Source organism: Meles meles, chromosome 8 (genome assembly GCF_922984935.1).
Source record: "Meles meles chromosome 8, mMelMel3.1 paternal haplotype, whole genome shotgun sequence".
NCBI classification, from domain to species: domain Eukaryota; kingdom Metazoa; phylum Chordata; class Mammalia; order Carnivora; family Mustelidae; genus Meles; species Meles meles.
Genome location: NC_060073.1, coordinates 47,224,991 through 47,285,938, shown reverse-complemented (window position 1 = coordinate 47,285,938; position 60,948 = coordinate 47,224,991). Strand labels below are relative to the sequence as shown.

Sequence of the window (60,948 nt, the reverse complement as noted above, 5' to 3'; positions counted from 1 at the left end):
TGCAGCAAACATTGCTGTCTCCCTAGAAGTTCTCACATGCCTCTTCTCCATCTCAGTCCCCTCTTCTCCCTGCTGAAGGTGCTCACCTGAATTCTCCTTGTCTGAAATGGCTTTCACCTTTTGGAGTGAAGGTTCTCAAGGCTAAGGGTAATATTCTAGATTATTTTCTTGCAGGGTTTGAAGACACCATGCCTTTGTCTTCTGGATAGGCACTGTTCCTATTATGAAGTTAGCTGTCAGTTTTATTGTTGCTTTGAAGTGATTTTTCCCCCTCTATGTACCCTGTATGGCCTTCATAGGGCTTCTCAAATTTCTGGCTTAAAAGTCTTTTTTTTTTTTTTTTTTTTCAAAAAAAGAATTTTTGGAAAATTCTTAGCCATTACATCTTCAAGTATTACTTCTGTCGCATTCTTTCTCTTCTCCCCCTCTGAGTTTTCAAGTTCACAAATGTTAATGTTTTTATATCCCTTACATCTCTTACACTTTTCTCATTTTCCATCCTTTATCTCTCTGTGCTTAATTCTAGCCACTCCTTCATTACACTTCAGTCTACTACTAAATCTATCCACTAAGTTCTTATAATTTAGCTAGCTTATGGTTTAGTTTTAGAATTTCCATTTTATGATTTTTAATTCTCTGATGAATTTTTCAATCTTGAACATATTAAGTTTCCTAGAAGCAGAGCCTGAACTAGGGATTTTTTTTTTTTTTTAAGATTTTATTTATTTACTTGACAGAGATCACAAGTAGGCAGAGAGGCAGGCAGAGAGAGAGGGAAGCAGGCTCCCTGCTGAGCAGAGAGCCCGACGTGGGGCTCGATCCCAGGACCCTGAGATCATGACCTGAGCCGAAGGCAGCAGCTTAACCCACTGAGCCACCCAGGCTCCCCTGAACTAGGGATTCTTGTGCAACTGACTTATTGTGGGAAAACTTCTGAGGAATGCAGACTAAGGCATGGGAAGAAGCCCAAGATGTTGATGTGGCAGAAGTCCTCAGCCTGATCCCAGAGTATGGAGTTCTGAAGCACAAAGAGCATCACATGGTTGTCCTCTTTGAAGCAAGCTGTCTGTCTATATAATTTAAATCCTCCTGGATTAGTCAGTTACTGCCTGCTGGGACAGGGATGGGGGGGTCAAGCTAACTTCCTAAGAAATTCCAGGAGAGATGTCCTCATCAACTGAGGACAGTTCTGGGAAAGAGTATGAGCAGCTTACACTTGGGGGTACGAGTAGGGGCATAGGTGGAGTGAGTGAATCCACTTAGTAAATAAATCATGGTAGGGGACTAAGAGTGGGGCGCCTGGGTGGCTCCGTTGGTTGAGCATCTGCCATCCACTCAGGTCATGATCTCAGGGTCCTGGAATCAAGGCCCATATCGGGCTCCCTGCTCTGTGGGGTGGGGGGCCTGCTTCTCCCTCTCCCTCTGCCTGCCGCTCTCCCTTCTTGTGTGCTGTCAAATAAAATCTAAAAAAAAAAAAAAAAGACTATGAGTGTCTGCTACAAATGTATTAAGCATGTTTATTTTAAAGTTTGCCGTTGGTAACTCTATTATCTGGATCTGTTGAAGGTCTTTCTGTTGTCTGTTGTTCCTTTTGGTTTCAGTCATTATCTTGTCTCCTGACATGCTAGTTATCAGTGAGTGCCAAGAATGTGTATGAAAAATTGAACTTTTTAAATTCAAAAAATTGTTCAATTCAAAAATGTTTGAGGCCTAGGATTTTTATCTTCTTCTTGAGGGGATTTGTTTGCCTTTGGCAGGGTGCTGGGGCATTAGATTATCAATTTTGAATCACCTTTGTCCAACCACGGACTGAAGCAAATCAAACCTGGGCTTCAACTTCAGTGTAGCCCTTTTTTTCACTCAGAGTAAGAGTGAAAAGATTTTTTAGGATCGCTTGGTAGGCTATATTCTCCAAGTTTTTGGCCCCTAGCTCTGTGACTCTATAAAAAACTGTGCTTCTCAGCCTGTGAGTTGCCTCCCCCAGGTTGGTTCACAACTAAAGGAGAAAATGAGTGTGATACAGTCCAAGCTCACTTCTCCAGATTTCCTCTTTTGTTTAGATCTTGGCCCCAGAATTCTGCATTACCTTGTTGTTATGAAATCCATATGTAGTCTTAACCCCTTAACTTGAAGTCTTAACCCCCCAGTACCTCAGAATGTGACTGTAATTGGAGACAGGGCCTAAAAATAGGCAATTAAGTTAAAACATGGCTATTATGGAGGCCCTAATCAGATCTGATGGGTGTCCTCATAAGAACATTGGTTATGTGTGTGATTTACACATACCTATTTCTTTGCATCTCTGTTCATGAGTGAGATTGGCTTATAATTTCCTTTTCTTTAAATATACATGAATTTGGTATCAGAGTTATTCTAGCATGAAAAAAAATCTTTTGAGGGTGTGTGTGTGTTCTTTTCTTATTCTCTAGAAGTATTTGTATAAGATTGTCATTAGAGTTCACTGGTGAATTTAGACCTAGAATTTTCTTTGTAGACATTTAAAGAAAATTATGAATTCAATTTCTTATTAGTTACAGCACTGTATAAATTTCCCATTAGTGTTCCCGTTAGTTTTGGAAAGTTGATAAAGAGCTTCTCCTAGGACAGTGTTTCCATATATATAAGTTGCACATTAAAATCATTTGGGACCTTTGAAAATAACCATTCTTAATTTCTGTCCTTTGTGCTTCCAATTTAATCTGGGTATTAGTACTTTTTTTTAAAAAAAAGATGAATTTTAATTTTCAAAAATACCTTTATTTTTTGTGGCTTCAGTTCTATCCATAAGTATCCATCTAATATTTATATAGTCACTATATGTGTTTGTATTATATACATAATAAATAGTTACTGATAATCAAAAACTTAATAAAAGATGAACACACTAAGAGGTCTCATTTCCATCCCATCCTCATTCACCTCTTTCTCTCAGTGTCCTAGGATTGACCATTTTCATTAGTTTGAATTAATCCATCTATGTTTTTTATTCAAACCCAAGTGCATACATGCATGTGTACACACACACACACACACACACACACGTACCTTTTATTCTCCACTTCATACAAAAAGAGGACATATTTTATCCACTGTTCTTTGTATTCATTAGCTAATACTCTCTAAGAAATCACCCCATGATATACTGGTAATAATCACCTATTGTAGTTTTCTTCAGTCAGGAAATGGCTGCCTGAGCAGTTCTGGCTCAGAATCTCTCTCAAGTCAGATGCCAGCTGGGTCTGTAGTCATCTCAAAGTTTGAGGAGGATCTGTTTCCAAGGTGGCTCGCTCACGTGGTGAGCAGGCTGGTCCTGGCAGCTGATAGGAGGCTTTCAGTTTCTCTGTATGCGGGCCTCTCCAGAGGACTGCTTGCAGGTCATCAGCACATGGTGGCCAGCTTCCCAGAGAATGAGAGCTCAGAGACCAAGGTGAAAAATTGCAATGCCTTTAGACAAGACTTGGAAGACATACGGCATGTCTAGTTCTATTAAAAAAAACAAACAACAACAACAACAAAAAAACCCGGGGTGCCTGGGTGGCTCAGTGGTTTGAGTCTCTGCCTTTGGCTCAGATCATGATCTCAGGGTCCTGGGATCGAGCCCCGCATCGGGCTCTCTGCTCAGTGGGGAGCCTGTTTCTCCCTCTCTCTCTCTGCCTGCCTCTCTGCCTACTTGTGACCTCTCTCTCTGTCAAATAAATAAATAAAATATTAAAAAAAAACCCAAAACACCTGATCACATTAAATGTATACATTTTCCCCCATATCCTTGCCATTAAATAGGTCATCTTTTGTTAACTGCTTCCTTTGCTGTTCAGAAGCTTTTTATTTTGATGTAGTTCCAACAGTGTATATGTGTGTGTGTGTGTGTATGTATATATATATATATATATATATATATATACAATTTTAAAAAAAGATTTTATTTGACACAGATAGGAAACAAGCAGAGGGCGCGGCCAGCAGAGAGGGAGAAACAGGCTTCCCACTAAGCAAGAGCCTGACCTGGGGCCTGATACATGGCCTGATCCCAGGATCCCGGATCATGACCTGAGTCAAAGGCAGATGCTTAATCAACTGAGCCACTCAGGTGCCCTGCTTTTTTGAAATTCTATTTAAGATTTTATTTATTTATTTGAGAGAGAGAGAGAAAGAGAGAGAGGGGGTGAGATCATGAGCAAGGGAAGGGTAGAGGGAGAAGCAGACTCCCCACTGAGCAAGGAGCATGATGCGGGATGTGATTCCAGGACCCTGGGATCATCATGACCTGAGCCAAAGGCAGATGCTTAACCTACTGAGCCATCCAGGTACCCCAATAGCTTATTTTTGCTTTTGTTTCCCTTGCCTGAGGAGGCATACCTTAAAAAACTGTTCCTATGGCCAATGTCAGAGAAATTGTTGCCTATCGTCTCTTCTAGGATTTTTATGGTTGTGGGCTTCATTTAGGTCTTTAATCCATTTTGAGTTTATTTTTGCATATGTATAATAAAGTGGTCCAGTTTCCTCAACACTATTTGTTGAAGAGACTCTCTTTTCCCTATTGCATATTCTTGCCTATCTTGTAGATTGACTGTAAAAGGGTGGGTTTATTTCTGGGCTCTCTATTCTGTACCATCAATTTGTCTATTTTTGCACTGGTGCCATACTGTTTTGATTACTTGTGATAATCTTATAGTATATCTTGAAATCTGGGACTGTGATACCTCCAGCTTTGTTTTTCTTTTTCAAGATTGCTTCAGCTATTCAAGGTCTTTTGTGGTTCTGCACAAATTTTAGGATTATTTGTTCTAGTTCTGTGAAAAGTGCTGTTGGTATTTTGATAGGGGGGACATTGAATCTGTAAATTGCTTTGGGGAGTATGGACATTTTAAGAATATTTTTTCTTTTAATCCATGAGCATGGACTATCTTTACATGTGCTTGTGTCATCTTTAATTTCTTTCATCAATATCCAGGTCCTTCACCACCTAAGTTTGTCCCTAGGTATTTTATTATTTTTGGTGCAATTGTAAATGGGATTGTTTTCCTAATTTCTTTTTCTGCTACTTCATTATTAGTGTATCAGCTCAAATAGTTTTTTGAAGACTATGTTTTTGGCAACTTCTTTTACGAAAACTGATCTGTTGAACCCACTTCTTTAAGAGTCAATATTGGTATGTATATATGTATGTATTGTATTTACTTAGAGAGAAAGAAAGGCAGAGAGAGAGAATCTCAAGCAGACTCCACACTGAGCAGGGCCTGATGTGGGGCTCCATCTCATGACCCTAAGAGCACAATGAGATGAAACCAAGAGTTGGACACCTAACCAACTGTGCCACCCAGGTACCCTGATATTGGTAAATTCTATTTTCATAGTTTATAAATTCACTCAGATCTTCAAACTTCTTTGCATTGAGTTATGTAAGTTAATTTCAAATGATTATTAAAATTCTGTTTCTGTGATTATTTACCCTCATCATTTCATATTTTGAGTATTCTGTCCCCCTTTTCCTTGATTAATCAAGTTAGTGAGTGCTTAGTTTGCTTGTCTAATTCCAGAGTCAGCACACTTCTTTATATGGGGTGGATAGTAAATATTTTAGGCTTTGCAGGTCAAAATATTATGTTGGTACTTATAGAACAGGAGTAAAAATTTTCTATAAAATTTTTATTGATAACATTCAAAATATAATAATCATTAATTAATAATTAATAATTATTAATAATTATTAAGTACTAATAATATTGATTCACTAATGAGAAAAGACACTTTTCTTTTCTGGGAGATAAAATTTTGCTTAATTAGGGTTCAAAAGTTCACGTTTCTTATCATCAAAACATTACAAATGTTCATCTGTTAATGCTAATCTGTAATAAGATTTACAGATTTCATATTTGAACGTGCCTTTTCATATAGATGGGTACTGTCAAATACTGATATCAATCCATGAGCATCCGGTTTTAATTGAGTATATTAATTACTGGGAAGGCATTTTTTGAATCCTATTAAATTCTTCAATATTTGCCTTTTTTATCTTGTCATTACTTTACAGACTAATCACCTGCAATTGGAAGTTAGATGGAAGCTCTTTGATCACACAGTTAAATAAATTTTGAAATATGGAAATTTCCTTTGCATTTAGGTCTGAAAAAGTGCTGCTGGAACTTTAGTTTGAGCTCACAAACATATCTGCTGTAAAGATGTGTGGGAATGAAGGTCTCATTTCTCATTTTAATTTTTTTTAAAAGATTTTATTTATTTATTTGATAGACAGAGATCACAAGTAGGCAGAGAGGCAGGCAGAGAGAGAGGAAGGGAAGCAGGCTCCCTGCGGAGCAGAGAGCCCGATGCGGGGCTCGATCCCAGGACCCTGGGATCATGACCTGAGCCGAAGGCAGAGGCTTTAACCCACTGAGCCACCCAGGGCCCCCCCTTATGATTTTCTTAATAACATTTTTTTCTCTGATATATTTCAAGAATACAGTGTATAATATACGTAACATAGTATTAATCGACTATTTTATGTTATCAGTAAGGCTTCCAGTCAAGAGTAGGCTATTAGTTTTTTGGGAAATCAAAAGTTATGCCCAGATTTTCAACTGCACAGGGGTTGGTGCCCCTAAGTATTGCGTTGTTCAAGGGTCAACTACACTGTGCTTCAAAGTGTTATTAGGTTGTTGAAACAACTTCACCTCAGGATGTTTCCTATGCAAGTACTATTCTGCCACATAACTTTAGGTTAAACTCATTAAGAACAATCAAATCTGCTGTAGTGTCTAAAGCCATTCAGTATCTGGTAACAGTGGCTGACAGTGGTTGTTCTTATTCAGAAAAATTTCACTTTTGGTCCTGAGCTAAAAAACTTGCCATAAAATGTTATCACTGCTAAATCACTGAATTGTGGCTTGGTAGAGCAAGTCAGGATAGACAGCTTCTATTTCTGAGAAAAATGCACAAAACTAATGATGGTAAGGGCCATCAGAATAAATGAAGCTTCCCATTAACAACACCAGTTTTGTAATGCATGACAGATTCAAGTATTTTGTGCAAAGTACCTGCTGATAAGCCACCATTTGTCTGTGCCTTTTTATGAATTAGTGTTTTCTCATCTTCTTGGAAAATATCCTCTCCTAAAGTTGTTCCATGCAGACCAGTCACCCAGGCTAAATTTTTGATTTCTTGAATAAACAACTGAACAGTGTGAGTAACATGTGTTTACTCATCAAGAGCCTGGAAAATCACTCAAAATCATCTGTATTGTTTTTAATTGACATCAACCTTGCTCCAATGTCCTCAACTCTGAGCCACTGTTCTCACTGAACGACTAGGAGTCTTATAAATTTTGTTTTCTGGACACATTTCTTTGGCTGCCTCAATTAAATACAATTAGTTCACAAGTAATAAATGTCTTTCTCTGCTTGGATAACAAAGGAGCCACTCAGAAACTTACTTTGGTTGCAGCTTCATTTTCATTTTTCAGGAAGAAATTGTTAGACTGTTAGATATCATTAAAAGTACCTAATTTTTCTTACCATTGCTGTCCTATGTGAGGGATATTGTGGGGAGTGCTTAGTGTGGCAGTGTCAAAGCAGACTGTATCCTTCTGGCAGAGCTACAGTGTTATTCCATAATAAACATCATGTTTTGCCACCTAATTTGGTGAAAATAATCCATACTCCACTATCCTAAAAGCATGACATTTAAAATTCACTTTTCTCTCTCTTCTTGTTTTTGTTTGATGTGATGAGTATGCACTGGTAAAAAAAATACATTTAAGTTTAAGGTTTTTAAATAAAATATTATATTTATATTTAAGTAAAATTAATTAAATTAATAAATTAAATAGACAAAAATATTATATTTTTATTATATTATATATTTATTATATTATATTATATTAATTTATATTATATTAATATAAATATAATTATAATATAATTATTATATATATAATAATTATATTATATATATTATAATAATTTTATATATATTATATATAATTAATATTATATATATAATTAATATATATATTAATTAATATATATAATTAATATAATATAAATTATATTATATATTATTATATTATATATTTATTATATTATATTATATTATATTATTATATTTTATTTATTAATTATATTTTATTTATATTTAAATAAAATTTATTTATATTTAAATAAAATATCTACAACATGTAGATATGCAGAGTTGGGAATGCTGCCATTCTAACCACATCACTGATGTGCAGTGTGTCAAGCAGCATGCAAAGGGATGAGACATGAGAGTGCCACATATGCTTTCTGTCGCAACTACTCAATTCTGCCATCACTGCACAAAAAGTCGCTGTAGGGAATATATTTTTTAAAATGAGTGTTTCTGCATTCCAATGTACTAGGAACACTCAATTTGAAATTCAGAAAATTTCCACGTGTCACAAAATATTTTTTCAACCACTTAAAAATGTAAAAGCCATTCTTAGTTTGTAGGCCATACAAAACAGCCAAATTTTGACTGTAGGGTATAATTCGCTGCCTCTTGATCTAATGCACTGATTTAGAAAAAAAAAAAAAAGACCTGGAGTGCCTGGGTGGCTCTCAGTTAAGTGTCTGTCTTCAGCTCAGGTTATGATCTGAGGGTCCTTGATTCGGCCCTAAGTCGTGCTCCCTGCTCAGTGGGGAGTTTGCTTCTCCTTCTGTTCATGCTCTCTCCCTCTCTCAAATAAATAAATAGAATTTTTAAAAAATGATCCAGCTTACTAGTTCTATTTCTCTATTGTCTAACTCATTAATTCCTGACTGTCAGGAATTCATAATTTCTTTCTTATGCTTTCCTTTGGTTTGTTTTCTATTTTTATAGTGGGTTTTTTTTTTAAAATATTTTATTTATTTGACAGAGAGAGATCACAACTAGGCAGAGAGGCAGGCAGAGAGTGAGGAGGAAGCAGGCCCCATGTGGAGCAGTGAGCCCGATGCGGGGCTTGATCCCAGGACCCTGGGATCATGACCTGAGCCGAAGGCAGAGGCTTTAACCCACTGAGCCACCCAGGTGCCCCTGTTTTCTATTTTTAAAAATACAATATGCTTAATTCATTTTCAACATTCCATTTTTCACTGAAGTAAGTACTTAGGACTATGAGTTTTCTTCCAAGGACTATGTTAGCTGCAGTCCATCAATCCTGACATTCAGTTTTTAGCATTTTCTAGAAATTCTGCAATTTTGGTTTGTTTTCCCCCTTTACCCAAAGTTTGTGATTTTTCTTAAAATTTCAAGATATATGGGATACCTGGGCACTTTAGTCGGTTAAGCATTTGCCTTCGGCTCAGGTCATGATCCCAGTGTCCTGGGACTGAGTCCCGCATCAGGCTCCCAGCTCAGTGGCGGTGGGGGAGGCTGCTTCTTCCTCTGCCTGCTGCTCCCCCTGCTTGTGTTCTCTCTGGGAAATAAATAAAACCTTAAAAAAAAAGAGAGAGAAAATAAAATTTCAAGGTATGGGGCAACTTCATTTTCTGGCTTTGTTATTTTTTTAATTAATACCCATTCTTATTGTATTACTGTCAGAGAATGAAATCTGTATTATTTATACTTCTGGAATTTATCAAAGTTCACTTTTCATCCACTGATAAAGTCAATTTTCGTGACTGTTAGATGGCGCTTGTAAAAATGGCATATTCTACTATCACATATAGAATTTGGTGTGTATTTGTCAGATCTATCTCCGTACTGATTATGTAGGTATGATTACGTATGTACGTATGATTATGTACTTCTTCACTTCATTTGTTTTTTTTTTCTTTTTTTGGGTCCACTTGATTTGCCTTAGGCTGAGAGAAGTGAGTAAGTCTCCTAGTATTAAGGTACTTTACATATTTCTCCATGTAGCTCTTGTTGTCTTTTGCTTTATGAAAGATGCTATTATGTTATTAGGTACAATATTCATAACTGTCATAACTTCCTTGAGAATTAGTCTTTAGGATTAGAAAGTGCCTTTCTTTGTTTCATGTTTTCTGCTTTGAATTGTACCTTGTTTTATCAAGATCATGAGTCCTGCTTTCTTTTTATTTGCAGTTGCCTGATATACCCTTGCCCACCCTTTTTTCACTTTTAATCTGTTTTAGATGTTTCTTATGTACAGCATGATATAGAATTGGGTTTTGTCTGTGATCCAATCTGAACACCTTTCTATTTTAATATGGGAGATAAGCCCATTTACATTTCTTTACGTGACTATATGTAGAGACTTAGTTCTCTCATATTTGCTCTTTACTAAAAAAGTAATTTTAGTTTTTTTTAAGATATTGTTTATTTGAGAGAGAGAGAGTATGAGGGAGGGAGAGTCAGAGGAGAAGTAGACTCCCCAATGAGCAGGCAGCCCAAGATGGGACTTGATTCTAGGACTCCCAGATCATGACCTGAGCTGAAGGCAGCTGCTTAACCAACTGAGCCACCCAGGTGCCCTAAAAAAAGTAATTTTATTTTTAACATTTAGAAAAGTTTGTATTTTTGATTTAGTGGTTTTCTTTATAATTACACCTTTCTGTAATATCTCTGAATCCTGTGTCTTTAGACAGCATCTGCTTTTCTTTTATGAGTGACATTAGCTTGTACTTCCTCCATATCTTCCACTATCCAAGTTTAGTCAATGTTACTATCCTTTACTTTTGTACTCTTAAATATACTTAAAATTCTACTACTTGTCAGTTTTAAATTATTACCTCTGATTCGATTCTTATGATACATGGGGCAATCAGGGAGCTTTATTCAACATTCTATCTTTTTTTTTTGCTGTGGTTAGATGCATTATTTCTACACTGTCAGAGAGTAAAACATTTAGGTATTACTGTCACACTTATTCCCCTCGTGCTAGTCTTAGTTCTGTTGTTAAATGTATTACATTGTTAATGCTAGCTGTTTGCTGACATTTCCCCTGTAATTACTTGGTTGCTTGAAACTTGCCCTCACACCTGATTAACGGTTTGAGTGATGTAGAGCTTTAGGATCAAAATCAGACCGAACGAGGGGGTGGCCAATCTCGGGCACCAACCACTGTGTAGGAACACCATCATCTCTGGGCACAGGCCTCCATTTATTTAGATTTTTACTTCAGCACTGGGGGCAAGTTCTATAGGTACGCAAGCAGGAACAGAAAGTAGAGTGAGGACAGGGCATCGGCTTGGTTTCTTTCCACTTTTTTTGTCCTCATGATCTCCTCTCCTTATCAAATGATTTTCAGCTATGGAGAAAAAGCTCCGATCTCTACCTCAGCCTCAGACAAGACCATGTCTGTAGTTCTTCCAATATTACTCCATTTGCTTTCCATCTTTTAGAACTTGGAAGTATATAATTCCCTAATATGGTCCTCCAACCCCATTCTCAATGACCTTATCCCTTTTTCTATCCTTACAGTTATTTCAATGGCATTTGAGAAGTACGCTCAGGTGCCATTTTGAATAAGAAGTTAGATTTCCAACATTCTTGGCTCAGTGAATGACTGATGAGAAAGAAGGCATTTCCACTACAGCAGATCCACAGCCTGTTACTACATAGTTCCCCAAAATAAATATTTTCCATTATGGATTACTTACTAATTCATGTTAGTTTATATTTTTCTGGGGCACCTGGGTGGCTCGGTTGAGTGCCTGCCTTCAGCTTAGGCTGTGATCTCACAGTATTGGGATCAAGTCCCATGTTGGGCTCCCTCCTCAGCAGGGAGTCTGCTTCTCCCTCTCCCCCCTGCTCCTGCTCTCTCTTTCTCTCAAATAAATAAAATCTTCAAAAAATTTTTTTGTGTTTTTCCAAAAATTCAGTGTTTTATTTTTACCACAGTTACTTGGCTCCAAACAGTCAACAGTTGACACTATATAAAAACCAACCTTACAATAAACTCTAAAGCGTAGTAAAAATCATTAGGAGTAAAAAGAATATGGGATGAAGGACATGCCTTTGTAATGAATTAGAGAAATCACTTCCCCTATCTGAACCCCTATTTCTTGGCTATAACATGAGCACATTAAGTGAGATTAAAGCTCTTTTACCTTTACAGTTAAAAATCTACATTTTGTAAAAGATTTTTGTCAGGTTGGCATTAACTTCAGTAAGAAAAAGTAGAACATTCCTTTAGGTAATTTCTAATGGTAAAGAAAATAAATAGCATGTTCTTTATTCTCTGTAGATTTATTAAGGTCTTAATCATCCTAGAAAAAAAACAGTGATAGTATTCAAGAGCAAAATAAGACCTCCTTAATTTGGATTATAATCTATTCCAGTTCACTAAATTCTTTGCTAAGACCACCAAGCTTCCAGAATACCCAGTCTATAGAGTTCAACCTAAGCATTTATAGGAGAAATGACAGTAAGTAGGAGGCCCAGGGATGACAGATTTGCTGTGTCAAAGGAAAAGCAAAGATCAAACAGTAATTTGAATGACCACAATTGTCAAGAGTCAGGGAAGCAGGTGGGAAAGTTGCTTGGCTTAGCAAGTGGTTAGAGGGCAGTGAGTTAGATATCATAATTAGTCTGCTAGTCAGGAGTTCCTCTTCTCCTCATAACTCTCCTTATTTTTGTTTAGATAACTATACTGCCCCAATGTAGCACATGTACTTTGCAGGAAGCCAACTCCATCAATGGCTCTAGTAGTCAGGCCTAAGTGAACCATAATCCCACTCAAAAGACATAGCTTTAAAAGATGGGCACGTAACTTAGTTAGGACCTACGGGACACAAAGAACAGTTTTGGGAGAAAATCTGAAAAGCTCCCTCACTCCCCCAGAAACAATCCAAGCTCGGTCTCAACAAGGAGGCAAAGCACATGTACTTCCATAAGTAAGTCTTAAGATAAAGCTGAGACCATCTGGGAGGCAAAATTGAGGGATGTAAACAAGAGATCCTTCATGACACTGTGGAGCATGTAGGTCATACCTACTCTCAAACTGCCACACTACCGCCTAATTTCTCCTTTATCATTCAAGTAAATTTGCCCAGGACTTTTTCCTCTTGCAACCCAAAACATCTTAATAGATCAGAGATGCAAAGACTCCCGATTCATCACACAGAAACTTGAAAATATTAAAGTTAAATTCATATTCATAATAGAAGTCGTTGTTAAGTGCATTTACTCTAAGGCTGTAACTATTCATGAGCCACGTTACAAGAGCAGAAATCCTTGATGTATAACCTTAGAAGAAATCATGTTACAATAACTATAAATGGGTGAATATACATACCAGTTTGAGCAGGACAGTCACAGTTCATGCTTATTTTCCTGGCATCATTATTACTAGAAGCCCATCATCCTCAAGTGTCCCAATGTACACATTTACCCGGGCTTTAAAACATGTTTTTTGGATTTGTACAGTATTTTCTTCAGAAAAATAACAGTAACCCAAGGAAATGGCTGGAGACCTTTAAAAGGTAAAACAATTCCATCTTTAAGAGCTGTGATGGTTTAGAAAAAAAAATGGTACTAGGAAAAATGTCTGTGCCTATAAAGAATAGTTACTTTTGGAGTATCATTTTTTATTATAATTACATTACTGTAATTTCCTTCTACTGAACTGGTGGTAGGATGAATACCTGGGGCACAGGGACCCTCATTTATAATAAGAACAAGGTAATTCTTATGCAGACATAATAGGGAGCAAGATTTGAAAGCACTGGCAGTTCCTTAAATACATAGATATTTCCTTTATTATCTGCCACTATGTCTAAAATATCTCTGTACTCCAAACTCATTTATTTAGGTTCTAATTTCTTTAGTCCTCTATTAAACTGGTCTCCTACCACACTACCCATTAATGATAATATCTTATCAGAAGGGAACTGGCATTGGCATCTGGAAGCAAAGCCCCCTGGACAAGAGCAAGATGGAGTCAAGAAAGGAAAAGGGGTGCCTGGTGCTCAACAAGAGGCTGAAAAGTCAGGCTCTGCTCAGGGCATCCATGGCCCGGCTTACTTAAGCAACATCTGTCATTTGCACCTCTGTTTTCCTCCACAGATAATTCCACCTTAGAAGTCACAAAAGCTTGGAAAAAAAACCACAGGTAATGCTTATTTTTGCTTCAGTACTATTTTCAAAGACATGTCTGTGTTCGTTTGGCTTTGTGATGCTGTGACTTTTTGTCCAAACACACACACCGATTAGATAAACAAGGTTCAGGGGTAAAAGGCAACCAGATAACATTCTCCCACAAGATGTCCATGCACTTTCAGCGTCTTTCTGCACAGATGAGGTAGGGCTGGGGTTGCAATGTCATGCCTAATCTAGGCTTCAGATCGGGAACCAGCCCGTGTGGGAAATGCATGTGAAACCGCTGGAGCAATGCTGTGAAAAACAGGAACATCTCCAACCGAGCCAGCTGCTCTCCAAGGCAATGCCTTTTCCCTAAACAGAAAAGAACAGACATAGTTTTTAAAAATCCATAGTATTTACCAAAATTTACATCTACTATATGGGTACCATTCAGGAAATCTGGTATTTAAAAGAAAGTTAGAGGCAGTTATGCTTATTAAAAGGAATAACAACTGGCACTTCAGCTCCCAGAGCCCATTTCTTTACCTTCTCTTGTATCATGGACTTCTGTAAACTTATTAATCCCCCTCCACACTTGCCTTGCACACTGCAACACAGCCCACGATATGCCATGAAAGATCATATCTCAGGAGTGCCATTTTGTTCTGTAGACCAGAAGTGCATTTCATTTCAAATGACTAAAAGTGAACCCTTTCCCAATGAAAGGAAGAGTTTCCAGTCCGTCTTCCATGGGTCTTGTGGTCTGTGTACTTTTTCACCGCAGAAGCAATATTTTTGGAGATGAAGTACAGTAAGCGAGGAGCCAAGAAAGCTATGTTTCAGTTGCACTTCAAATTCGGATGTCATTTCTTCCCCTGCGTCTCAGTTTCTCAAGCTACCTGTTAGTGACTTCTAGCTCTACAGGTTTTGATTACAAGCCAAAATCCACAAGCAAAAAAGTTTCAGAAGAAGCCAGACCTTCTCAACACTTTCTTTCTAGTTACTGAATTAACTGTTGAGTAGAAACTGGTGTCAATGACCTCTAATTATACCAATCTCTCCTGCAAGAATCACCGCTGTATTTTCAGAGTTGGAATCTTTAATTCTACAACAGAATGCTTCTGATTAAGATATCATACATCATCAATCATCATTACCCTCTGCTCTAAAGTTGTATCCCTGTGAAAGTTCTCTTACCTAGGGAAAAAGGAACCAAAGCCTCCTTCTTGGCAAAATATCCACTGCTGTCCAGAAATCGCTCAGGAGAGAATATTTCTGGGTTTTTCCAGTACTTTTCATCAAAATGGACAGAATAAAGGTTGGTAATTACTGTTGTGCCTTTAGGAATGGAATAACCACGTACAACTGCATCTTCAGAGGTTGCATGGAAAATCCCTAATGGCACGATATTACAGAATCTTAAAACTTCATGCAAAACTGCCTCCGTATAAGGCATTTTGCTTTTGTCATCCCAAGAAGGCGTCCCAGTGGGCCCCATAATTAAATCGATCTCTTTCTGAACTTGTCCTGTCAGAGAAAAAGTGTTCAAGTTATTATGCAATTCTTAGAATTCTATCCAAAGTCATTTCCCTTTGGATAACCTATAATAAGTCAACAAGGTATGGTGACAGCCAGATTCAGACTTTTCACTATCTCGGAGTTCTATTTGAAAATATGCTATATATTGTGTGCCACCAGAAACCAATATTCTGAGTATCTTTGTTGTGAAAAACACACTAAAATAAAAATAAAAATTAAATAAATCAACAATTGGAATAACATCACTCTCGGCAAGGGAAATAATGAAACATAAAACTTGAATTTAAAAAAAAAAAAGCAGGGTTCAGGTCCCAGCTCTCCCATTCCAGGGGCTGAGCTTGGGTAAATCAGCTACTTAGCCTCTCCCCTCTTTTATCAACAGGCATAATAAGACCTGTCTCTGAGGTTCTTACATGACTTGAGAGAACAGATATAAAACTCTTTGTAACTATGAAATACTTTTCTTCTTGGCTAGCACAGCAGAAATTCCTAAATAAAATGTTTTGTACATAGCCAAAGGCTCTAAAACATGTGTGAGCCCTAGATGTAGGATAGCCCTGAGGTCAAGAGGACCCTCACCTTGAATGTTAGGATAAAGGGCCATGAAAAGAATTGCCCACCGTAGCACATTGGTTGTAGTTTCAGTTCCAGCAATGATGAGTTCACCCACGGAAAAAATGAGGTTTTCTTTGGAGAAAGTACATGATGGGTCATTTTTACCTTGATCCATCTCATCTAAATAAGCATCGACAAAATGCTGAGGTGACTGAGGCTTTCTGTTGATAGAAGCTTTTTCAATAAGTCTGGAGAGAAAATCATAAACCACAGCTGCATTTCTAAAAAGCTGGTGATGTTTTCCAAAAGGGAAGATGCCGATCCATGGAAAGGCATTATACAGGAAGACTGAGGCACTGGCAGCCAGTTCCACATTTTCACTAAATAACTCAATCATGTGCTGAAAATCAGTGTCTTCATAAGTGAATCGTTCTCCAAAAATGATCAGATTGGTTATGTTTGAAACAGCATTTGTTATTAACTGTTTAAAGTCAAAAGGTCTACCTTTGTATGTTTCAATAACATCAATAAAAAATTTGGTTTCTTCTAAGATTTTAGATTCAAAAGACTTTTGGCCATATCCGAAATAGCGGAAGCTATTTACAGCTAATTTTCTGTGATCAACCCATCCTCGGCCGTATCTGGAATTGAGTAAGCCTGGAAAAAAAAAATTAAACAAACTTTATCATTCCTACATTCCTGTATCAAACACCTGAAAATGCTACAGAGTAAAAAAGGATAGTTAGTCATGCTTCTCCAAATTATCTTTCTCTAAAACTAAAACTAGACCTTGTTCCCTGCCACAGAATATTGTCAACAGATAAAGCTTGCCTACTTTTTATCTGGGACAGGCAGAAAAGACCTGTAATTCTCCCACCACAAGAAACTAGACAGTCCTGGGTAATTCATCCTGGATGAACTAAACCCAGTGACTTTATTATCTAACTATTACAATAAGCCTTATCTACAAAAGAAAAATCACTGCATGTACCTTGGACTAAGAAAACAACTGAAACTCATCCTTATAGGATCAGAAATTTTCTTTTTCTGTTTCTAGATTTTAGAAGACAGGTTATCTCTTGTTAAAGGCATATGCTACTACCAAGATAACCCTGGGAAAGGCTAAGGAAGCCAGGATGAGGTGTCAGTGTGGTGGAAATACTCAAGGCAAAAGGAGGATACTATGAATTGAGTGTCTGTGTCCCCACAAAATTAACTAGATAGGTGAAAATAAACATACCTCCCATTTTTGTCATCTTCATGAATAAAGGAAGGCATGGTCTGTCTGCAAAAATCTCACTTTGATGAACAAGGCATTCCTTTACTACATCATAACCATTTAAAACCACAGCTGATATACCTCCGAGATCTAAACTGAAGATCTTTGAGAAGAAAAGAGAAACAACATTTAAATGACAAAATGGAGAAATGGAGAAATAAACTAAGGAAATCCACTAGTGCTAAGCCCGGTTTTCCCAGTATTTGTTACTTCCCTGAAAATGGCAGGATGTATTATTCAACTGACAATTTCTGAGTGCCTTCTGTCTACAAGGCATAACAACCATGATGATTTCATTACCTGGTCAGTGCCTGAAAACATAATCTTACAAATGGTATAAGGAAGAGAGTACTGGGCTCAGAAAGCCTAGATTCTAGTTTAAGCTTTGTCATTAAACAAATATAGGAACCAGGGCAGAACCCTTAACCTTTCTGGACTTCAGGGTAGCCGCAGGAAATATGATACTTGCTTCGGATGCTCTTTTTTTTTAGATTTTTATTTATTTATTTGACAGAGAGAAATCACAAGTAGGCAGAGAGGCAGGCAGAGAGAGAGAGGGGGAAGCAGGCTCCCTGCCGAGCAGAGAGGCCGATGCGGGTCTCGATCCCAGGACCCTGAGATCATGACCTGAGCTGAAGGCAGAGGTTTAACCTACTGAGCCACCCAGGTGTCCCCCCCCCCTTTTTTTTTATTTGACAGAGAGAGATCACAAGTAGGCAGAGAGGCAGGCAGAAAGAGAGGGGGAAGCAGGCTCCCCGCCAAGCAGAAAAACCCGACTCCGGGCAGAAAACACGACCGGAGCCAAAGGCGGAGGCTCAACCTACTGAGCCACCCAGGTGCCCCGCTTGGGACGCTCTTAAGATTCATTCCAACTCAACGCATTCAGTGAGATCTAGGAATCTCTTTTTATTTCCAAAATAAGTGAGGAAGCAGCATCATCTCTATATTATTTATTACTCCAGACTTAGATAGAGGAGGGGATTACCTGAGAGATAACTTTGAAGAATAAATATATTACAATAAAGCTCATTTTATTTGGGTCCCCGACTTTCATGAGGTTAAAACAGCTGGCCCCAGAGGAAATGTGATATTGGAGAAAAGGCATTTACCACATAGGCACAGGTAGGTGCCCCTCAGCTAAGGGGAAGGCAAGACAGATTATCCATCCTATGTCTTGCTGGAGCTTCTCATGCACTTTAGCTCAGGTTCACTTAAAACAGAACACCTCCCAAAGTCTATTCTAGCTAGCCCAATGAGGGGCTAGCTCATCTCTGTGCAAATAAGTAGAGGAGTTTTTTATTTTTTTAATTTTATTTATTATTTATTTTTATTTTAAAATTATTTTTATTTTTTAATAGCCCGCTGCCCCTCTCCCAATCCCACCTCCCCCCAGCAACCCCAGTTTGTTTTGTGAGATTAAGAGTCATTTATGGTTTGTCTCCCTCCCAATCCATAATGTATTTTTATCCTCAGGGGTACAGGTCTGTGAATCGCCAGGTTTACACACTTCACAGCACTCATCATAGCACATACTCTCCCCAATGTCCATAACCCCACCCCCCCCCCCCAGCAACCCTCAGTTTGTTTTGTGAGATTGAGTCATTTATGGTTTGTCTCCCTCCCAATCCCATCTTGTTTCATTTATTCTTCTCCTACCCCCTCTAAGCCTCCATGTTGCATCTCCATTTCCTCATATCAGGGAGATCATATGATAGTTGTCTTTCTCCAATTGACTTATTTCACTAAGCATGATACCCTCTAGTTCCATCCACGTCGTCGCAAATGGCAAGATTTCATTTCTTTTGATGGCTGCATAGTATTCCATTGTGTATATATATTATCCATTCATCTGTTGATGGACATCTAGGTTCTTTCCATAGTTTGGCTATTGTAGACACTGCTGCTATAAACATTCAGGTGCACGTGCCCTTCGGATCACTACATTTGTATCTTTAGGGTAAATACCCAGTAGTGCAATTGCTGGGTCATAGGGTAGTTCTATTTTCAACATTTTGAGGAACCTACATGCTGTTTCCAGAGTGGTTGCACCAGCTTTCATTCCCACCAACAGTGTAGGAGGGTTCCCCTTTCTCCGCATCCTCGTCAGCATCTGTCATTTCCTGACTTGTTAATTTTAGCCATTCTGACTGGTGTGAGGTGATATCTCATTGTGGTTTTGATTTGTATTTCCCTGATGCTGAGTGATGTGGAGCACTTTTTCATGTGTCTGTTGGCCATCTGGATGTCTTCTTTACAGAAATGACTGTTCATGTCCTCTGCCCATTTCTTGATTGGATTATTTGTTCTTTGGGTGTTGAGTTTGCTAAGTTCTTTATAGATTTTGGACACTAGCTACTTATCTGATATGTTGTTTGCAAATATCTTCTTCCATTCTGTCAGTTGTCTTTTGGTTTTGTTAACTGTTTCCTTTGCTGTCCAAAAGGTTTTGATCTTGATGAAATCCCAATAGTTCATTTTTGCCCTTGCTTCCCTTGCCTTTGGCGATGTTCCTAGGAAGACGTTGCTGTGGCTGAGGTCGAAGAGGTTGCTGCCTGTGTTCTCCTCAAGGATTTTGATGGATTCCTTTCTCACACTGAGGTCCTTCATCCATTTGGAGTCTATTTTCGTGTGTGGTATAAGGAAATGGTCCAATTTCATTGTTCTGCATGTGGCCGTCCTATTTTCCCAACACCATTTACTGAAGAGGCTGTCTTTTTTCCATTGGACATTCTTTCCTGCTTTGTCGAAGATTAGTTGACCATAGAGTTGAGGGTCTATTTCTGGGCTCTCTATTCTGTTCCATTGATCTATGTGTCTGTTTTTGTGTCAGTACCATGCTGTCTTTATGATGACAGCTTTGTAATAGAGCTTGAAGTCCGGAATTGTGATGGCACCAACTTTGGCTTTCTTTTCCAATATTCCTCTGGCTATTCGAGGTTTTTTCTGGTTCCATATAAATTTTAGGATTATTTGTTCCATTTCTTTGAAAAAAATGGGTGGGATGTTGATAGGGATTGCATTGAATGTGTAGATTGCTTTAGGTAGCATAGACATTTTCACAATATTTGTTCTTCCAATCCATGGGCATGGAACATTTTTCCATATCTTTGTGTCTTCCTCAATTTCTTTCATGAGTACTTTATAGTTTTCTGAGTATAGATTCTTAGCCTCTTTGGTTAGGTTTATTCCTAGATATCTTATAGTATCTCTTATAGTTTAATTTCTCTTTCTTTTGTCTTGTTGTTGATGTAGAGAAATGCAACTGATTTCTGTGCATTGATTTTATATCCTGACACTTTACTAAATTCCTGTACAAGTTCTAGCAGTTTTGGAGTGGAGTCTTTTGGTTTTCCACATATGGTATCATATCAACTGCAAAGAGTGATAGTTCGACTTCTTCTTTGCCGATTTGGATGCCTTTCATTTCTTTTTGTTTTCTGAATGCTGAGGCTAGGACTTCTAGTACTATGTTGAATAGCAGTGGTGATAATGGACATCCCTGCTCTGTTCCTGACCTTAGTGGAAAGCTCTCAGTTTTTCTCCAGTGAGAATGATATTTGTGGTGGGTTTTTCATAGATGGCTTTGATAATATTGAGGTATGTGCCCTCTATCCCTACACTTTGAAGTGTTTTGATCAGGAAGAGATGCTGTACTTTGTCAAATGCTTTTTCAGCATCTATTGAGAGTATCATATGGTTCTTGTTCTTTCTTTTATTAATGTATTGTATTATATTGATTGATTTGCAGATGTTGAACCAACCTTGCAGCCCTGGAATAAATCCCACTTTGTTGTGGTGAATAGTCCTTTTAATGTACTGTTGGATCCTATAGGCTAGTATTTTGGTGAGATTTTCGCATCTGTGTTCATCAAGGATATTGGTCTGTAATTCTCTTTTTTGATGGGATGCTTGTCTGGTTTTGGGATTAAGGTGATGCTGGCCTCATAAAATGAGTTTGGAGGTTTTCCTTCCATTTCTATTTTTTGGAACAGTTTCAGGAGAATAGGTATTAATTCTTCTTCAGATGTTTGGTAGAATTCCCCTGGGAAGCCATCTGGCCCTGGGCTTTTGTTTGTTTGGAGATTTTTGATGATTGTTTCAATTTCCTTACTGGTTATTGGTCTGTTCAGGTTTTCTATTTCTTCCTGGTTCAGTTGTAGTAGTTTATATGTCTCTAGGAATGCACCCATTTCTTCCAGATTGTCAAATTTGTTGGCGTAGTGTTGCTCATAGTATGTTCTTATAATTGTTTGAATTTCTTTGGTGTTAGTTGTGATCTCTCCTCTTTCATTCATGATTTTATTTATTTGGGTCCTTTCTCTTTTCTTTTTGATAAGTCTGGCCAGGGGTTTATCAATCTTATTAATTCTTTCAAAGAACTAGCTCCTAGTTTTGTTGATTTGTTTTATTGATATTTTGGTTTCTATTTCATTGATTTCTGCTCTGATCTTTATGATTTCTCTTCTCCTGTTGGGTTTAGGTTTTCTTTGTTGTTCCATCTCCAGCTCCTTTAGGTGTAGGGTTAGGTTGTGTATTTGAGACCTTTCTTGTTTCTTGAGAATGGCTTGTACCGCTATATATTTTCCTCTCAGGACTGCCTTTGCTGTGTCCCACAGATTTCGAACCGTTGTGTTTTATTACCATTTGTTTCCATGTATTTTTTCAATTCTTCTTTAATTTCCTGGTTGACCCATTCATTCTTTAGAAGGATGTTGTTTAGTCTCCATGTATTTGGGTTCTTTCCAAATTTCCTCTTGTGATCGATTTCTAGCTTTAGAGCATTGTGGTCTGAAAAATAGGCAGGAAATGATCCCAATCCCAATCTGGTTGAGACCTGATTTATGACCCAGGATGTGATCTATTCTGGAGAATATTCCATGTTCACTAGAGAAAAATGTGTATTCTGTTGCTTTGGGATGAAATGTTCTGTATATATCTGTGATGTCCATCAGGTCCAGTGTGTCATTTAAGGCCTTTATTTCCTTGTTGATCTTTTGCTTGGATGATCTGTGCACTTCAGTGAGGGGAGTGTTAAAACCCCCTACTATGATTGTATTATTGTTGATGTGTTTCTTTGATTTTGTTATTAATTGGTTTATATAGTTGGCTGCTCCCATGTTAGGGGCATAGATATTTAAAATTGTTAGATCTTCTTGTTGGACAGACCCTTTGAGTATGATATAGTGTCCTTCCTTATCTCTTATTAGAGTCTTTGGCTTAAAATCTAATTGATCTGATATATGGATTGCCACCCCCCGCTTTCTTCCGATGTCCATTACCATGGTAAATTGTTTTCCACCCGCTCACTTTAAACCTGGAGGTGTCTTTGGGTCTAAAATGAGTTTCTTGTAGGCAGCATATTGATGGGTTTTGTTTTTTTATCCAGATACCCTGTATCTTTTGATTGGGACATTTAGCCCATTAACATTCAGGGTAACTATTGAGAGATATTAATTTAGTGCCATTGTATTGCCTGTAAGGTATCTGTTACTGTATATCGTCTCTGTTCCTTTCTGATCTACTACTTTTAGGGTCTCTCTTTACTTAGAGGACCCTTTCAATATTTCTTGTAGAGCTGGTTTGGTGTTTGCAAATTCTTTCAGTTTTTGTTTGTCCTGGAAGCTTTTTATCTCTCCTTCTATTTTCAATGATAGCCTAGCTGGATATAGTATTCTTGGCTGCATGTTTTTCTCGTTTAGTGCTCTGAATATATCATGCCAGCTCTTTCTGGCCTGCCAGGTCTCTGTGGATAAGTCTGCTGCCAATCTAATATTTTTACCATTGTATGTTACAGACTTCTTGTCCTGGGCTGCTTTCAGGATTTTCTCTTTGCCGCTAAGACTTGTAAATTTTACTATTAGGTGATGGGGTGTGCACCTATTCTTGTTGATTTTGAGGGGGGGTTCTCTGCACCTCCTGGATTTTGATGCTTGTTCCCTTTGCCACATTAGGGAATTCTCTCCAATAATTCTCTCCAATATACCTTCTGCTCCCTCTCTCTTTCTTTTTCTTCTGGAATCCCAATTACTCTAATGTTGTTTCGTCTTATGGTGTCACTTATCTCTCGAATTCTCCCCTTGGGGTCCAGTAGCTCTTTGTCCCTCTTTTGCTCAGCTTCTTTATTCTCTGTCATTTGGTCTTCTATATCACTAATTCTTTCTTCTGCCTCATTTATCCTAGCAGTAAGAGCCTCCATTTTTTATTGCATCTCACTAGTAGCTTTTTTGATTTCAACTTGGTTAGATTTTAGTTCTTTTATTTCTCCAGAAAGGGCTTTTATGTCTCCAGAGAGGGTTTTTCTAATATCTTCCATGCCTTTTTCGAGCCTGGCTAGAACCTTGAGAATTGTCATTCTGAACTCTAGATCTGACATATTACCAATGTCTGTATTGATTAGGTCCCTAGCCTTCGGTATTGTCTCTTGTTCTTTTTTTGTTGTTGTTGTGAGTTTTTCTGCCTTGTCATTTTGTCCAGATAAGAGTCTATGAAGGAGCAAATAAAATACTAAAAGGGTGGCAAAGACCCCAGGAAAATGCGCTTTAACCAAATCAGAAGAGACCCTAAATCGTGGGGGGGGGGGGGAGTGAGAAAGGGGATAAAAAGAAGTTCAGAAAAAAAAAAAATTAAAAAAAGAAAACAAAGAAAAAATAAAAAAAGAAAAAATATATATATTTGATAAACTAGTTAAAAAACGTTAAAAAAGAGAAGGGTAAATGTTAAAAAAAATTTATCAGAAGGAAAAAAATTGAAAAAAAATTAAATTAACCACAAGACTAAAGTATCATGGGGAGAAAGCCATGAGTTCCGTGCTTTGCTTTCTCCTCTGGAATTCCGCTGCTCTCCTTGGTAGGTGAACTTGGTCTTGGCTGGATTTCTTGTTGATCTTCTGGGGGAGGGGCCTGTTGTAGTGATTCTCAAGTGTCTTTGCCCGAGGTGGAATTGCACCGCCCTTACCAGGGGCCGGCCTAAGTAATCCGCTTGGGTTCGCTTTCCTGGGTTCGCTTTCTGGAGCTTTTGTTCCTCTGTAGAGTTCTGGAGGATGGGAATGAAAATGGTGGCCTCCCAGTCTCCGGCCCGGAGGAACCAAGAGCTCGGAGCCCCACTCCTCAGTGCGCCCTCAGAGAAAAGTGCCAATTACTCCCATCTCCCTGGCCTCCAGCCGTGCTCCGAACTCACCCAGCCTGCGACCGGTTCAAGGTAACCCCGAGCTCACTCCTTGGCTCTGTCTCTGTAACCGGCTTCCCCGGTTCAATATCTGTGAGCTCTGCAACACTCAGACACCCCCGATCCTTCTGTGACCCTGCGGGACCTGGGGCCACATTGACCCCGTGTGGGCTTCACCCTGGTTTAGCCTCTGGAGCGACGTCCCTCAGTGGAGCAGACTTTTAAAAGTCCTGATTTAGTGCTCTGTTGCTCCGCCGCTTGCTGGGAGCCAGCCCCTCCCATTGCAGTCTATCTTCCCGTCATTTTGGAATCACTTCTCTGCTGGTCCTACCTTCAGAAAGTGGTCGATCTTCTGTTTCTAGAATTGCTGTTCTTTTTCTCTTCGATCTCCTGTTGGATTTGTAGGTGTTTGCAATAGTTTGATAAGCTATCTAGACGATCTCCTGCTACCCGATATAGTCTCAGCCTGCTACTTCTCCACCATCTTCTGAGACCCGCCCTAAGTAGAGGAGTTTACACTAGTTTGGGGGAAAAAACCCAAATAGGAAGTTAAATGGGAAACAGAAGTTCAGCAGAAGTAATGAAGGAAAAAAATTGTGGTGAAGACCTCCAAGCAGGAACAGAAGCACCCGCTGAACAAGAGTCTTTGGCATAGGGAGAGGCTCTGCCAATCAAGCAGTAGAAACGTCCAGAACCTTGGGGGAGTAGCATGGACTACGTGTGGCAAGCAGTGGCATTAGTCAAAAGTGGCAGTGTAAGAGTTTCAGTGCCAAGAGAATGGCTACCAGCTGAGCAAAAGTGGGACTCTTTCAGTTCCCAAAGCAGTAATGGAATGGTCTTAAAGTCATTTCCCAGAAGTGTAATTTTAACAGATATAAAGGGAAAATGCATCCTCCTGTGTCTCCTATAATCTCAACACTCTACTTTAACTCTCTGACACCAGCTGTGTGGGTTTTCCACACCACAGCAATTCTGGGACACCAGCTAGGTATCCTAGAATTTAACTCAATTCTGACACTATCTACCCAGGGATAGTGTCAGAGCCCACAAGTTAAGGGTTCAGTCCCTCAGGACTGCTCCCTGTCCCCACTTCAGATTCCATTCGCAAGTCCAGGTGCTTCTAACCAACAGGCTATAAATCAGAGGTTCCCACGACTTGGGTCCCGTTAATATCCTAGAGTGATTCAGAGAATTCAGGGAAAGAATTACTAGACTAATGGTTTATTACAGAAGGACACAGATCAGGAACAGCCATATGGAAGATATGCGTAGCGAAGGTATGGGGAAAGGGGACTGGAGTGTCCAGGTTCTGCCCAGGCATGCTTTCTATCCTCTGCTCACCTCTACCTATTCACCAACATGGAAGCTCTCTGAACTCTCTAATTTAGAGGTTTTTATGGATGTTTATTACCCATGCAAAATTAATTACATCATGGGCCATTGGTGACTGATTTATCTTCCAGCTTCTCTTCCTTTCCCAGAGGTAATGGGGGTATGACTGAGAGTTAGAACCCTCTAATCATGATTGGTTCTCTGGGCAATAAACTCCCATTTTAGGGACTGCCCAAAAAGTACCTCATTAGCATAAACTCTGGTGTGGTTGAAAAGGGTTTGTCATGAATAACAAAAGACACCTTTATTACTTTCAACACTTAGGAAATTCCAAGGGAAGAAACAAAAACCAAGTATGTATTTCTTATAATAATCACAAGTATCATAGCAGGAAAGGATGGCATTAGTGAACAGGCAGTTAGTTGTTCCAATGCAGGAAAAAAACAGACGGATGGTTTCACAAGAATGGCAGAAGACCCCGTGGGTTGAAAGCTGTGTTAATATGGAGCAAAAACAAACAGGAGAGTCATATTACAGGGGGAAGCTACCACGTATGGACACTGGATTACAAAGACTAAGGAGGAGCCATGGCTTGATAAAGTTGTTATACAATCTACCTTCACTCAAATATTTGGTCCCCTATTTGAGGGTAAAACTGGGGAAACTGTCATTTGAAGTAGCATCTATTCTAGTATATGCTGTTTTCAAGGACTTTCAATAAAGGTTTGTGAAACACTTTCCTTCCCTTCTAGAAGTCAGTCTGCGGTCATCAAGTTTCTTCCCCTCCCTGCAAACCAGCTCTGCCCACAATTTTTCACTGTCTCAGTAATGAGCACTCCATCCATCCTTCCAGCTGTTCAGGACCCAAACTGCCTATGTTGACTCTATTTTTCTCCCCAACCCCGCATCACTGCTTCGAATCACATTGCTCCTATTTTCAGAATATAAGCAGGAGATGGCAATTTCTTAACCTTCCATCCCTGACACTCTGATCCAAGTCACCTTCATTGTCCTCCATGTTATCACAACAGCCTCTCAACTTGTTTCTTTATAAGTGATTCTCAACATGACATCCTCTGTTTCATGGCCTCTGTATGTGTTCCTTTGGCCTGGAATGTTCTTTCCCCAGTTATTTCTAGAGTTTGCTCCTTCATTTCCTTTAAGGCTTTGCTCAAATGTCTTCTTTGTGAGGCCTGCTCTACCCCCCAGTTAAAATTCTACCCCTTAGCCTTCTCCATCTCCTCCCACCTAATTTAGTTGACTTCACATTCTGCACTCTGATGTATTATATGATTTACTTATTCTATTTATATCATCCATCTCCTCCCCGCCCACCTCGGCACCCAGGAGAATGTAAGCTACACTAGGACAGGGATTTTTACTACTGTTTTGTTTATTACTATATCTTCACACCTAGGACAGTATGTAGCAGATGCTGGTAATTGATAACTGTTATGTTGAATATGGAGACATACATCTAAGTATACTATTACAGAACACCATTGGTGATGGGCTAGTAAGAGAGGGATGAGAAAAGAGCCATTGATGAAAACTGATAAACAACTGTCTGCCACTTTTCAACCTTTGCTTGGGCTGTTTTCTCACTTGAAGTGCCTCCCTTCACTGCCATACTATCTAAACCATACCGTGTCTTTAGGGAACATCCTCTATGAAGCCCTTCTTGGTGCACTCTCCTTTTTATTCTGGGGATGCAAGACTGTTTCAATATTCAAAAACCAATCCAAGTGATGCACCACATAAACAAAATGAAAGATAAAAATAATATGATCAGGGGCATCTGGGTGGCTCAGTCATTAAACCTCTGCCTTTCATGATCAGGTCATGATCCCGGGGTCCTGGGATCAAGCCCCGCATGCAGCTCCCTGCTCAGTGGGAAGCCTGCTTCTCCCTCTCCCACTCCCCCTGCCTGTGTTCCCTCTCTGGCTGTGTCTATCAAATAAATAAATAAAATCTTAAAAAATATATGATCATTTCAATAGATGCAAAAAAAGCATTTGAAAAAATTCAACATCCATTCACAATGAAACTTCTCAACAGAGTGGGTTTAGAGGGAATATACCTCAATATAATACAGGCCATATATGACAAACCCACAGCTAACATCACATATAATGGTGAAAAACTAAGAGTTTTTTCTTTAAGATCAGGAACAAGACAAGGATGTCCACTCTCACCACTTTTATTCAACATAGCACTGGTAGTCCTAGCCACAGCAATCAAGGAAGAAAAATAATAAAAGGCATCAAAACTGGTAAGAAAGAAGTAAAACTATTTGTAGATGACATGATACCATACATCGAAAACCCTAAAGACTCCACCAAAACACTATCAGAAGTAACAAGTGAATAAGTAAAGTTTTAGACCACAAAATCAATATATAGAAATCTGTTACATTGCCATAACAAATAAAAAAGTAGCAGAAAAAGAAATTAATAAAAAATTCCATTTATGATAGCACCAAAAATAATAAAATATCCAAGAATGAATTTAACCAAGGGGGTGAAAAACCTGTACTCTGAAATCTATAAAACACTAATGAAAAAAATTGAAGATGACACAAATGGAAAGATATTCCATGTTCATGGATTCGAAGAATCAATATTTTTAAAATGTCCATACTATCCAAAACAATCTAAGATTTATGAATTCCTATCAAAATACAAAGAACATTTTTCACAGAACTAGAAATTCTAGAACAAATAATTCTAAAATTGGTATGGAACCATAAAAGACCCTGAAAAGCCACAGCAATCTTGAAAAAGAAAAACAAAATTGGTGGTATTATAATCCCAGATGTGAAGATATACTACAAAGATATAATAATCAAAATACTACGATCCTGTAACAAAAACAGACACACAGATTAATGGAACAGAAAAGAGAGCATAGAAATAAACTGCTGATTATACAGTCAATTAATCTACAACAAAGAAAAGAATATGCAATGGAGGAAAGACAGTCTCTTCAACAAATGGCGCTGGGAAAACTGGACCAATACATGTAAAGAATGAAACTGGATGGCTTTCTTTTTTTTAAAGATTTTTTATTTATTTATTTGATAGAGAGAGATCACAAGTAGAGAGGCAGGCAGAGAGAGAGAGAGAGGGGGAAGCAGGCTCCCTGCCGAGCAGAGAGCCCAATGCGGGACTGGATCCCAGGACCCTGAGATCGTGACCTGAGCCGAAGGCAGCGGCTTAACCCACTGAGCCACCCAGGTGCCCCCTGGATGGCTTTCTTATACCATATATAAAAATAAACTCTAAATGGATTAAAGACCTAAATGTGAGTCGTGAAATCATAAAAATCCTAAAAGAGAAGATAAAGAGTAATCTTCTGGTCATTTCCCTTAGCAATTTATTTATGGATAGGTTTCCTCAGGCAAGGGAAACAAAGGCAAAAATAAACTACTGGGACTACACCAAAAGAAAAACTTTTACACAGCAAAGGAAACCAATAAAAAAACAAAAACAGCAATAGCAACAAAAAACTGAAAAGGCAACCTACTGAATAGGAGATGGTATCTGCAAATGATATATCCAAAAAGAGTTTGATATCCAAAATATATAAAGAAATTATACAACTCAACATGAGAAAAACAATCCAATTAGAAATGCGCAGAAGGGAGGGGCGCCTGGGTGGCTCAGTGGGTTAAAGCCTCTGCCTTCAGCTCAGGTCATGATCCCAGGGTCCTGGGATGGAGCCCCGCATCGGGCTCTCTGCTGAGCGGGGAGGGGAGCCTGCTTCCCTTTCTCTCTGTCTGCCTGTCTCTCTGTCTACCTGTAATCTCTGCCTGTCAAATAAATAAATAAAATCTTAAAAAAAAAAAAAAGAAATGTGCAGAGGACCTGAATAGGCATTTTTCCAAAGAAGACATACACATATCATAAGACACATGAAAAGATGCTCAACATCACTAATCAACAGGGAAATGTACATCAAAGCCACAGTAAGATATCACCTTATACCTGTCAGAATGGCTAGTATCTGGGGTGCCTGGGTGGATCAGTCGATTAAATGTCCCTCCTCATGATCTCAGCTCAGGTCTTGATTTCAAGGTTGTGAGTTAAGCCCCAAGTGGCTCCACGCTGGGCATGGGGCCTACTTAAAAAAAATGGCTGGTATCAAAAAGAAGAAATAATGAGTGTTGGCAAAGATGTGGAGAAAAAGGTTCTCTTGTACACTGTTGGTGAGAAAGTAAATTGCAGCCACTGCAAAAACGGTATGGAGGTGCCTCAAAAATTAAAATTAGAAATAGTATACAGGGGCACTTGGGTGGCTCAGTTAGTTGTGTCTGACTCCTGGTTTTGACTTACATAGTGACCTCAGGAACAACTCTGTGCTCAAGAGGGAGTCAGCTTCCCCTCTCCTTTTGCCCCTCCCCCAACTTGTGTGGGTCCATGCGCCTGCCTGCTCCCTCTCTCTCTCTCTCTCTAAAATAAACTTTAAAAAAAAATAGCATACAATTCAGTAATTCCACTCTTCGGTATTTGTCTAAAGAAACTGAAAACACTATTTCAAAAAGATATATGCACTGCTATGTTTATTACAGCATTAATAAGTACAATAGCCAATATACAGAACCAATCTAAATGTCCATCAATACATGAATGTATGAAGAAGAAGGAATATAGGGGCACCTGGGTGGCTCAGTGGGTTAAGTTTCTGCCTTCGGCTCAGGTCATAATCTCAGGGTCCTGGGATTGAGCCCTGCATTGGGCTCTCTGCTCAGCAGGGAGCCTGCTCCCCCCACCCCACCGCCTCTGCCTGCCTACTTGTGATCTTTGTCAAACAAATAAATAAAAACTTAAAAAAAAGAAGATGAAATATAATGTATACACACACAATGGAATATTACTCAGCCATAAAAAAGATGACAACATGAATGGACACAGAGGCTATTATGCTAAGTGAAATAAGTCCAACAGAAAAAGACAAATACCATATAATTTCACTTATATGTAAAATCTAAAAACAAAACAAACAAAAGCAGAAACAGACTCATAAATACAGAGAACTGGTGGTTGCCAGAGGAGAGAGGGTGGGTGGGAGGATGAAGGTGAGAAGGAGGTACAACCCTTCAGTTATGGAATAAGTCATGGGAATAAAGCGTACAGCACAGGGAATATAAGAAAAGCAACTTCCTATTCTGCAAGACAGCATTTCACATAATTGGCTTAAAGATACTTTTTACGTTATAGGTCTAATAAATTCTTTTGCAATTAATAACCAAGAACATTTGAGTAGCAGTTTACTGGTTCTAATTATTATCATTACTCATGAGGAAATATTAAAATTCAGAGAAAAGTTGAGTTTTACCTGACAAGAGGACTCAACTTCTAGTCTCATGCTTCCACACCTTAGAATCCTCTCTAGGATATTATGAGAATATTATGGTACCAACACGCCAGAGATCATATACATTCAATGGCAATCACAGAAATCCATTCAACTCCTAGAGCACTGGAAGGTTGACAATAAAATGTAAGAATTATATACATCTGCTTTAGGTAAGACTACTTTCCCTTTTACAACGTCAACCATTAGAGAGGTGCAGAAACCTAGGATAATTCCTATAAACACTGGTTTAAAGAAAGACCGAAACCCCAACCTGAAATTCCACAACTGGTAAACAGCAACACTATACTATTCCTTCAAAGCACTCACAATTTGTGGTCGATATTTAGAGTCACGCTCTCTCCCCGGGCTCTAGCTCCCTAACACCAGGCAGTGTCTGTCTTCCTCACCACATCCTCGGCCCCTGGCAGAGCCTGGCTTGTTGCTGCACAGGTGTGAAGGCAACAATGGATTCAATACAGAACAGGTGAGCTCGGCCCGAGTCAATGCTCTGGAAACTTCTGCCTTCTTCTGAGGTCAGGACACGCTTCCCATCACAGGCTGGAGTTCTGGCCTTTTGCTCTGCAGGGAGCAGCGGGGCGGCTGTGCAAGTCCCTCGGCATTTCTGTGCCACATTTTGCTTCTCTGCAAAGGCTGGAAGTAGCTCAGCGGGACTGTTGTGAGTTTCAGTCAGGGCACCTTGGAAGGGAGGTTGGCCCCCCGCGGTGCAGTCCCAGTGTTTGCTCTGAGGATGCTCCTGGCCAGTCAGGCCCACACTGCTCACTGCGCTGTAGGACCCCGCACTGATTTTTACTCATTAATTCACTCGCTCTTTCATACTTATTTTCCAGAGCCTATCTTGGCCTGAGGCCTTCTCCTGCGCTTTCTAATATCCACAGTAGATGCCTAGACCAGCCATCCTTAGATTAACATTAATCTTGACCTAGAACTTGGATGCTTCATTTTCACGAGAAGCCACGGGTAGAACAGCACACACGTCTAGCACCCAGCCAACCAAAAACCAAAACCAAAAACAAAAACCAACACCCCCACAAGCAAACAAAATACCACTCCCCAACGGCCCGGGGCCCCACTGCGCAGGCGCGGAGCACAACCTTGGCGCCCTCGGGACCCAGGACCCACGGCGCAAGCGCGCAAGCACTGCCACAGGCTCCTGGTCTGGTCCCGCGAGGCGTCGGAAGGGTGGAAGTCCTGACTGGGCGGGGTTCCCCTGGCGGGGCGCGGCCTCCAGTGGGACTCCGACCCACCCCGACCCCGGAAGCCCGTTTCTGTCCACGTCGCTAGTACACGGAAGGGGCATCTCGGCAGGTCGGGCCCAGGAGCGGCCGTCAAGTCCACCCCTGAGGAAGGCCCGGGCCCTCCCATCCCGCAGCTCGTCGGGCTGTACCTCGCCATACATCTGGCTCTGCTTTCTCATGTAGATGTGGGGAAGCTCGCCGGAGGCGGCCAGCGAGTAGATGTTGCCGATAAATGGCAGCCCCGACGGCCCAGGGGGGAAGCCAGTCGGCCGTCTCTGCTTCAGCAGCTGGTGGATCCCCAGCGCGAAGAGCAGCAGGAAGAGGGCGCCTCCGAGCGCCGCGGCGCATGCCGCAGCACCCGGAGGGTTCCACATAGCCTGGCCGGGGGCTGGAGCACGAACCCCGCCACCTTGGACCAGGCTCACCCTCCTGCCCCGCCGCATTCCTATTGGTCGGACACCCCCAGGTCCCGCCACCGTTCCCTGGCCATTGGTTGGCCGCTCTGGACATTGACTCCTCCTTCTGCCGGGCTCAGAGTCTAGGCGCAGAGGCGGGTGCTACCCTTCGGATCTGGGCGTGGCTCCAGTCGAGGTGGAGGGTGGGGGCCTTTTCCGGGTGTTAAGCCAGAGCTTGCGAAATACTTCTGCACAGCTTGGGTCTCTGGGATAGAAGGATCCTTCCTCCCTGGACCCCAGCTCTTAATGAAGGTGAACTTTTAGGAACTCTTAAATATTTAAGAGTGAAAAAACTGCAAAGGTTATCAGAACTCAGTTTTGAACTAAACCTGCCAATCTTAAGAATTAACACTCGAGAACTGACTCATTAATATATAAAAAAAAGTTATCTGTTCTTTTTTACTCATTTGTTCATTTTACGCATTGATTTTTTTGTATGTGTTCTCTCCTAAGAATTGTGATTTCACAACATTCAGGTAACCTGAGTTAATCATGTATCTTTTCACTCCTTTCTGGTCTTCCCAAACTGGTTACTTCTTGGCAATCACAGAGGACTCAGTAATCTGCCCTTACTTAGGGATGGTACTTGTGTAGGAAACAGGCAGAAAAAAATGTAGACAAAATTGTCCTTATAACCTGCAGCCCATTGACAAATACTTTAGGCAGGCAGAGTATAACATTGTTCCAGGATGCGCCCAACTATCATAATGTGAATCCCTTTCTAGACAGAAGGATAACCTTGGCTTGACAAATAGCAAAGTCTCAGGTTTTCAACATGAACATCCTTTTGGAACCTCCCTTATATTTACTTCCTCCAACCCCAAAGTATATAATCAGTTGATCCTCCCAATTCCTGGGTGCAGTAGCTCTGTATGCCCACGGGTCTTGTCCCCGTGCTTTAATAAAATCAATCTTTTCAAGAATTCTTTCTTGGCCATCATCTCCGGACCCCAACAACACTACTCCAAAAACTCGTCATTTGGTGCTGAAATGGGGCTTGGAGTCTTTTCATCTGGACTCTGAACCACGGTGTCAGCTTGGTGAGTACTTTCCTCTCCCTGGACTCTCATTCCAGGCGTTTTTCGAGGAGTATGGTCTTATTGAAAAACTTTCATGTTGATTGCTCAGGCTGCAATCATTCAGCTGTGGCTACTCTATGGGGAGAAGCCTGCCTGCCTTCTGGCTGGTAGTAACCTGGCCTGAAACTGAAAGACCCAGAAACTTGATGCCCTCTCTTTATTCCTGTCTTTATACAAAGTTGTTTGTCTTGGGCATGGGATGGCCACCTCAGTTACCAGGATGGCTGCCAATCTTAAGACTTCTGTGTGAGTTTTCCTCTTCATTGGTCTGTTGTGATCTCCTCCACATCTGTGGTCCAGCCACTTCTGGCCACAAGACCCTCACTGGGAGTTAGCCGAAACCTGTACCCGACTGAATTATAACCCAGTGGGGGACCATTTCCTAGCAAAGCTGGCTATGAAGACTTAATGTGTTGGGATGTCACCTGGATCGTGATGGATTTCTATCTTTACTGTTCTCTGGCAATGTCCTCTGCTAACTACTTAAGTCACAACATTGGGAACTTTCCTCTTGTAAAACTCTTAGTGTTTTCCATGGATTAAAAATGGTGAGTTCTTTGTGGCTTTCATTTCAGGGCGGGACCTTCACAGTAAGTCAAACTCATGTTCCATATGCCAGTGCCCATTGTAGTCTAGAATGTGATGCGGAAGCGGGGTGTGCGGGGGCAAGCCTCCCTCCTACAGGACCTTTATAGCTGGTGGTGGTCTTAGCGATTTTGTTTGAGGGATGCTTCCTGATGCTTTGACACTCAGAACCTCTGACCTACCCTGCATATGGGGCACTACCCATAAGTTGGCAGGGGGATTTTCTTGGTAATGGACCTTCTCTTTTCAGTTCCCAGGAACCCTCTCTTGGGATGAATTTTAACCTACTGGAAACAATTCGGATGGCAAGATTTAATGAAAGAAAATCTGTGTCTGCTCATCTGTCCAAGCTGACAGACTTTAGGAATGGGAGACCTCTTTCTCTGCACTCTCGACTTTTATCTGCCTTCCCCTCCCCACCTAATTTTGCACCACCTTGGGCACAGCCTGCCTAACTGGTTCTTACTCCATCTGGGTGCCCCTCGCACCACTGGCTCCTCCTTCCCTCTCTGCAGAGAAGTGAAGAGCACCCCTTTGGACTTAACAGCATCCACTTCAGATTTCCTCACCAGTGTCCCCAGTAAAAAATGACAATGGGGAGCAAATTGATTGACTTTTAATTGGACCCAGGTGGAACATAATTTGATATTTAAAGTAACCGAAGGGCACATGGGTGGCTTAGTTTTTAAGCATCTGCCTTCAGCTCAGGTTACAATTCCAGGGTCCTGTGATTGAGTCCCACATCTGGCTCCCTGCTCAGCAGGAAGCCTGCTTCTTTCTCTCCTTCTGCCTGCTGGCTACCTACTTGTGCTCTCTATCTCTCTGTCAAATAAATAAATAAAATCTTTTAAAAATAAATAAAAAACCCAATTCCTTTAAAATTATAGTGGTATAAGATTGAAATTCTACTTTTCTCTCTGTTAAAAAGACAAAGTTTTGAATTGTCTTGAATTGTTGGTCTGTGCTTGACAAGAAAAAGTAAACAAAGTTTTTTCTCTTTTGTCTGCCTAGAAAACCAGTTCCTAGGTTTTGTCTCTGATCACTTGGTTAAAACTTCTCAATATTAAATGAGCTAAGTTTTGCTAATAACTATATAACCCTACATATTTGCCTTTGGAATCTCTTATTATAACCTTGGTGAAATGAATAAGTTTTGTAATGATCCGTAATCCTATTCAGCCATGTGTTATAACTTGGAGGTTTTAAACAAACTTCCCAAGGTCTAAATTGTAAATGAAGTCTCTTCACCCATAAGGCCCTTTTTTTTTTTAATTTGTTTATTTACAGCATAACAGTGTTCATTGTTTTGGCATCACACCCAGTGCTCCATGCAGTACGTGCCCTCCCTGTTACCCACCACCTGGTTCCTCAACCTCCCCCCCCCCGCCCCTTCAAAACCCTCTGGTTGTTTTTCAGAGTCCATAGTCTCTCATGGTTCATCTCCCCTTCCTGTTTCCCTCAACTCCCTCTCCTCTCCATCTCCCCATGTCCTCCATGTTATTTGTTATGCTCCACAAATAAGTGAGACCATATGATACTTGACTCTCTCTGCTTGACTTATTTCACTCAGCATAATCTCTTCCACTCCCGTCCATGTTGCTACAAAAGTTGGGTATTCATCCTTTCTGATGGAGGCATAATACTCCATTGTGTATATGTACCACATCTTCCTTATCCATTCATCCGTTGAAGGGCATCTTGGTTCTTTCCACAGTTTGGCGACCGTAGCCATTGCTGCAATAAACATTGGGGTACAGATGGCCCTTCTTTTCACTACATCTGTATCTTTGAAACTAGAAGCTGGTTTTTTGAAAGAATCAATAAGATCGATAAATCACTGGCCACGCTAATCCAAAAGAAAAGAGAGAAAGCCCAAATTAATAAAATTATGAATGAAAAGGAAGAGATCACAACTAACACCAAGGAAATAGAAACAATCATCAGAAATTATTACCAACAGTTATATGCCAATAAGCTAAGCAAACTAGATGAAATGGATGCATTCCTGGAAAACTACAAACTCCCAAAATTGAACCAGGAAGAAATTGACAACCTGAATAGACCGGTATCTAGTAATGAGATTGAAGCAGTGATCAAAAACCTCCCAAAAAACAAGAGCCCAGGACCTGACAGATTCCCTGGGGAATTCTACCAAACTTTCAAAGAAGAAATAACACCAATTCTCCTGAAGCTGTTCCAAAAAATTGAAGCAGAAGGAAAACTTCCAGACTCTTTTTATGAAGCCAGCATTATCCTGATCCCCAAACCAGGCAAAGACCCTACCAAAAAGGAGAATTTCAGACCAATATCACTGATGAATATGGATGCAAAGATTCTCAACAAGATCCTAGCAAACAGGATCCAGCAGCACATTAAAAAGATCATCCACCATGACCAGGTGGGATTCATCCCTGGGTTGCAAGGTTGGTTCAACATTCACAAATCAATCAATGTGACAGAACAAATCAATAAGAGAAGAGAGAAGAACCACATGGTCCTCTCAATTGATGCAGAAAAAGCATTTGACAAAATCCAGCATCCGTTCCTGATGAAAACGCTTCAAAGTCTAGGGATAGAGGGAACATTCCTGAACTTCATAAAATCTATCTGTGAAAGACCCACAGCAAATATCATCCTCAACGGGAAAAAGCTTGCAGCCTTCCCGTTGAGATCAGGAACACGACAAGGATGCCCACTCTCACCACTCTTGTTCAACATAGTATTAGAAGTCCCAGCAACGGAAATCAGACAACAAAGAGAAATAAAAGGTATCCAGATTGGCAAGGAAGAAGTCAAACTCTCTCTCTTTGCAGATGACATGATTCTTTTTATGGAAAACCCCAAAGACTCCACCCCCAAACTACTAGAACTCATACAGCAATTCAGTAACGTGGCAGGATACAAAGTCAATGTACAGAAATCAGTGGCTTTCTTATACACTAACAATGAAAATACAGAAAGGGAAATTAGAGAATCGATTCCATTTACTATAGCACCAAGAACCATAAGATACCTGGGAATAAACCTAACCAAAGAGGTAAAGGACCTGTTCTCGAGGAACTACAGAACACTCATGAAAGAAATTGAAGAAGACACAAAAAGTTGGAAGACCGTTCCATGCTCTTGGATTGGAAGAATAAACATTGTTAAAATGTTTATATTGCCTAGAGCAACCTATACTTTTAATGCCATTCTGATCAAAATTCCACCGGTATTTTTCAAAGAGCTGGAGCAAATAATCCTAAAATTTGTATGGAATCAGAAGAGACCCCGAATTGCTAAGGAAATGTTGAAAAACAAAAACAAAACTGGCGGCATCACGTTACCCATAAGTCCTTTTTATTTGGTATGTTAAGTTACCCTGGAAGAACTGTTAAACTAATCACAAGCCTTAGGTCGTATTGCTTGGATAAATGCTACAACTATCCTAGAGATGATATGCAATTCCTAATATTTTAATACGTTCTGGTATAAGGCCATCATTTAATATTCTGATTTTGAAGTGTTAAGTGTCAAAGAAATAACCAGACTTCCTGACATCTATATTGTAACTTCTCATCAGATCTTCAACCATGTCCATTTTTTAGTCTTTCTGTCATTTATAATTATTGTTTGTATTCTCTTGCAAAACATGTTTCATCTTCAAGGAGATTTATAAAAAAGACTTTTAACAAATACAAGTTTTTTAATATCTTTAAAATCCGCAAACTAAAATTGGTAAGAATTTCCAGAACTAACTAAACTGAGGAAGATTATGGTTTTTGTGACTCTTGTTTAAAACATTGCTGGTTCTCTAATATTTGCCCTTCCAGACTAAGGAAACTTCCTCTTATGATACCTATGGCACAAAAAATAAGATAAAATATTCCTCTGTGAACAAACTGAAAACTAACTTTTCTCTCTAACCGAACCCTCTGAAATTTAAAGGTTTCCATAAGTTTTCTTTATTTCATGGCAATTACAGTCATGTGCATAAGTTCAGTAAGAATGTGTTCTGCTTGTAATGGGACACCACTGGAAACATTAGTTATTTTACCAAGGCTTTGGCTGGAATGTCATATTTGAGAGACATGCATAGACTCAGATATGACCAGACAGCTTTAAGGAACTAAGGTTGACTTTATGAAGCATGAAGCCAATAAAACCCCTTGGAAATGTTGGCCTGATACTTTTTGTGGTTGTTGCTAAAGATTTTATGTATTTATTTGAGAGAGAGAGGATGAGGGGAAGATATAGAAGCAGATAGCCCACTGAGCAGGGAGACCCACACAAGGATCCATCCATGGATTCTGGGATCATGACCCCAGCCAAAGGCAGACACTTAACTGACTGAGCCACCCAAGTGCTGAGTTGGACTGATGCCTTGCTTACAGAGTTCCCAGTGGTCTTAACAGGTGAGTAAAGAATGTAACTTCCTGGCAGGTGTGGGAACCTCAGGATATACTGGGAACCTCCGGAAGAGGAATTTGCCCAAATCTACAGGTATTACAGGAATGTCTGATGGCAAGCACTTGGCTTGGCTTCTGGCCTAGAGAGGATACTAAAAGTTCAACCTGGAGATTCCTTATTATAAAAAGTTCCAGCAAAGGAAATTCTAAAAGATCTATATGATCAATCACTACTTTTGCTGAACTTACATAAATCATTAGGCCAAGTTTATTAAAATTAGACTTGTTTTATGGTCAAATTAGTCCCAATTTGGATATCTCTGATAAAAATGAGAGTTACTATAGAGAGAAAATGTTTCAAAACACTTTTTTGTAGATATTAGATTTTAAGCATTGAGACTCAAGAAAACTGGATTATTCTTTTACCATTAGGGCTTCTCAGAAGGGGGATTGCCCCAGAACAATCAATAGGGTTAAGTCCCTTTGAGTTACTATTTGGAAAACCTTTTCCCACTGTAGGCCTATCAACAGATGGAGACTATAAGGCTCCTAATTATTCACTAGGGACCAGGTTAATTCATAAATTTCTAAATGAATGCACAAACCGTATCCTCCCTAAACCTTATCTGACAGTCACTAGCAACTCACCCCATATGAACCACAGAGACATGGTTTAATTAGAGGATCACAAGTCTAATATAGCAGGGAATTTAACTCCAAAATGGTAGAGGCCCTATTGGGTGGGTCTTATTTGTGCTCCCACTGCAATACAATCAAAGGGACACTCTTCACACTTTATCTAGAATAAAACCTGTATCTCCTTCACAGGAAACCAATGAACAAACTAACATGCCTTCTTATTCCTGTGAACCTGTGGAAGGACTCAAATTTCTTTTCAAATGACAATAAAGAATGGGAGGGCTGGAAGATAACTATTTTAGTTAATTATCATAGGTCTTTTTATTCAGAGTTCTCTTATATAATACTAACCTTTTTTTATTGTCCTTTCTGGTGTCTCCTTCCCTGGTGCCAAGATTCCTTCACTGCCATAACTTTCAGCTGACAAATGATCCTTTCTACTCAAGGAGGTTTATATATGTTGTCTACCTTGGATTGGTTGCCTTTGCCTTTGGTTAACTCCTATATATAAATTCCTCAACTGACCAATGTTGACCCAGAGGGTCATTTCTATGCTCCTATTCAGCAGAAAGAAGTTACAGAAGGTAAGACCTTCCACCCCCAGCAACCTTAAAAATGTAAGGATCGAAATTAGGTGGGGGTGTGGGTGTGGGAAACAAAGACAGAAGGAAATGTAGATAAAATTAAATGTCCTTCTAACCCACAGCCCATTGACAAATACTTGAGGCAGGCAGAATATAATATTCCTCTAGGAAGCTCCCAACTGTCTTAATGTGAATGCCTTGTTAGAGGGAAAAATAACCTTGGTTTGACAACAGCAAGGCCTTAGGAATCCTGTGAGTCTTCTTCAGCATATGAACATCCTTTTGGAACTTCCCTTACCTTTTACTTCCTCTAACCCCAAAGTATATGATCAGTTGCTCCTCACAATCCCAGGGAAGCAGCTCTTTCTGCCCAGAGCTCCTGTCCTGATGCTTTAATAAAACCACATTTTGTACCAAAAACATCTCAAGAATTTTCTTGGCTGTTGGCTTCGGACCCCAAGAACACTACTCCAAATCACATCAGTACTTACTATTCAAGTTTGCTAAATTACCTGATATTAAGCAACTGATTGCTTATTTGGGAATTCCCATTTGGTATTCATTCCTTTTCCTCCTTACTGCTGAGCAGTTCCTTGCAACATAGGACCTATCCATGCATGGGACTCTACTATAGCTGCCCTCTAGCTGTGATCCGCAGTGGCAAGAGTGTTATGGTCTTCAACGGCTTAAGGCTCATTGTTACAAAAAAATACTTATTGGATGCCTATTAGGTACCTGTATCCTAAGCAATAGAGATACATAGGTGAAAAGAGCAACAAAGTACCCACCCTTCTAGAATTTACATTCTTGTGAGAAGGAAGAGGAATAAACAGAATAACTTTAGATAATTATAATCAAATAAAGTGTGGTGAGATACCTTAGTGGGTGACAGATGTCAAGAAATGTCTCTTTAAGATGACATTGGAGGAGTATTAGTTTCCTACTGCTGCTGTAACAAATTACCACAAACAGTGACTTAAAACATTTACACACACACACAAACACATTTATTATCTTATGGTTTTTGAGCTCAGAAGTCCAAAATGGGTCTTCCTGGGCTAAATGCTAAGTGTGGTATGGCTGCATTCCTTCTTTAGAAGCTCTAAGAATCCATTTCCTTGTCTTTTCCAGTTGCCCACATTCTTTGATTTGTGTCCCCAGTCCTCCATCTTCCAGGCCAGCTGTCCTTGTCACACTTGATCTGACTCTATTCTGCCTTCCTCTTCCACTTATAAAGACCCTTGTGGTTATTTTGGGCCTGTCTGGATAATCCAGGTGATCATCCCAGAGTCCCAAGTTTAGTAACCTTAATTCCATCTGCAACCTTATTTCTCCTGCCATGAAACTTAACCTATTCATAGGTTGTGGCCATTAAGACATGGACATATTAGCAGGGAAGAGCAGTATTCTGCTTACCACAGGAGGCAAACCTTAGGGAAATCTGGGGGGAAATATTCCAAAGAGAGAGGATCAAGGACACAGGTCCCCACATATTAAACAAGGCCTATCTTCTGAAAATGTTTCCAGTTTCTCACTTCTATATTTCCGATGCAAATAGAGTGGAGATGAAGCCAGCCAATTAGGTAACCTTAGAGTTTGGCTGTTTAATGGTTTGGAGCTCACTAATTGGTATATGGATATCCCCAGGGTCTGAAGATCTATTTCATCGGATCTCCAGGTATGGAATATCTACCTATTGAAATAGGGTGTTTCATAGCATCTCCAGGCACAGAATATTTATCAATTACCTATTACAAATAACTATTACCTTTAGAGATCCTTAAGATTCAGCCCTGCCTGTTTCCCCAACATCAGGTGTGCCATGTCTGGGCTGGCTACCACTGTTATTATTCAGTATTGGTATTCAGTTAAAGAACGGTCCCGTTCCATCATTTATTTTTTAAACATATTAATCTTCTTTTCAAAAATAACCTTCCATTCACTTAAAGTCAGGAGCGTTCCTTTGGCATTCCCCCCTACTACATTCGCAGGATAACTGGAGTCCTGACAAGCAGTCTGACAGATGAATAGCACTAATGAGCTGCTTCCTCTTTCACCCACACACCTCTTGGGAGATAGTCATGGTTGGCGGGGGGGGGGGGGGGGAGAGATCCTTAGGAACCATTAAACGTCCCTCAGAACACAGATCCTTTCTTGTCACCATTTATCGTATTTTTTCATTGCTTAGCAAAGAAAAATAGCTTACTTTGTTCTCCTTCCTGTATTTTCTCCTTGAGTGATAGAAAATGATCAATAAAGTTTGTCTATGGACTTTATTATGACAAGGATGTTGGGTGGGACAGGAAGTAAAGGATTTTACTGTTTCATGCAGGAATCCTGTCTTCAGTTTGTAGGGTGGAATGGATGTCTGGGGAAATGTGAAAACCCTGTATATGACTCCGCACATTTCTGTGTGTGGATCCGTCTCAAGAGAGAACAGTGTTGCAGGGCTGGAGCCAGGGCCTCTTTCTTGGCCTTTGGAAACAGTCCCTCCAGGGCTCATTCTGAGGGACAGTGTCAGATGAGTGTCTTGAGGGCTCCTTGCCAGCTCCTGGATGGCTGCAACTCTTGTCTGAGCCCTGGGTACTCACTTCATGTTCCTCCCCAGTGTACAGTGTTGGTAACCAGCACAAATGCGTTTCTTCTGAACATTCCATTATGGACACTCACACCTGTGTTTCACCAGAATGGGAGGAAGTGTTCGACCCAAGGACCCCAGGATCACTACCTGAGCCAAAGGCAGACGCTTAACTGACTGAGCCACCCAGGTGTCCCAGTTTGGCTAAGATTCTAAAACACAAAGAAATTGCTAGAACTTGAAGGATTAACTTCAGTAACCTAGAAACCTTGCTTTGGGAGCTCTAATTCTCTGAGAATGACGAGGGACAATCAAAGATAAGAAGCCTTACAGCAGTGGCTCCCAGATGGCACAAGAGGAGAGTCACATGGCTTCTGCCTTTGAGCCAGAAAAGAATTTTAATCATTGTGGAACATAACCTGAGCCATTCTTTGATGTCATGTGTGGAACTTGTCTTCTTCTCGGAGTGACAAGCCTGGTCCGTCACTCTGCATCTTGGACCATCCTATTCAGCTCATTTTCATCCCAAAACTTTGAAAGTATCTTCTGTTCTTTAGAAGAGATGTTTTTACATGGCTGGTGGGACAGAAGATTTATTTCTCTGGGGTTTGAAGACCAGCATTTTGAGTATGAGAGAGGGAGTGGGCAATTTTCTGGGCCAAGAGGAGATGGAGGGCCAGTGAGACTTCTGACAAGAATACCTGGCTTTCTACATTCTGCCTATCCCCAATTATCCCCCCGAGACCCCTGCTGCAGGCTACTTTCACTGGGGAGCCTTAAATTGTTCTGGGCCATAGTGACCTACACATCTGAGCTGCTCCAACCTTCAGACCCTTTATTACTCCAGTCAGCTTTCACCTTTCAGTGTTTTCTCTTTTTCATTAATCCTTTGATGAGAATGATTTCTGGAGGGTAAGATTCCTGTCTTATTCTCCTGAATCCTCCCATCCTTACACATTGGTTAAACACCAGGGGCCCCAAATCCATGCCAGATGATTGGCACTGGAAATGTCTCCTCTGTCAAGACTAGAGGGCTTTCTGGGGAGAGTGTTGCAAGCCAATTTGCAGGCTCCAAAAGAAGAAATGTTTTGTCTCTAGGTTGATTCATCAGGCAAATGCTTGGGGAGCATTTGTCCACAGCAAGGCATGGCACGATCCATACTCAAATTATTCTCAGAGAAGCAAGGGCCTGGACACAAGGGCAGTTGTGTTTCAGAAAGCAGGAATAAGACCTACTGACACCTGGTCTGAGGGCATAGTGCTCTTTCCTATTTAACATTCTTCTGAGAACCTCTCATACTTCTGATCTGGGGGATGGAGCAGTAATTCTCTTGATTATGCTTGCCTCCACAATGATACAACATTGTACCCCTTGGCAACAGTTCTGGAAAGCTTAGGGTGAACTGATATAGGAAAGTAGAGTAGGGTCAACATGGCACAATGCTTACAGCAACTTTAGAGGATTTTAGAATTGGAAGGAAACTTAAAAAACATTCAATCTATTCAAGCTATATTTTACACATGTGGAAGCTGAAGCCCTGAAAGGACAGATTCACTCAAGGTCACATACTCAGTTGGAGGCGGAAACAAAAACACAGTGTGTTGATTCCTGGGGCTGTCCTCTTTCCATTTGCTCAGCTGCCTCACTTGAGTTAGAGTGAGTTACACACCAGGTTTGACAATGTCAGGTACTCCAAAGTCATTTCACAGATTTCTGAGTTCCAGTTTAAGCAAAATGGATTAATTTGGTTAAGCAGATTTATAAACAGAATAAATTGAGTGGAGAAATTTTCTCCTGGTGCAAAATGTCTCTTTTGTTTTAATCTATTTAATTATTTAGGAAATTTTAGGATTTACTCTGAAATAAGTGAGTAAATACATAATTTTCTGCTGCAAAACTGCAAGTTTCCCATACATATCCCCCCCCACACATATCTTTGGGTAATTTATGTTCTGACATTTTGTCTTTCTTTGTAATCAGTCTGGTTCTGAAAGACCTGACTGTGTTTTCTTTTGAACACATCTATTTTCCTAGAGAACCAGATGCATTACAAATACGACAAAAAATAGAGAAGACTGTTTGCTGATGTACTTTAGCAAAAAGCCTATGGTGAAATTGCATAAATGTTGATTTTTAAATTGAGACAAGTTGGGAATATCATTCCTGAATTTAAGTTTAACAATTTATAGAATGTAAGTATCTCATTGTTGGCCTAAATTTTTAGTTTGTGGGTGTTGTATTTATGTGTTGATATCTTTAGAACACAATCCTACAATTAGGTTTATAGTCAAGCTTCCAAAATTTCCCTGTGGTAAAGCTATATAGATACTTTAATGAATATCTTCCTTCATACTGGTTCTCTGTGTTTGAGATAATTTGCTTTGTGTAGATTTCCAAATTAGAATTATTAAACTTATTAGTCAGGGTTCTCCAGGGAAACAGGACTAGTAGGATTCACATTTAGAGATAGTGATAAAAATATAGAGACATGTAATTATAAGAGGAGATGTATTATAGGAATTGTGTTACGTGATTATGGAGGCTATGAAGACCCATGATTACTCTCTGTAAACTGGAGAACCAGGAAAGCTGATGATATAATTTAGTTTCAGTCTGAAGGCCCTAGAAACTGGGCAGCTGATGGTGTTAAGTCTGAGTCCAAAGTCCAAGAACCAGGAGTGCCAATGTCTGAGAGCATGAGAAGATGGTACAGCAACAGTAGTTGGAGTCAGCAGCTGGTTAAGTTTGCCATAATCTGCTGTCATTCTCCAAGATTCCTCTCTCTTCTGCACCATCCAAATAGGAAAATTGAATAGGGATGTGTGACAATCACCGGTCTTGCATCTTTCAAGTCCTTGATGGTGGCACTAATCTCTGTCATCCCTCCAATTTACTCTTTTTCTAGGTAGAGGCTGTTTTGATGACTTTATCAGCCTTTTCCATTATAGTAGCCTTACTCTATAATTCAGGAAGCCAAGCTGGGGATTCTTCTAGTGTTAAGCATGTCTACTCCAATTATAAATTCTGGAAATGGAGAAATAACCACAGAATGGGTTCAGAGACCCACTAGACCACTGTGAAATGGACCTGAGATAAAACTCCATTGTTCATCTGACCTCTATAAGCGTATCCTCTGACTGCAGGGCCAGGTTCCCTGGAATTAGTGCCAGTTCAGAACCAGTATCCAGTAGTCTCTAAAAGATCATTTATTTTGTTATCTTCAGTGTACAGTTATCCTGGTAAAAGACTGTAGGTCTCTTTGAGGAAGGCTGGGAAAAAGATGAGCGGTATGAATTTTTGGTAGTGTACCATAGTCCTTCCTCAAGGCCTTCATTCAAAGGGTTCTTGGTCTCTACACTGTCTCAAGTCTGAGAATTGATTGAGGGCCCATGAATCTCCACTTTCATTATTCAAGTTAGGTTTTTGTTAATGTGATCTTAAACTTTTCGGCTTATCCAGGTCAAGTAAGAATTTGGCAGGCTTCTTATCTATCTCGCTTCTAGAAATCCCATGACAAACTATGTGATACGGTGGGTCTGCATAAGTCAGACTCTTGATTGCTGCTTTGATTCTGTTCTCCATTACAGTAACCACATGCATCTTGCTTTTGAGGGTGACTGCTGTCACATGGCTCTTACCACCCTGGGAGCCAATTACTCCTACTGCATTTAGGTTTCCCAGTGGAGTGGCTGCAGTTCTTACTGTAAGTCTGGTTTACAGAGAAGAGCAACCACAGAGCTCTTCAAGGATGCCAGGGCTCCCCTATAAATTAATTTCTCATATTGTTGGTGAAAGTTATATCATCTTGGCCCTCCCACTGTGGGGGAGTAGGTTGTTTTAAAAGACCAGTTCACTCTAGTATTCCAATCTCCTTAAGCCTCTGGAATTCCTTTCTCTACATTAAAGCAAAGGAGGTTGAACAGTTCCAGTTCACTCATGAGGGACCATCTTTTGGTCTGTGTTTCAGCCAATTAAACAAAGAATTAGAGCCTGCCTGCCTTCCTTCCTTCCTTCCTTCCTTTCTCCCTTCCTTCCAACCTTCCTTTCTTTCTTTCTCTTTCTTTCTTTCTTTCTTTCTTTCTTTCTTTCTTTCTTTCTTTCTTTCTTTCTTTTTTTGTCTCTCTCTCTTTCTTTCTTTCGCCTGAACTGCAAGATTAAGTGTAGAATTTCTGCTTAGTGAGTCCATATTAATAAATTTAGCCTGATCCAACTTTATGTTCCTTCCACTCTTATCTCTCACTCTTAACATCCATTCCAACACATATTCTCCAGATTTCTGCTTGTATAAATTAGAAAACTCAAATAGTTCTTTTGGAGTGCAGTACACCTCCTCACGGGTCACGGTTTATAACTCATGTTTAGGGGCCTGCTGGGACTTGAGTCTAGTTAGAAGTCTGGAAGCAAAGAGAGGAGGTGGGGTTTGGTTTTGAGGAGGATCAGTGTTGTGTTGCATGTCAACTGCCTCAGTGGGGGGGATTATTATTTCTTCAGCTTATGTATCTTTTCATCTGTATCCTTTATCATCTTTTTTCATTACCTGGTAAATATGTTTCCCTCAGTTCTGTGACCCACACTAGCAAACTAATTGAACCTAAGGAGAGGATCATGGGGAACTCTGGTTTGTAGCCAAGTCAGGCAGAAACTGTGGGTAACCTGTGGATCTACCACTTGGGATGGGCATCTTAAGTGGGGCGGGGAGCACTCTTGTGGGACTGAGCCTTTAACCTGAGGGATCCGACACTATCTTCAGGTATATAGTGTCAGAACTAAATCACAGGACACCCAGCTAGTGTTGCAGACAATAGTGTGGTGGGGGAAAACTATCACACGTCTGATGTCAGAAGTGTTGGGAGTGTGGTAGCAGTTTGAGTAAAGGAGATAAACAAGGAAAACTGGATTTTCCCCTAATAACGCACTGGATTACTGAGAGTTCCCATGTGGGTACCCTACTCCATGGATTCCTGATTTGTTGGCTTCCCAAGAACAAGTACCACATTTCTCTCTGATCATATCCTAAAATACAGCAGAGTAGCAACCGTTTCATTTTCTTTCTACTTTCTTTCTGAATAGGTCCCTTGATAGAAGGCTTTGGTTCTATCCTTCCAAAACTATAATCTCTACACAGTTTGGAACGCCCCAGTTAATTAGAGCTCTTCAAATTCTGCCAAGATAGAGAAAGGGCCAGGCTTAGAAAAATATTGTCTTGCTAACACATAGGTTGATCCAAAAGCAATATTTTAACCTTAGCTCTGAAATATAATATTTCACTATCATCTTAGGGGAAATGAAACTTAGAAAAAATGTATTTTTACCTTCTTGATATTTTACTCAATTTCAGAACTTCATAATAAGCTCTCAGCTACGAACCTAGTGATTGCCTAAACTTGCACATAAATTTAAAATCAAAGTTAAACCACTTATTTTGTTTCTGTCAAGAGATATGTGTGTGTGTGTGTGTGTGTGTGTGTGTGTGTGTGTGTGTTCCTGGGGTAATGGTATTACATTTCCAAATAGAACAAAATTTGTTTAAAATAGATATAGTTAACCCTCTCAGATTATTCATATATATATGTACATATATATACACATTTATTATATATACATATACTTATTTATTTATTAAAGATTTTTATTTATTTAAGAGAGAGAGAGTGAGGGAGAGAGAGAGCACATGCAGGGGGAGAGACAGGCAGAGGGAGAAGCAAACTCTCTGCTGAGCAAGGAGCCCAATGCAGGACTCAATCCCAGATCCTGGGACCATGACCTGAGCCAAAGGCAGCCGTTTTAACTGACTGAGCCACCAGGCACCCTATTTTAGAATATATTATAAAATAGAACCTAATTTTATAACTACCCTTTTAGGACTGGCCATCACTACCAAAATAAAAATTATGAAAATAGTTGAATACCAAACTGCAAGTAAGATAGATTACAAGATAATGCCTTTACTATTTTAAAAAGTTCTTAAACATGTTTTTAGAAAGTTTGAAATGAAATGAAATTACTACACAAAGGGCATGAGTAAATATGTGTGATTAGAAAGGAATTACAACTTATAAAGTGAAAGTGTATAGCCTTATTCTTTACAATAAAAGCAAAATAAAACAACTCTGAAATTCACAGCAGCTTTGTTCAGAAATGACAGCTGGCCATGGCCCAGGTGTCTATCAATAGGAGAGTCAATAAACACCTATGATATATTCATGCCATGGGATACAGCTCAGCAATAAAAGGGAGAAGAAAACCTACTCATACTTGAAACAATAGGGAGGAATCTCAAAAACATTTTGCTGAATGAAAGAATTCTTTTTTTTTTTTTAAAGATTTTATTTATTTATTTGACAGACAGAGAGATCACAAGTAGGCAGAGAGGCAGGCAGAGAGAGAGGAGGAAGCAGGCTCCCTGCAGAGCAGAGAGCCCGATGCGGGGCTTGATCCCAGAACCCTGAGATCATGACCTGAGCCGAAGGCAGCGGCTTAATCCACTGAGCCACCCAGGCGCTCCCTGAATGAAAGAATTCTTATTCCAAAGAGTACATGATGTATAATTCCACTGATGTGAAGTTCTGGAATTGGTGAAGTAAAGTATGATGTAAAAAACTGGAAACAGCAGTTGCCTTTGGTATGCAGGTATTAGGGGCAGGGTTTGATGGAAAGAGTCATGAAGCAACATTTGGGCATAATGGTGATGTCTTGTATCTCGATAGAGGTTTGTGTTTCATAGGTGTCTGCATTTGTCAAAATTCATCAAGTGGTACATGTAAGACCTTGAACAGCCAAAGCAATCTTGAAAAAGAAAAACAAAACTACAGGTACCACAATCCCAGATTTCAAGATATACTACAAATCTGTAGTTATCAAAACAGTATGGTACTGGCACAAAAATAGACACAGGGATCAATGGAACAGAGTAAAGAGCCCAGAAATAAACCCATACTTTTATGGTCAATTAATCTATGACAAAGAGGCAAAAATATGCAGTGGGAAAAAGACAATCTTTTTAACAAATGGTGTTGAGAAAACTGGACAGCTACATGCAAAAGAATGACATAGGAACACTTTCTTTCACCACACACAAAAATGAACTCAAAATTAAAGATCTGAATGTGAAACTTGAAACTATAAAATTCCTAGATAACTAGATAACCTAGAAACTATAAAATTCCTATATAAAAACTATAAAATTCCTAGAAGAGTATATAGGTATACTGGCCATGGAAACATTTTTCTGTGTATGTCTCTTCTGGTAAGGGAAACAAAACAAAAACTATTGAGAACAGGACGCTTGGGCGGCTCAATGAGTTGGGCCTCTGCCTTTGGCTCAGGTCATGGTCTCAGGGTTCTGGGATGGAGCCCCCCATCATGGGGATGGGGGGTGGGTGGTTTCTGCTCAGCAGGGGGCCTGCTGCCCCACCCTCCACCCTGGCCGCCTGCCTCTCTGTCTACTTGTGATCTCTCTCTCTCTCTGTCGAATAAGTAAATAAAATATTTTTAAAAAACTACTGAAAATACATTAAAATAAAAAGCTTTTGCACAGTGAAAGAAACCACCAACAAAACAAAAAGACAACCTAAAGGGAGAAGATATTTACAAGTGATATATCTGATAAGGTGGTAATATCCAAAATATAAAAAGAATGTATACAATTCAATACCAAAGACACAAATAATCCAATAAAAAATGGACAGAGAGCCTAAGTAAACATTTTTACAATGAAGACATCCAGATAGCCAACAAACACATGAACAGATGCTCAACATCACTGATCATCAGGGAAATGCAAATTAAAACCACAATGAGATATTACTTTACACCTATCAGAATGGCTAAAATGAAAAACACAAGAAATAACAAATGTTGGTGAGGACAAAAAGAAACCTTCGTGCACTGTTGGTAGGAATGCAAAATGGTGCAGCCACCATGGAAAGGTGTATGGAGTTCCTCGAAAAATTAAAAACAGAACTACAATAGGATCCAGTAATTCCACTACTGGGTATTTACACAAAGGATATAAAAACACTAATTTGAAAAGATATCTGCACCCCTATGATTGCAGCACTATTTACAATAGCCACGATATGGAAGCAACCCAATTCTCCATTGAAAGATGAATGGATAAAGAGGATGTGGTATATATGCAAAACAGAATATGACTCTGTCATAACAAAGAATAAAATCTTGCCATTTGGAACAACGTGGATGGATCTAGAGGGTATAATGTTAAGTGAAATAACTCAGTCTGAGAAAGACAAATATCACACAATTTCTCTCAGGTGTGGAATTTAAGTAACAAAACAAATGAACAAAGAAAAAAAAAACCCAAACAAAAAAAGCCAGACTCTTTTAAAAAAAAAAAGTTTAAATTTTTAAAATTTCTTTTCAGTGTACCAGAATTCATTGTTTATGCACCACACCCAGTGCTCCATATAATACGTGCCCTCCGTAATACCCACCACCAGGTTCACCCACCTTCCCACCCCCACCCCCACCCCTTCAAAACCCTCAGATTGTTTTTCAGAGTCCATAGTCTCTCATGGTTCATCTCCCCCTCCAATTTCCTTCAACTCCCTTCTCCTCTCCATCTCCCCATGTCCTCTGTGTTATTTCTTATGCTCCACAAATAAGTGAAACCATATGATAATTGACTCTCTCTGCTTGACTTATTTCACTCAGCATCATCTCTTCCAGTCCCGTCCACGTTGATACAAAAGTTGGGTATTCATCCTTTCTGATGGAGGCATAATACTCCATTGTATATATGGACCACATCTTCCTTATCCATTCAACCATTGAAGGGCATCTTGGTTCTTTCCACAGTTTGGCAACCATGGCCATTGCTGCTATAAACATTGGGGTACAGATGGCCCTTCTTTTCACTACATCTGTATCTTTGGGGTAAATACCCAACAGTGCAATTGCAGGGTCATAGGGAAGCTCTATTTTTAATTTCTTAAGGAACCTCCATACTGTTTTCCAAAGTGAAAAAGCCAGACTCTTAAATAAAAAGAACAAACTGGTGGCTGCTAGAAGGGAGATGGGTGGGGGGGATGGATGAAACAGATAAAAGGGATTAAGAGTACACTTACCTTGAGGAGCACTGAGAGTGTATGGAATTGTTGGATCATCTTGTGCACCTGAAACTAATAAAACACTGTATGTTAATTACACTTGAATAATAATTTAAAAAAACAAACAATGTGCTTGTTGAAATGTTCTAATGCAGCTTCAAGACAAGGAGCACGCCCTCCCTTTGAACAACACTGTTCCTCAAGTCTCTCATATACAGATTGCTCAACTGCCACGTGCTTACTAGTTTGAGGGAAACACTCAAGTTATACTCAAATGTATATTTAAAAATCACAAATGTATTAAATAACTTTTTAATGGTCATATATTTTAGAGAGTTGAGAGTTTTTATATGCTTAGATACAGTGTCTGAACACAAATCTTTGAAAGAACTCATAAAGGGAAAGATTAATACGTAACTTCTGTACAGGAACCAACTAGTCACAGTGAAATTAAAAAGAGCGGGATAAATATTTGCTTTAAATGTTAGAGAAATGGATTGTTATATATAAAATATAGAAGTTTATTTTGATATATATAAATATCATAAATGCACCTTTACGGGCAAATAACATCCAGAATGATACCACTGATAGTGAGCAAATGGGAAAATATTCACGCCATAACAAAACTCTGAATAAACAATGAGATATATTTGTATAACTATTAACTTGGCTAAGAAGATGTAATAGTTGGGCGCCTGGGTGGCTCAGTGGGTTAAAGCCTCTGCCTTCAGCTCAGAGCCTGCTTCCTCCTCTCCCTCTGCCTGCCTCTCTGCCTACTTGTGATCTGCCTGTCAAATAAATAAATAAATAAATAATCTTAAAAAATAAAAAAAGAAGATGATGTAGTAGTAATACTGGTGCCAGAGTTTGCAATTAAACTGGTGTGCTCATACTTTTCTTTCTTTCTTTTTTTTTTTTTTTAAAGATTTTTACCTATTTATTTGATAGAAAAAGAGCACAAGCAGGGGGAAGCAGCAGAGGGAGAGGAAGCCCAATGGGGGACCTGATCCTAGGACCCTGGGATCATGACCTGAGCCAAAGGCAGACGTTTAAGGACTGAGCCACCCAGGCGCTCCTCAATTTGCTTCTTTTAATGTTGTTTATTCACTAACAATGTATAGTACTATAGTTAATTCTACTACTATTTTCCTTAAACCTTAAACTACAGTTGGTGGTTAAAATAGTTCTCTAAATCTGACTGTACATTTTTTTCACCTGTACCAGTGTGCTGTGGTACTTTCCTACATTTTCATGTTGTTTATTGTCTTTCATTTCAGTTTCAAGAACTCCTTTCAGCATTTCTTGCAACACAGGTCAAGTAGTGATGAACTCCTTTAGCTTTTGTTTGTCTGGTAAAGCCTTTATTTCTCCTTCATATATGAAGAGTAACATTGTCAGAAAACATATTCTTGGCTGGCAATTTTTTATCTTTCAACACTTCGAATATGTCATTCCATTCCCTCTGTCTGTAAAGATTCTTCTGAAAAATCCACTGATTGCCTGTTGGGGGTTCCTTTGTAGGTTCCATTGGTCCCCTCTCCCAGCTGCATTTAGGATTGTTGTTTTATCTTTGATTTTTGATAATTTCATTATAATGTGTCTTGGGGAAAGTCTTTTTCATTAAGCTAATAAGGTGATTTATTCACTTCCTGGACTTGTATGTCCAAGTCTTTCCCCACATTTGGGAAATTTTTTGTTATTATTTCTTTAAATAAATTCTCCTCCCCCATCTCCCTTTGGAACCCAAATTATTCTGAGATTTGTCTTTTGATAAGTTCCCATAGTTCATGCAGGTTTTCTTTGCTTTTTAAAAACTGATGTTCTATGGCCTCTGAAAAACAACCTGAGGGTTTTGAAGGGTCAGGGGTGGGAGGTTGGGGGAACAGGTGGTGGGTAATGGGGAGGACACGTTTTGCATGGAGCACTGGGTGTTGTGCAAAAAGAATGAATACTGTTACGCTGAAAAAATAAATAAAATGGAAAAAAAATAAAATAAAATACCAATAATTGTCAAAAAAAATAAATAAATAAAATGGAAAAAAAAAACCCTGATGTTCTTTCCTTTTTGTCTGAGTGTGTTGTTTCAAACACATATTTGTTCTTTCATCTGGTCTGCCCTGATGCAGAGGCTTTCAACTCCATTCTTCATCTCATTCATTGACTTCTTCAGCTCCAGAATTTCTGTTTGATGCATTTATCATTTCAATCTTTTTGAGAAACAATTCTTTTTTTTTCATATATTTTATTCCAGATTTCACTGAAATGACTTTCGGAGTTTTATTTTATTTTTTTCTAAAGATTTATTTACTTGAGAGAGAGAGCCAGCACAAGCAGTGGGGAAGGAGCAGACTCCCCGCTGAGCAGGGAGCCCACGTGACCCTGCAGCAGCTCCCAGGACCCTTAGATGAAGACCTGAGCCGAAGGCAGATACTTAAACTACTGAGCCACCCAGGCGCCCCTTTTCTGAGTTTTCTTATAACTCATTGAATCTTCATAACTGCTATTTTAAGTTCTTTATCAGTTAGATCGCAATATTCTGTGCCTTTGAGCTCAGTTGCTAGAGTGCTGTCATTTTCTTTTTGTAATGCCTTTTCATATTCCTTATTTGAAGTAGTGCAGACCTCCTAAACGCTGTGCTCATTGCTTTCAGCAGTTATATTCTATGGCATTGTTATTCTCTAAGTTTTTCTTCTGTGCTTGTGAAGCTGAATCTGCTCCACTCTTTTTCCTCTTTCCCGTGGCGGGATTTTTAAGTTTTTATGTTTTCTCTGGTTCTTGAAATTCACCGGGCTGGTCACTGGAAACCTCTCCTATATTCCAGAAGGTGGTGCTATAGCTCAAGTTTGTGGTTTCTTCCTTTCCAATCGTTGATTATATTTTGAGGGTGCTCTCTGCAGAGAGCGCTAGAAAACACACCTGAAAGCAGGCACAGGGAGCCTGCCCCAGAGGGCCCAGAGGTGTGGGGTTAGCAGTAGTGCCCTGGGGGCACCTAACGACCAGGCAGGGGGATCTCCTACTCTGGTACTCCCAATGGCTGGTAACTGGACTTCCTGCTGAGCACAATCTCGTTAAGGTGGTTTGAACCTCTTCTCTGCCTCGTTCTTAGTATCCTCCCTCCCCCAAGTCTTAGAGTTCCCATTTTAGTACTTCCCATGCTGATGGAGACAAACGGGTTTCTCCAGTCATATTCTGCGAGGCTGGGGCAACCTGGTACTCACTCCCCGCTTTCCTTTTCGCTGTGGGAGAGGTCACCACCGCCAGATCAAGCTGCCTTGGTCACTGTTTCCTTGCGGAGAAGGACAAAGGAAATTGTTCTCTTACCAAAGCCTCCACTGCCACCAAATTCGTATTTTTTCTTTTCTTCTTTTTCTCCAGTGGTGTGCCTGAGTCTGGACTTTTACAGGTTGTCATTCACGTGTGAGCCTGCCCTCAGCACACAACGGATTTTTTACCTGAGGGCGGCTAAAGGGGTCTAGGCTCCGCCTGGTCGTTGTCCTCTTAGGGAGGTTTGTGTGCTTCGTAGTAACAGCCCTGGTGGGTGAGATTCCTCCCAGGTCCCTTGGAGTAAAGTCCTCGGACCCAAAAGACCAATCAAGGCAATTTCGTTCGTGTATGGATGACTAATTCATTGCCTAAAAAGGGGGCCGAAGAGGAAGAACGGCTTACGCCGCCATCTTGCCTACGTTAACTCCTGCTTTTAGTTATCGCATTTCCATGGTCCGCTCTGATTCTTCAACAGCTTCGCAGTCTTTCTTAGCTTTTTCATGACTTTGACACTCTCGAGTGCACTGATCATATATTTCTTAAACTGCTCCCAGTTCAGGTTATCTGATGTTTTCTCATGGTTTGATAGAGGTTATGGATCTTGAGAAGGAATTATCCCAGAAGAGGAGTGCCTGTCTTATTGATCCTATCAGGCATTTCATGGTGTCAGTCTGCTTCAGATTCTCTCTCCCTCTCAAAGAAATAAGTAAAGTCTTAAAAAAAAAAAACCCAAAACCCAAAACAGTAGTTACAAAAAAGAGACATATTTACAGTGAACCATGACATGATGTGGTATGAACCATGCTAGTGGCATAAGCCAAAACTCTCAAAGGGCAAGGCAGCATCTTTCACCCTCTGCCCTTAATGTCAGGCAAACTATGTTGCATAGAGGACTTCAGCACAGACTTCTCTACCAAATGAATGCATGCTCAGAAGACAAAGCAGAAGCCCTGTATGCACTGTAAATTGAATCTCTTAGGATTTAATGAAAGGCCATTAAGGACAGTGGTTTACTTTCTCTGTATTTTTTTTCAAAGATTTTATTTACTTATGTGAGAGTGAGCAAGCACGGGTGGGAGTGGGGGGTCAGAGGGAGGGGGAGAAGAAGTTTCCCGGCTGAGCAGGGAGCCCAGTGGTGAGCTCCATCCCAGGACACCGAAATCATGACCAATGGGAACTGAAGGCAGACGCTCAACAGACTGAGCCACCCAGACAGCCCACTTTCTCTATATTTTGTTGTTATATGTTTGGGATTATTGTTAGTATGTTTTATTTGTCTTTCATGAACATTTCTTTAAAGTCTTTGTTAATCCCATTTGAAATAAACTTTCCTATCATGAAGTTTTAACATGAAAACATAAAAACAGGAACTCTCAGATGCTTGTCTAGAGAACAGTAAATTCCTAATTATCTATTTCTGTGTGAGTCACAGATAATATGGGACCAACTTCCTTCTCTATTGCTCCCTTTCCCACCACCTACCTGCACCCTGGCCACCTACCCTAACTCCTAGCTGATGTGCATTGAGAAAATCAGAGTAATTTTTTAAAAAGATCTTATTTATTTATTTGACAGAGAGAGAGAGAGATATCACACGTAGGCAGAGAGAGGGGGAAGCAGACTCCCCGCTGAGCAGAGAGCCCGATGCCGGGGCTCGATCCCAGGACCCTGAGATCATGACCTGAGCCGCCGAAGGCAGAGTCTTAACCCACTGAGCCACCCAGGTGCCCCAAGAAAATCAGAGAAATTTTATCCTTAGCCCGAGCAATATACCAGTAGAAAATTCTCACCCGTGTGAGAATCCTGTAATGTCAGGTAAAGTAAATGTGAGGTCCACTAACACTCTCTCCTCTTCTAATGTGTATAGTTTATGCTAATGTATTTTATTTCTGAAATACTAACTGAAAGATAAGGTAAGTGATCATGTTTGCTATGGGAATACTTAGCATTATTGTGGGAGATTAAAGCTGTTTTATTCTTGTATTTATGGTTCTTCTGATTCTCATGGTGGAGTCAAACTTGGTGAATTGCTTGCTTTTTCTTAAAGAGTTTTACGACTCCAGACGAAAGCCGTGGCTTTCTGTCCTCCAAACTCACTGAAGTCAGTGGCTCCATGTGTGACAGCTGTTGTGCACCAATGGGATCACCCCAGGAGGACAAATGCATTTCAAATACCTACGTGCCCCTCAGGTAAGAACTACTGTTTTAAAGAAAACTTGGAAAGTAATTCTGATACTTCATAACTAATCTGCACTCTGCAGATGCATTTGAAAGTATATTTTATGATAAAATGTAAACTCAAAGTAAGAAATACAGGGAATGTAGAAAAGGAAATATACGTTCCTACTTCTCGATTCTTAGGTCAACAATTGTTGATTGTTGAATCATGGATATCCATATTTTATTGTTTTCCCTGAATCTGAAGATTTTTTTTTTTTTACTAGAACCATAAGTGGGAAGGTATAATGCTCATGGTAGTCCCCACTGTGTCAAGAAGCTGTTGCAGTTGCACGATCACCAGTATTTCTTTAATGAATGAGAAGCAATTTATTTCATTTAGCGCAGCACCCAGTTATTAGTTATTCTCTTTATTATTTTTCCATATGCAATACTCTATCTTCAGTTACTGATGAATCTAGAGTGGAAAGGTGAAGCAGTTTTTCTAAAATCACGTTAGTGTTGCAGATAGGATTTGAACCTAGACTGTTGTTCTAAGCTTAGGTTCTTTTTTTTTTTTTAAAGATTTTATTTATTTATTTGACAGAGAGAGAGATCACAAGTAGGCAGAGAGGCAGGCAGAGAGAGAGGAGGAAGCAGGCTCCCTGCAGAGCAGAGAGCCCGATGCGGGTCTCGATCCCAGGACCCTGAGATCATGACCTGAGCCGAAGGCAGCGGCTTAATCCACTGAGCCACCCAGGCGCCCCCTAAGCTTAGGTTCTTATTGTTCATTAAAATCCATCTAAAGCTTTGGGTCAAGAAGTAGATGTTAAGTTTACTCGTAGGAAAATCCTTAGTCATGGCTTAATCCAAGTGAGCTGTGATACTCTAAAAAAAAAAAACTGTATCCTTTAATCTTTCATGCCAGGTATGTGGGTTACATACAGATTTGCATTCGAATATTACTATGTCTGTTGTTCTGTGTGACAGAATACTTAAGCTAATATAACAAAGCAAGATCTAAAGATACAACATGGAGCGAACTAAAATATTATGTTGCTTCTTCATTCTTCTACCAATTCAATTTCATGATTCTATAACACATTGATTAAATGTCATAATAAGATAAGGAGTTAGGAGATAAAAGGAAGCACAGAAATTTTGTTAATATAAAACAAATTACAGGATGCTTCCAGAAGAAAGCATTGATCTTGATCTGTGAGATGAAGGAAAGGGAGGATCTTATTGTGAAGACTGACAGTCTGGAGTTAGTTCTCCAAACTTGCTGTGCATCAGAATCACCTGAGGAACATAGTAACTATTCAGGGCTCAGACCTGACCCCTGGAGATTCAGATTCAGTTGGCTTAGTGTGGGGCTTGGGAATGCTGAATGTTTTTATCAATAATTGACTGATGCTGGTGTAGTAAGCCTTCGTACTTTTTTTTTTTTTAAACATAGGTTTAGGACCCAGTCCAAAGTTTTGTTTTAATTTTTCTTAAATTTCTTTTTCTTTTTTTTCAATATTTTATTTATTGAGAGAGAATAAGTGGGGAGGAGAGGGAGAAGCAGACTCCCTGCTGAATGGGGAGCCAGGACCCCAGGATCATGACCTGAGCTGAAGGCAGACGCTTAACCAACTGAGCCACCCAGGCGCCCCTTTTCTTAAATTTCAGTCTTCAGCATTTAAAATAAAAAGTTTTGATGTCATTCTCTCTCATCATCAGATTTTTTTTCTGGCTTTCTTTTTTTGGAATATGTACAAGGTAATGTCTGTTCTTTAATAGAAGCCAAGATTCTGATCCATTTTTGCTGTTATATTAAGTTATTCTAATATCTCTTGTGCTAAATCAGATGAAAGTCTATTTTCTCATTTCCTTGGAATTAAAAATGGAATAAGGCTCTTAGAGTGTATGATTATGGGCTATTGACATATTTGTATTTACATTTCTTTTAAATATCCAAGTTTATTGCCACAAACACCAGTAGTGTTTGACTGAACCTTCTTTTTTAGCACAGAAATGACTGCTTTCCCAAATCAGCTTTCTTTCTTTCAATGTTTGCTACAGCTTTGAAAATTGGATAAATACTCCAGTGACTTACCTAAAGGATTTCTGCAACTAGTGAACTATTACTCTTTGGCATTTGTTAGCATTTCCTAAAAGCATCTAGAAGTCTTAGTCCCTTCCTTCTCCAATCCTATATAGCGCACTAAGGAGGATTCCCTAAACTGTTTTGATGCCATATGTGTATACACACACACACATTTGTGTATGTGTGTGTGTGTATATATATATATATATATATATATATATGTATATCTCCCCAGTACAGGCTCAAACTCATGACTCTGAGATCAAGACCTGAGCCAAGATCAGGAGTCCAACACATAACTGACTGAGCCACCCTGGACACGCAAAGGATTAAAATAATTTTTTAATCTATCTATTTATTTATTTATTTGAGAGAGAGAGAGAGAGAGAGAGAACAGGGGCAGGAAGAGACGAAGGGGGACAAGCAGACTCCATGCCAAGCATGGGGCCAGAGATGGGGCTCGATCCTACACCCTGAGATCATGACCTGATGATCGAGAGTGGAGGATATTGAGGGATTTATTGCAAGGAATTGGCATATGCAATTGTGGGAGGCTAGCTTATCAAGTTCAGAATTCCTACGAAAAAAAAGGTTGGAAGCTCTCAAGCAGGAGGTGACACTGTTTTTCATAAGTGAAATTTCTTATCCTGCAGGGAAACTTTGTTTCTGCTCTTAAAGCTTTTCAACTACTTGGATTAGACCCACCCTGACTGTGAGCCTGTTATCAGAGAAAAATCTACTTAAGGTCAGCTGACTGTAGATGCTAATTGCATCTATAAACTACCTTCACAGTAACACCTCAATTAAAGTCTGAATAACTCAGCACTGTAGCAAGGTGCACATAAAACCGTATCACAGCCATGTTTGGAAAATGCTATAGTAAAGAAAGTATAAAATACCAAGGACACACAAAATAGGAGCTTTTATCTTAGACTAAAGGAGAATCAGATGTTTTCCTGAAAGAGATGACAATTAAGGTAAGATCTGAGAGATGAGTAGGAATTAGTTAGATAAAGAGGTAAATAGAGAATATTCTGGGATGTGGGAAGTGTAAGCAAATACCTAGAGGCCATAGAGAACTAGAGATACAATTTTTTCTTCTTATCAGATTTTTCCCTTTCTTTTTTTCACAATACCTATGAGGTGATGGTTGTTATTTAATGGGAGCCACAATTTGATTCTCCTTTTCTGCTTCGTAATTATTATATTAACTTGTAATGTCTTTAGTGCTAAACCAGATGAAACTCCATTTTCATGTTTTAATTAGCATTTCCAATTACTGGTGAGATGAAGCACCATTCATAGGTTTAGTTGACATTCAGGTTTCCTCCTCTATAGATTGCCTGTGTGTAACCTTTACACATTTTCTACTGGGTAAGTTTTTTTTCTCCTTATTCATTATGTGTGGTTTGGAAATAACTAGAAATCTTTTGTCTTTATATGCATTGCAGATAGAGTCTCCCAGAGAACAGCAGAGAACAAAATACTAAGAGGATTTTGTAGACTACAGTTTGCAGGTGAGTGCAAGGGGATTTCATCAAGTCAGAACATACTGGGGTGATCTTGATTCTGGACCCAAGTCTCACTTA

General features: G+C 39.7%; 1 protein-coding gene across 4 annotated transcripts; it reads right to left on the bottom strand.

Moving 5' to 3' along the window:
• Positions 1 to 13,141: 13,141 nt before the first annotated feature.
• Positions 13,142 to 32,887, bottom strand: LOC123947914 (vitamin D 25-hydroxylase). Of its 4 annotated transcripts, XM_046014231.1 has the most exons (6): positions 32,616 to 32,739; positions 31,190 to 31,333; positions 17,318 to 17,459; positions 16,102 to 16,734; positions 15,181 to 15,510; positions 13,142 to 14,355 (listed from the first exon to the last, which is right to left on the bottom strand). In XM_046014231.1, the coding sequence occupies exons 2-6, from the start codon at positions 31,217 to 31,219 to the stop codon at positions 14,180 to 14,182; spliced, it is 1,311 nt and encodes a 436-aa protein (XP_045870187.1). In that variant the 5' UTR covers positions 31,220 to 31,333; positions 32,616 to 32,739; the 3' UTR covers positions 13,142 to 14,179. The 4 variants fall into 4 exon arrangements, with proteins under 4 accessions (XP_045870187.1, XP_045870184.1, XP_045870185.1 ...); XM_046014228.1 differs by lacking the exon at positions 31,190 to 31,333 and having other exon boundaries at positions 32,616 to 32,887; XM_046014229.1 differs by lacking the exon at positions 31,190 to 31,333 and having other exon boundaries at positions 16,243 to 16,734; positions 32,616 to 32,887.
• Between the last annotated feature and the right edge of the window lie 28,061 nt (positions 32,888 to 60,948).

Coding starts and splice junctions, on each gene's coding strand:
- LOC123947914 (XM_046014228.1), bottom strand. CDS start 32,840: ATGTGGAACCCTCCGGGTGCTGCGGCATGCGCCGCGGCGCTCGGAGGC. Junction 15,511..16,101: donor CCTTTATCCTAACATTCAAG/GTGAGGGTCCTC, acceptor TTTCTCTGACAG/GACAAGTTCAGAAAGAGATC. Junction 14,356..15,180: donor TTTGGTTCCTTTTTCCCTAG/GTAAGAGAACTT, acceptor TTTTCTGTTTAG/GGAAAAGGCATTGCCTTGGA.